This window comes from Gouania willdenowi, chromosome 12, assembly GCF_900634775.1.
Source record: "Gouania willdenowi chromosome 12, fGouWil2.1, whole genome shotgun sequence".
NCBI lineage: Eukaryota > Metazoa > Chordata > Actinopteri > Blenniiformes > Gobiesocidae > Gouania > Gouania willdenowi.
This window is the reverse complement of record NC_041055.1, coordinates 27,116,858-27,188,946: the sequence shown is the minus strand read 5'-3', so window position 1 is coordinate 27,188,946 and position 72,089 is coordinate 27,116,858. Positions and strand designations below refer to the sequence as shown.

The window sequence follows — 72,089 nt, the reverse complement described above, 5'->3', positions numbered from 1 at the left end:
ATCTGACCTAAAACTGTTTTTTTAAAGAAATGTTTATTGACCAAATGTCTGTTTTTATGACTGCGTTGTCTCTACTTGTGTATTAATATTTGTGATCACTCTTACTCAGTTACGGGTGGAAATGGTGTTGTCGGCATCAGAGGAGTCGGACAGAAGAACCGAGCAATGGGACAGAGAAACTCAGTATGATGGACACCAATGCCACACACACAGATTTAAAACTGGACCCGACGGAGCCAACGCACAGCAACCCAGTGTGAGGCAACGTGAGGCAACAGCTGTTGACTTTTGTCTCTCACTGAAGGAAGTGATTTGCTGCAAGTCCATCAATGCCTGACAGCTTCTAACTTACATTTCAGGATGTGTGACTCACAATTTTGACAAGATTCTGCCACTTGACACCTTTTAGTCATTCATTAAAAGAAGAATCCCTGGCGGATATACTGATATACAAGTGGCAGGAACTATTATCTACTTGTGTGTGGATGAGGATGCGTCCCTGTCCAATTACAATGAGTGTTTTCAGTCTGTTAATAGGATGGAACAAAGCTAATTGCTGCCACAGCAGAAGAAGGCTGATGGACAGTGAGAGCAGGAAACGTGAACATTGACTAATGACTGAGGATGACATGTTTGAAGAGCTATAACACTACATGCTTACTTATAGTATGAACGGACATGTTAATAAACAACTAAATATAGTGAAATGTCAATCAAACAAGCAGGAGAAGGGAACGTTAAAGCGCTGTGTTCTCACTCAGGAGGAAAACAGGATGAATCAGTGCTAAAAACTTGTTTTTTTATGTACATATTTGGAGTCGAGCAGAACAGCTGAGCCTGTGTGAAGTGAAAAGTCTCACTACAGTATAAGAGTCTGATTCCACATGGAAACACAGCCTCTCAGTGGAACTTCAGCAATGCTAAAGTGTGTTTTGGTTTAGAATCAAACAGGTCTGCCTTTGTTCTAACATCTGTAAGTAAAATGCACACCAGGGTTGAGGTCAATTATTCATGTTCAATTACAGCTAAATCCCGATTTTGGTGACCAGAATTTTTACCACTTACAGTTAAAATGACAGCTATTATTTTCCCCCCGAAAGTAAATTACAATTGCGTTCTCAATTACTAAAGTTCAATTACAAATAATCACTACTCCTGAGCCTTTAATAAATAACCACAAACAACTTCACCTTTCTCTTGTGTTAGCTTTCTGTTGGAACAGGTCAGTTTTGACCTATGAAATCAGCTGTAAAATACACTAAAATATTATCTATCATCTAATTTGTTTTTCATCTCTTGGTTTCCTTGTTAGGCTTCCTAATCAATAAAAATATATGTATTAATGATTTTGTTGTGGGCATCTGAGCCTTTTTTTTGTCAGTATACCCCTAGATTATTATTATTTATTTATTATTATTAATGATCCTCAAGAGAATTGACACGTAGGGGAAAAACACATTTTAATAATTGTTCGCGTGTGTGTATGTGTATGCCATAGAACTGTGACGTGGTTTTCCAGGTTAGCGTTTAATTTCATACAATATAAGTGCTAATTTCAATTACAAAGTCAATTATCTGAACTCAAATACAATTCAAATACAACTACAACATCAACAGATTTCTTAAAATTACAATTATGTCATAGCTGTAATTAATTGTTAACTATGGGATTACAATTATAATTGACCCCAACCCTGTTGCAAAAAATTGTACAATAATAAACGCTGAAGTTGAATTTGCCTCCATGACAAAAATGATCAAAAGTGTATTTTTTAAATGTTATTTATTCTTAACCACTGATAATAAATAAAGTGGTTAATGCTATTAGTTTGTCAACAACATGTTGCAGATTTTTGTTCATTTTGTCTCCTGACACGCATGTGTTTGTATTGTGTTAACAACTTACCTGAAAAACACAACAAACAGTGGTAGTAAACCTTTAGTTTGTGTTAATGTTATTTCATGCCTCATGTCTTGAATCAATGACTTACACGTTGACGTGTTTTCTTCATCGTTCATGTCATTTACTGTAATTCCTGAGTCAGACAGGCCTTCATAAACCGTAGTCAGACAATTACTCAGCAAATGTACTGCAGGGTTAGGTCCTGGTTATCTAATATTACAGGTACTTGCACTTTGTGTTTCGTGCTGCAATGCTACCAGTCAGTCACTGGTCTGAGCCAACACATACCAGAAATGTGAGACCAATAAACTCAAGCAGTTTTCTTTGATGAACTATTGCCTAATCTGGCTGTTTAGATGAGCAGTATCAGTCACACAGTGTTGGTAAACCGCTGTTACAGTCAGCTTATTAAATTCTAAAGGTATATTTGATTGCCCTGCAATGGACTGGTGCCCTGTCCAGGGTGTAACCCTGCCTATTGATCTATGAGAGCTAGAGATAGGCACCAGGAGACCCCCACGACCCTGAAAAAAGAATCAAGCGGGTCAGAAAATGGATGGATAGATGGATGGAATAGATGATGGATCAGAGCATGGTCACAGGAATTACCAGAATAGCACTGTTACTTTCCTGTTCTACATCATTAAAGAGCACATACAGTATGTTTCACCTAGTTACCAATAATAATTATTATGATTTAAAGTGTAACTAAACCCCAAAACCATTTTTTTGGGGTTTAGTGTTGATAATTGATTCCTTTCAACCCTTCACATTTTAGTCAAAAGTATTTCAATTTGGCGTATTTTGTTGTAAAAATGTCAGCGTTCCTGCCCTCTATGGGTTGAAATGTAGCTTTTACAATCAAATTTTGCTATTGGCTGAGAATGGAGGCCAGTGATGTTTTGGTGGCTTCATACATCACTGTTAGCCCCGCCCCTCCTATTAAAAACTAGCACCTGTTGACTCTGTAATCTGTGGCGAGTATAGGTTGGATTCAGGAAATTGTAAATAGAGAGCTATAGTGAGTATTGAGTAACATAGCATAGATTGTTCTTTAGAGGTTTTATAGTATAGAGTGGGCGTGTCTTAACTGCTCCAGGAGCCCCGCCCATAATCAAGGCACGTCAGCCAAAACCTCAGGGTTTAGCTCAGTGGTTCCCAACCTTTTTCGGATCGTGACCCCATTTTGATATCATAACTTTCGGGCAACCCCAAGGACCTTTTTCTTTTCTCTAATTCGTTTTTGATCATGTTTATTAACGTGTGTCACAAATACAGAGTAGCCATGATTAGTCCACAAAGTAACGAGATATTTTTGTTCCGTATTTTATTTGAACTAGATTTATATTTGAGAAAGTTTAAGTATAGAATACAGATGTAAGTGCAATGTGTTGATTTGAAAAATTGCAATCAGTAAATGTGTTTTTTTCTTGTTTTGTTTTGTTTTTACTAAATTCCTAGATATTTCAGGCGACCCCACATGGGGTCACGACCCCAAGGTTGAAAAACACGTGTAGTTACTCTTTAAGGATGGATGATTCCCTCCTTGTGTTGCAGTGATAGCAGTTTTGATTGTAATATAGATAAACACATAGTTTTACTCGTAGAATGTAATTCCTATTGGGTAACATCATTTTTTGTTACACTTCTGTATGAAATGTTTATGCTGCTGGCAGATACGGATGATTACAAATGCTGCTCAAAGGCACTGGGGGAGCCAAAATGTGATTAGTCAAAGCAACTGTTTCCCTTTAGTTTATTTCAGGCTTATGACTGCCATCAGTATCAGTTCCAAGAGGAAAAGCTATCCACAAAAAAACATGGGGGAAACAAATCAGTTCTTTCTGTTTACAATTCAAGTGAGAAGATTTTTGAGCTTTGAAATGATTGACATTCACGTGGCCTGCATGTCCAGCTGTCTCTGAGAGTGACAGCTGTGGTGGTATGGTGCAGTTTCTATATGAGGGGTGTGTCTGAAACACTTTGATAAGAAGGACAGATACCAGCCAAGCTGTGTTTTACATGCTTTGTTTGAAACCACCAATGCAGTAAAAAGTTCTTTCATGAACAAGTAAAGTCGATTGCAAAGAACCCTAAACGTGCACTTTGGATTTATGTTTCTTCTTCTTCTGCTGAATGAAAGCTGAACGTGTGATTGGGCGTTAGCCAAGTGTTAACTGCTCCATTTGTTCTCCTCTGGCCGTGTGTGTGTGTGTGTGTTGTCACCAACAGCTGTGCAGGAACCCATGGCACCACAGAGAATTTTATATGAACGAGATTTATATTGGAGAAAGTGAAAGTATACAGCTGTTTGAGATTGTGTGTCGTGTTTTAATTTGAAAAAGAATAACAAATATTTAAGCTCTTTGAGTTTTCTGCCTCTTCCTGCACTGTTTGTCTATTTCTGTGATATTCTGTATTGTTTTTTTTAATTGTGCTAAACAGATATATAAATAAATACAATTTAAAAAAAATAATTTATTCTGTAATTTATTTCATTTTGTTAATAATAGACATTTCAGATGACCCCATTTTATTTCCAGGCTACCCCACAGGGGGTCATGACCCCAGTGTTGAAAACCCCTGGGTTAAACTCAGTGTCATTAGGTTTTTAACCACACCACCTGTCAGGTTTTGTAGTTTGTGCGCGTGCCACTGGAGGTCAGCAGAGCTGAGCCACATTTTGGAGAATCTCCTCAGATATTTGACTATATTATAGATTTAATGCAGAACGTTAACATTTTTGCAACTAATATAGCATCTTCACTTGTCACTGGTCATTATGTTAAAAAACTAACCGTTATTTTAGGGTGACAATAAAGTTTATAGGCAACTTTGGGGTCAGGACCAACATTTAGGGTCGCGAGACACTGGGATATTTGTGGCCAGATGCCTTCAAGAAAATAAGAAAATTAACTGAACAATTTGAGCCCATTTTTGCTTATTTTTATCATTTTTCTGCAACTACACCAAATTTGCCATATTTTAATCAATTTTCATCACTTTTTCTGGTCATATTTTTGCTCCTTTTAATGAATTTTTGCTAAATGACTCCCATTTCTTCCACTTCTCCATCAAATTTCAATGCCTTTTTTGGCGCATTTTTTCAACTTTCAAGACATAAACCCTTTCCATCACTTTTCCCACTTAATGTCACACACGTTGACCCGTTATTGTGACTGTTCCTACTTTTTAAATGACATACCTCAATCCCCCCTCCCCACATTTATGCCACTTTTAAGCCAATAGAGCAGCTTTTTTACTACTTTTTGCAACGTTTAACCAATATCGGAGGTTTTAAAATCCCATTTCACCACCTTTCCCACCATTTTTGGTCACGTTTAACCCATTTTATTTCTCATTAAAACAAGGATTTACATCTTTAAGATGACTATATATTATGGTGCAAATAATAATAAACTTCCCGGATAACAGTGGATATTATTCAGGCAAATAAATACATGTGGTTATCACAGATTCATAGAACAATGGACCATCATTTTTGCTGACTTTATGGTTGGACCCCAAAAAGTTCTCCCCCTTATTCCCCCTTATAGATGACCATGTGTCCACATGACTGTTCTTCAATGTTCATGTCTGTCTACAGTGCATGAGAGAGAGAGAGAGAGAGAGAGAGAGAGAGAGAGAGAGAGAGAGAGAGAGAGAGAGAGAGAGAGAGAGAGAGAGAGATTTTAATGAAATATCAGCTTAGATGACTTGATAAACACGAACATAAAAACAATTCTGAACATGTAATAGATTTTTTTTTTTTTTCTTTCATTCTTATAGTTTCCAGATGTTTTCCCCTCCCGATCAGGACCATGGACAGCCCCAGATTGCGCCACCGCGCTGCGTCAGGACGCATGACGATTGTGCCAAAGCGCGCAGAGAGAAGAACCTCAGATGGACGCGTCAACCATTAGAATGTGGTGCGTGTTTTCACCGTAAAATGGATGGAGCTGATTTAAACAGAAAAAACAACCATTATTGATCCCTATTGATTAGAGGCAGCAGGTGCGTAAACGGGGGATCTGGATTATCATTCTGAAGCTGCTGGGCATGACTTTTGAAACACCAAAGTTAAAATGTCTGGAGAATTCACGGACACTAAGGACGGAGGATCAGTGGAGATATTTGGTTCTTCATATTTAAACTTGAGCTGCATCATTAACTCAACAAACCACTCTTGTTCTGGGGGGGACTCCATCTCACTGTCGGACTTCAAAAGAGCGGACTTCGTCGGCGATGGCGCGGCTGTGTTGAGGATTATCATCTCTGTTATCTACTCTCTGGTTTGTGCGCTGGGTCTCGTTGGAAACCTGTTGGTTCTGTACCTGATGAAGACCAAACAGGCATGGAGAAAATCATCCATCAACCTTTTTGTGACGAGTTTAGCCGTGACGGACTTCCAGTTCGTGCTGACTCTGCCATTCTGGGCGGTGGAGAACGCGCTGGACTTCACGTGGCCTTTCGGGAACGCCATGTGTAAAATCGTGTCCTATGTGACGGCCATGAACATGTACGCGAGCGTGTTTTTCCTCACGGCGATGAGCGTTGCGCGCTACTGGTCCCTGGCCTCTGCGCTGAAGGGCAGACGGAGGCGCGCGCGCTGCTGCTCCGCGCGCTTCATCACCGTCTTCATCTTCTTCTCAGCCGCGTGCGCAGCGATGCCACACGCCGTGTTCACCCACACCGTCACCGTGTCCAACGAGGACCTGTGCCTCGTCAAGTTCCCAGAAACCAACGGAAGCGCGCAGCTGTGGCTCGGGCTCTACCACTCCCAGAAGGTGCTGCTGGGCTTCGTTTTACCACTAGCTGTCATCTCAGTGTGTTATCTACTGCTTTTACGCTTCATCACCTCCAAAAACATCAACACGTCCAGCGCAAAGAGACGCGCAAAAGTCACCAAATCCGTCACCATCGTGGTGCTGTCCTTCTTCCTGTGCTGGCTGCCCAACCAGGCGCTCACAGCCTGGGGAATCCTCATCAAACTGAGCGCGGTGCACTTCACCTATGAGTACTACACGATGCAGGTGTACGTGTTCCCCGTGTCCGTGTGCCTGGCGCACTCCAACAGCTGCCTGAACCCCATCCTGTACTGTCTGATGAGGCGGGAGTTCAGAAAGGCGCTGAAAAAACTCTTCTGGAGGATGGCTTCACCCACACTGACCACACTGAGACCCGTCACTGGGTCCACCAAGCCAGAACTGGACCCCCACGAGCAGGTCCTGGTGCCTGTGAGCGCGCCCGCGGAGCCAGCAGTGGTTTTTTACCCTCCAGGGACTCCGATGTACAACGACCGGGGAGAGCTACCATATAACAGCACCTAACATCCTTCAGATTTTGATTTTTAAAACGAATTTCCTCTGTGGTAATTGTAAATAATTGCAATACATTCATAAAACTACTGTCAGAATGTATGGAAGACCAAAATTGCCAACAAAATAAAATAAAATAAAATAAATGAATAAAAGTGAAACAAACAAACAAACAAAATTAAATAAAAATATTTTTCATATGTATAAAATAAATGATTAAGTGAATAAAAGCTAAAAAAAAAAAAATTATATTTGTATTTAATTTTTAATTTTCCACTTTTATTTATCAATCAATATTATTTTTTTGGACAATATATTTTTAAGTGCTGTTACCACATAACTACTAACTGCAGATTTTATTTTTTTCATTATTTTTTTTTTCATTTGATTTTTGTAATTGATTTCCTCTGTGTTAATTGTAAATAATTGCAATACATTCATAAAACTACTGTCAGAATGTATGGACCTGCCAAAATGTCTACAAATAAAGGAATATAAATAAACAAAAATATAATTTTTTTTTCATATGTATAAAATCAATTATTAAATTAATAAGAGTAAAAATAAAAATAAATGATATTTGTATTTTAATTTTTATTTCCATTTTTATTCATCAATCTATGTTCAATTTTTGGACAATAATTTTTAAATATTTTTTTTTACTTGTATTTTGCATAATTTTTTTTTTTGTCATTTTCTTTTTTGTTATTTTTCCACTTTTATTTAGTTATTCAGTTAATTTTGGTAGGTTTGGTTTGGTCCTCCATAAGAATTAAATAACACTTTCAAAGTTATTCATATTAATGCAATTACTTCATGGTTTACTTTTAATGTAAATGATTCAACTTTACTAGTATATGATAAAAGTCATGTATTTTTAAACGTGCTTGTTTGTCAAAACACAGTAAATGTGATTGTAAAGTTTGAAAAGAATAAACGGGAAACACGTTTCAACAATCTGCAGGTGTAATGTTATGTTATAACGCACACACACACACACGCACACACACACACACACACAGCTTGCATATTTATTTCTTGCCTTTTAAATATTCATTGGATTTCTTGGATGTTATTAGACCTTTTGGAGCTTTGATATATTTCAGTTCACATCCTAGTGCTGAAACAGCCCTGTAATGTATAAAGGAAGTGTGTCATAATAACGTATGATTACATAAAATGCAAATGAGGAAAATAAAGGTTAAACACACAGCTCATCTGATCCCTCAAGTGCTACGTTCAGAGATCAAACAACTCCCACATCTTTTGTCAAAATAGCTCTTGGATATCAACGCATACACTCACTTGCAATCAACATACAGGTGTAAAGAGTACTTATATATCTTACTCAAGTAGAAATACTGTTACTTGACTGAAAAACTCAAGTACAAGCAAAAAGTAGCTCAATTATACAGTATTCAAAGTAAAAGTTACTAGTTATTTCCAACCACCATGTTTATTTTTTGGTAATAAATCTTGCCACTATTCCCTTACATACATAGTAAACATCTCATGCATAAACTTAGAAAGGAAGAGACCAAATCTTGCACAATTGGAACTTTTTTTATTTTCCACAAAGGCATCTGTATATAAATGAAAAGGTTTGTCAAATTTTTTTTTAAATAGAACACCACCAATTAATTGAATTCAAAATAAATAAATACTTCTCATGCTCCAAGTATAGCTAAATGTAACGTGACCATGAAACGTAAATGAAAAAAATAATCACAAAAATAATCATTTACTCAGTAACAGTTGGGTGTAGAAATGTATCAAATGACTTTACTTTGTTTAAAACAGACTTAAGTACAAGTAAAATCACTGATTTAGAAATGTACAAAAAAAAAAATTATCCATAAAAGCAACTCAATTACAGTAACGTGAGCACTTGTAATCCACTTCGTTCACTTCTGGCAATCAACAGGGAATATGAGCACTTTTGTGAAGTTACATTGTTCGATAAAAACTTCATTATTTTACAAAGAATAATTAATTGATCTCACATGAATTAAAACCACCAGAAATATGGAATTGATGATTATTTTTGTTCTCAGAAAATAAATGTTGAAGAATATTTGAGTTCCTTCATACGTTTTTTAATTGAGTTCTGTTAAAGAATGTTTAAAAAACAAAAACAAAAAAAAACAAATGGCAAATGTTCCTAAATGGCACTTTTTTGGTCCCTATAAAACTAGATTTCATTATCAAATTCATAGTTGAATTAAAGGAATAAAAGTAATGTTTGAGTCTGCTCATATAAAGTACGTTTACCAGACAAAGGCTCAACTCAGGCTCCATCATAATCACTTTACAGCAGCTTTCTCTCTGACTCTCTTAATTTAGGGAAATGATAAATATACAGCAGGAAAAATATGACTTCTAAATCTTTTAATTAAATCCTGATGCCATACCCGGCTAGCTCTCATACTTTTCATTTGAAAAAGCCAACTGGTTTGAGGACTATCATTTATCTCAATGCTTTATTATTATTCAGAAGTCATATCCATATTGCTAATAAAACTACTCAGGATGCAAACAACAGAAACTAAAGAGGTGCTTGAGTTTAAAGGGACTTCACCTCTGATACAATGCATTCATGCAATGGCAAATTAAAGTGAATTGATGTATTTAGGAGATGTGGTGTATATTATCTATTAATAATATGTAGCAAGCCAAAGCAGTGGAGCCTTTGGCAATGGTTCAGCTAATTAAATATTTATCACAAGAGGTTTAAGGTAACATTATATTCTAACATGTGTCAGATGATGTAAAAAAAACAACAAAAAAAAAGACATTAATTAGTATTCCCAATAGTACGACAAGAAAGTTCATGTTTTTCCTCATAAAAGCTTTAGAATTTAAAAACTTTGAGGGCCACATTATTAAAAACAGGGGAAGTACAAACATGTTTGTGTTAATGTGTGCTATATTGTATCCTTTGAATATTTTTCTCTAATTGTTTGTATTTTGGGTGTATTTTTGTATATCCTCTCAATTTGTGTATTTTGTATATTTTTCTCTCATTTTGTGTATTTTTGTTGTAATTTTGTATATTTTTATCTCATTTTGTGTATTTTTGTTGTAATTTTGTATATTTTTATCTCATTTTGTGTATTTTTGTTATAATTTTGTGTATTTTTATCTCATTTTGTGTATTTTTGGTGTACCTGTGGTGGGTGGGTTGCCGACAGCTGGCCTTAATGTTTCATATTGGACTTGTTTTTTATTTTGAAAGAAACTGTTCTATTGACAGGCATGCTGTGAAATGCATGTTGCACAGGGAAATATATACCGGTAGATTGAATTTTGGGTTCCTACAGCTTTAGTCAAATTAAATGTAACACTTTTTAAGACTTTTGTGTTTCCATTTTAATTTAAATTTAAGACCAACTTCACAGTAAATACTATTAGGGGTAAAAAAAAAAAAAAAGCCTCATCAATTCCATATGGGTTAGAGAAACTTCTTTCCAGTGTCTATGCAGACACTGGAATACACAAAATTACAGTAAAATACACACACAAAAAAAAAAAACACACTAAAAGAAAAGCCATTAAAAACAATCTTAATTAAAGAATATTTATCTTGAAATGAGAGACTAATTACAATCATATATTCTTACTTATGGGTTAAAATTCAAGACTTTTAAAACATTGATTTAAGACATTTTAATGACAATTAAGGCCTTATTTTTAGATTAATTAATTTAAGACTTTTTAAGGATCCACAGGAACACATATTTGTTTTTAACTACTATTTTTGAAAAACTAAATTAGGTTGGTTGAATTCTAAAAAAAAAAAAAGTAGGTCGTGATTTAATGACCGTGGCAATGTGTGGGTCCCAGGGTGAGACCAGTTGAGAACCCATGATTTAGAGGATTTTTTTTGTGAGAAATGGCAAGATTTGTTCAAAAATTGAGAGTTCTTTCCCTAATTTGCATTTAAAAATGACTGCAGATGTGATATAAGCCTGGGACAAACTGCGTGCCCCTGAAATTATTATGTAGTTTAATTGATTTTTGTAAATTTGAAATATCTACAACCAGAGGTGAACTGACCATTTGGCATACTGGGCATCGTCCCAGTGGGCTGTCGACCCAAAGTGGGCTGGTCTAGTCTGCAAATTTTTTTTTGACGTGTGAGTGGAGGCAGACATGGTAACAAGTGGCCAAAAATGATTCAAAAGTGGCAAAAACGTGGCAAGAAAAGAGTGAAAAGTGACTGAAATGGGACAAAAGCAGTCAAAAGTGGCCAAAATATGGGCAAATAAAGAGGAACCAGGTGGAATGTAATGACAAAGGGTAGCTTTAAAGGGTAAAATGTGGTAAAAATAGTGAAAAAAGGGCAAAAATGTGGAACAAAAAGAGACAAAATGTAGAGAAACATGGAAACGAGTGGTGTTATTGGGCAAAAGTTATCTTATTTGGATGAAAAGTGGCCAAAAAGTAGATTGTGAGAAGCTGCAAGATTTGTGGAGAAAATTGAGAGTTCTTTCAACAATTTGCAATTGAAAACAATTGCATTAATGTGATATAAACAAAGAACAATTGCAAATATTGTCGAGTTTCATTAAATTGGTGAGATTGCGATATCTACAACGGGAATATTTGGTAATTTACACAATAATTCATGTTTTCTCCATCATTTTTACTTTCTGAATTGGATGCTCTTGAGTTTGACACATGCAGTTTAAAGAGTATAATTCCCTAAGTTGCTGAAGTTGCGGTTGTTCAAAGAGAAAAATGTAAAGCAGAATCCTCCTGTCAAAGCTCTGCCCATCCTTTCTCCTCCTCCTGCACTGCAACACGAGGAAATGACAGAAACAGAAGCCAACATTCATATCTGACAGAGATAAGACTAACAGGGCTCTGGCAAACCCAAGCGGCATCCTGTGTGACACAAACATCATATGGATTTTTTAATCAGGGAACCTAATGAAGAAGGGCTATTTTTATGCATAGCAACAGGCCAATCCAATTAGAAATAAAAGGGCCAAATGAGCCAGGACCTACAGTAAATGGTTCTAACAGATGATGGGCACATTGCATGTAACGGCCACAGTGTCTACGCACATAATTAGAGTGTGTGAAACCTCCCTTTGAGGGAACAAAAAGACTGACATTGGAATAACCATTAGTTCAGTAATAAAAATGCATGAAACAGTGATAAAAAGAGGACCCTCTCATTTTTTCATTTGTGCATATATTACCTCTTCACTTTAGCAAAGAATACAGTATTTAAATGTGATTAATGATGACAAGTGTTGATGGCTGATTTTAGAGCAGCAAAAAAACAAAACAATGACCCAGTATTCACAATATAGTGAGTCAAATGTCATTGTTGCATTTTTAATGATTTATTAATGAAAATCAATTAGTGATGCATCAATTATGGAGTTAGGATGTCTCAATGTCATTCTGAGATGATCTTTGATCACTATTAAATATAAATATGGATTAAATGTGTTTCTTAATAGATTATAGATTTACTATTAAAGAAATTCTAACCTTAATTTGAAATATTCATTAAAGAATATATTTTCATACAGTAAATTAACTAATTATTGTGGTTTTTTTTAAAGTACTTTAGAGATAGATGACTGTTGGCCTGTAATAAAATTATGGAGCATGTACACAAAGAGTTCTTTAGTTTAGGAGAACATGCAAAGTCCTGCAGAAAAGGTGGAACTACCTTGAACTCACTATCCCAAAAAGTAACAAATTGCCCGTGTGCATCAATAGCTGGGTTTCCATTACAGATTTTTGCAAAAATGAAAGCAATATTTCTAAATGTTGACAAAGTACAACTGCACTTTGAACGTGTTTCCATTGAAGGTTGTTTTGGAGCCTCGTAACTGAGAAAGATGGATGCTCCAAACCTCCTTATAATACTCTACATTCCTTTGTTGTTTCACGTCTAATGTGGCAGCATTTTTTTAAAGCATAATGCTAAGAAATATAGTACCGCGAGAGAACCTGTCATGTGACAGTGTATTGACGTGTATTTGCTGAAAAAGTTTCCCATTGCGCTTATGCAACACATTTCAATATCGAAATGTCTGAAATTCCTCCTCATGAAAGCGTGAAAACCTTTTTAGCAATATTTGAGTGTTTTTTCAAAATTCAGTTTTTATTGCGCTGTTCAGATTTTGTGCATTTCCAAGGGTAACGGAAAGACAGCTAGTTACTCAGAGAAGAAAGCATGGAAACACTTTACTTCCAGTTTTATACATAAAAGCTGACATTACACTGTCATTATTATGACATGACACTCCACTCATCCCCTACAACTACATTTTCCAGCTTCATCCTCTGCTACGTCCAAGTCATTTCTGATCTTATCCTCAAATCTAAACCCTCAACCTGTTAGCTTGATCCTCTCTCTACAGTTCTTGTTATATCACCAATGTCATTCACTCATCTCCTATCTCTGGTACTGTCCCTCTCTCATTTAAAACTGCCATAGTCACACCCATCCTAACCTGGTTTTGATCCCACCAACTTCAACCACCTACATCCCATTCCAAACCTTCCCTTCATCTACCAAATAATCAAAAAATCTGTCGCCGCTCAACACCATAACCATCTCTTCACTAACAATATTTACGAGCAGTTTCAGTCTTTTTTTTGTCCCCTTCACAGCACTGAAACAGCACTTCTCAAAATCACTAGTGACCTCTTCATAGCTTCCGACTCTGGTTTACTTTCCATTTTTATTCTCCTCGACCTCACCGCAGCTTTTGACACCATCTCTCACTCCACTCTCCTTAACAGACTCTCTTCAATTGGCTTCACCGACACCCCCATTGCTTGGTTCACGTCCTATCGTTCTGGTCGCACACAATTCATTCAACTGAAAGTCCAACACTTTCCCTGTCCATGCTGGTGTGCCCCAGGGCTCTGTCCTGGGGCCCCTCCACTTAATCATCTTCATTCACTCGCTCACATCCTTCGTAAACAATGTCCATTTCCATTGCTACGTGGATGACACCCAGCTCTACCTCTCTACCAAACCATCTTCATCACTTCCTCCATCCTCCCTTACCCTCTGTCTACAAGAAACTCATTCTTGGTTCTCTTCCAACTTCCTCAAACTTAACAGCTCCAAAACAGAAGTCCTGCTTGTAGGCACCTCCTCCACTCTCTCCAGATCCAACAGTTTTCCTATTTCCATCAACAACTCATCTGTCCTTCCTTCCACTCAGGTTAAAAGTCTGGGTATCATCTTCAACAGTACACTCTCCTTCTAGTCTCACATCAATGGTATCTCCCGGTCTGCATATTTACATCTACATAACATATCTCGTCTCCACCCTGCACACCACCGCCATCCTTGTCCACAGGCTCGTCACCTCCCGGACTGATTACTGCAACTCACTTTTGTTCGGCCTCCCCAACAAATCCCTTCAGAAACTGCAGCTCCTCCAAAACTCTGCAGCACGGATCATCACACGGACCCCTACCCATTCACCATATCACCCCCGTCTTACAACAACTGCACTGGCTTCCCATAAAACAAAGAATCAACTTCAAAATACTCCTCATTACATTCAAAGCCCTTCATAACCTGGCCCCTCCATATACGTATCTGACCTCCTCCACATCGCCACACCTGCCCTCATGCTCCGCTCCTCCTCCACTCTCCAGCTCTCTGTCCCCCCGGCCAACTCATCATTATGGGGCACAGAGCATTCAGGCACTCTGCTGCCCAGCTCTGGAACTCTCTCCTCCCTGACCTCCGCACCATAGACTCCCTGCCACTCTCCAAATCCAAAATTAAAACTCACCTGTTCAGACACTCACCATCTCAATGCCGTACTCTGTTTTATTCTGTTGCTCCTGTTTTTATTGCTTTTATGACTCCATTGTACAGTGTCATTGGGTGTTTTGAAAGGCGCTTTTAAATAAAATGCATTACTATTATTATTACTGTCAGCCTTATGTATAAAACTTCAAGTTAAGTGTTACCGAAAGGATGTACAATGAAAATTGTTCTGCTAAATTGTCTTTTCCATGTGTCAAAGTCAAGCATTGGTGAATATTTATCATTCTCTCCTAGCTTCTCATCACACTCTCCCTCTGTTTCCCCTGATAAAAAAGCAGTCAACGGAGGGCACCCTCCAGTATAAATGCAGTCATTAGCACAGTGCATGGTTCCCAAACCCATTCCCCACTTTGGGAATCTTATAGGTATTAGCAGAAGCCCCACCATTTGATCTTAATGTAGTATTGACTTAACCAAATGTCTAGTAATCTGGATGTCATCAGAAACCACCAATATAAAGACAGAGTATTACAGATAAACCTTTATTAAAACAACTTCTTTAAAGCACATTTACAGGAACAGAATCATCTCACATTTCTGATAAAAAGGGCGATGAAGATGCAGCCGAACAGAGACACAGTGGAGGCCGAGAGGACCACCACCACCACGCTTCCCACAGCGTTGACTAAAGCTCCCAGACCTGCGCCCACCATAATCTGAGCCAGCTGGACCATGCAGGTGAGCGCCGCACAGTCCATTCCCGTGCCTCGAGGACTGTATTGGCTTCCTTTGGAGTTCAGTAGTTCCTGGAGGCACAGCAGTGAGTTAAAGCGTGTTTGTTCACACTGAGAGCGGAGGAGGAGGTGGAGAAGCGAAAAAATCTAACATTGACTTCTGCTGCCACATTCGAAAATGTTCCCTGTGAAAAGCGATCAATAATCCTGGCATACAATGCACTGCTCTGAAACTAAAGCTCATCTCCAAAGAATGTTCTCTGTTCGTGTTTGTTGGAGCAAACATTGTTGGATTCTGCAGAAGAAAAATTTACAGAGGAAGTTTTAAACAGACTAAAACTGGACAAATAACTTAGAATCAGAATTACACATTTTTAGCGGTCAGGTTTGCCGATAAAAATAACAAATGACTTATAAAAATCCAAGCTGCATCATGTCTGTATTGCTAATATAGACATGCGCAACTGGTGCCTGGGGCCATATGTGGCCTTGGCCTAATTATGTGTACTAACTAAATGAAGGAAAAAAACCCCACAAAACAGCAAAAATACAAAAATGACTCCAACAACACACCGATCGATAGAATAACACACAGAAGGACAACAAAATACATAAAATGAAAACAAAAGTGCACCAAAAATAATTGAAAAAGATCCAAAAAATGACATTTTATGTACTGTAGTTATCTCTCATTTTGTGTAATTTTGTTGTATATTTTTCTCCCATTTTGTTGCTGTTTTTTGTGTTTTTGTAGTCATATTGTGTATTTTTGTGGCTGTTGTTGTCGTTTGTTGCTTTTTACTGTATTCTTGTTTTCATTTGTTTATAGTTATTGTACTTTTGGGTATTTTTCTGTAATCTAATATATATTTTCACAATGTCCTTTTGTGTGATTTTGGAGTAATTTTGTATGTTTACTTTTGGGGCCGCACACAATTACTGGTCGTCCCGCGCGACCAGTTTCCCCATGTCTGTAGCCTCATCTCAAACAGCAGTTTTTCTAAGCAGGACAATGCAATTCAACATTGATACAAAATATGTTTACATATATGTTAACTGGCGGCCCGGGGGCCACATGTGGCCCAAAACAAATCACCAGAAATATTATTTCAAAGAAGTTGGAAGAAATATAAAGCCTGACATAATACACAAAATAGCTCCCAATCACACAAATCGCACAAAGTACAGTTACAGTATGAGAGGAATCAATATAGTGGATGTGAATTTGTTTTTACACATTATGACGTTTTGGTGATGTAGTTACTTGAAAGATAATCTGAAGTGTTTTATTTTGAAAAGTAACCCGATATTTTATTGCGTACGTGCTTAATTTCCTGTTTAGCTTCATTTGCTCTGTGCTGATTGATGCGTCGTGCTCCGGTGTCCGCCAGAAATAGAAGCGTATATCTGGCACAATGACACAACCAAAAGATACACGAATACACATAATGACTCCAAAAATAAACATACATTACAGAAAAATACACCAAACGGAAAAAAAAGAGTAAAAAAAAACCAACATATGTCATGAGCATGTCCCATTAAACCAGGGAAATTGCACACGCTATTTTACTTTGCACCCACAAATATACAGTACCTCTTTATAACACTACAGAGTACAGAGTTTACACCTCTTTGTACATCCAACCTTCAAATACATACTCATTTGGCTATAATTGACAACTTTTGATAAGTGCATTGAAATGACTTCGTTGTAATTAGCGCTATACAAATAAAGTTGAATTGCATTGAATTGAACTCCACTTAAGCTCCAACATGAATTCATACTTCCGACGGGCACTATACTAGTTTAATTAAATGTATGAAACCCTGTTCACTAATTCTTACCATTACCACTTCTCAATAAGTTCAGGGGGATTCAGGTAATTGCATTCTCCTTTAGAATGGCGGGACTTTCCCAAAGAATCAGACATACCTCTTCCTCTTGCTGATACTCTGCGATCAGGTTGAAGGGGATGGTGTAGAGCGTACTGGACATGACGCCAAACACACTGCACAGGATGAGCGTGGCAATAACGTTGGGGAATAGGCCAATCAGGCTGGTGCCCAAGCCAAACACAAAGTATCCCATAAAGTATAATCCCTTCAGGCCAATGTAGGGGAGGAGGAACCTCTGCACGTCTGGAAGCACACAGACATACACGTCATGGACGGCTACAATAACACAAGGATCAACAAAACCCGCCTGTCCATTCAAGGCTGATTAGGAATAATGTGATAAATGATTAGGGTTTTATGGTCTGCACAGCATGCATTAGATTAGATAGACAGGCTTGTGGTGTTTCTGAGCAACAATGAAACAAACCATGTGAAATGACCATTTACTGAAAGCCACAATAGGGCAGGAGGGAGGGAAACTATCCATGGGGTCACGATACAGCCCACACGCTTTTTATTCACAACGCTACAGTCAACACGGTCAGGCTTTCAAATTCATTTTGGATTTCTTGTCATGTCTGGCTGTCAGTTCCATAGCATTCCTAATAGACTGTCATACAATCATTGATGCACTTTGCACTTGAACAACAAAGCTTTTAGCTTGTCCACTGTTTATCTATCCTTTGATATATTACTTAACTATATTATTATTACTTTCACCAAAGGAGGTCCTATTTATTTATTTTTTACCAGCGTTTATTTGTCTGCAGGATTATGTCAAATGTACTTGATGGATTTTGACAAATTTGTAACCAAAGATAGACTTCAAGCTCATTTTAGTTCAGGGGCCAAATACGGACCAGTTGGAGCTTAAGTGGGCAACAGATTTTTTGTGCCTTGGTTTGCACTTCCATGTATAAATGTTATACTGTATAAAACATATGTAAATGATAAAGTACTGTATATCAGTCCTTGCAGGATCTTCACTAAAATGTCCCTGATTTACGGAATTAAAGGACATTTCATAGAATAATTTGAGGAAAATTTGCCAGATTTTGGAAACATTTTGAGTTTTTTCAACAGTTTGATACAAATAAAGAAATGACTGCCATTATGTGATATACAGTAAGAACTGGAAAATTAAGCTCTGCAAATATTGTGGAGTTTCATTGAGTTTTTGTATTTGGAGGGGCTGAGATACAGTATTTACACCTGAATTAGTTGGTCATTTACAAAATGTTTTCATGTTTTTTCCAATCATTTTCATCTTCTCGAGCAGGCCAAATGTGATGCTTTGAAGGGCCGGATTTGGCCACCGGGCCTAGAGTTTGACACACGTGCCCCGAGGGCATGGGTCTGCAACCTTTACTCTCAAAGGAGCCATTTTTCCTCATCTCACCTGGATTAAAGTCCTCCAGGAGCTGAAAAAAATACCTTCTCAATGAAGACACGGCAACTTAAAAACAGTTTAAAATAAAATAAATTGACATCAAATTATTACACACGTTATATACATTTTTTTTTATTTTAAATAATGTATTTGAAAGGCTACAAAAAGTAACTTGGATTTGATAACACATGATCATGTGGTCAACACATGCCAATTTCTTGCCACACATTAAGCATGCATATTTAACCTGCACATTGGTGGTTAAATAAATCTCTTCCCACACAATTAAAATCTCTATTTTCTTCCAGAATAGTGTTTTTGTTGGTTCAGTTCTCTTACCAGGAGTTTAAAACTTAAGGTTAGCCACAGGAAAGTTGATGGTCTGTAGATGTTGCAGGAGATGAAATAGGAAGGTGCTGAGTCTTTGGACAACGTGATTTATTTTTAGGTTAACAAATTGTTATATTTTGATTTTATTTGTCAGTAATCATCAATAGCCTCCGTTAAAAAATAACAATTACTTTCAACAGTTGTTTTTAAAGCCATAGGGAGCCATTGTAAAAAAGTCAAGGAGCCACATTAGGCTCCAGAGCCGCTGGTTGCAGACCTCGGCCCTAGGGGTACACGATCACACTACAGGGGGTACTTCAGAAGTAGAAAGTGGAAAATGAACAAATGAAAACATTAAAAATATGGGTTTTTATCATGAAAATGAACTAAAATACAAAGATCAGGTGGTGAAAAAAACTAGTAACTTTTACTTTGAGTACTATTTAATTGAGCTTCGTTTTACTTGTACTTGAGTATTTTATGTATGACTTACTTGTACTTTACAATCAAGTAACAGTACTTCTACTTGAGTAGGATATATCACTACTTTTCCGACCATAGCTCTATAACCCTGAGGGACATATCATATTTCACTGGTGAAGAGTCTGTGAATTAAAGGTTGCTATATCACATCTTATTGTAAATGTCACGAAGCTCGAATTGAGGTTAATTTTTTTCCCACCACAGTGAAGAATGTCTTAAAAAGAAGAGCTGATTATGTCAGCAGAGCACAAAATGTCAAGCAGGAAGACATCCAATAACTTTATTAAATAAAGCTGACATTATTAGACACACAAATGTGTAGCAGCGCCATTACTTACATGAAAAGAGAGCTGAGGAAACTGCGTTAATGCACAGTCCCCAGCATCCAACCTCCACGCCTCTCTCATAAGTGGCGTAGGATGTGGAGTTGTGCTCTGCATATGGATTCCCCTTATATACAATCTGCACCAAGACACACAGGTCATTAAAATATAAAAAAGACAATATACAACCAATAAATACATCAAACAACACCCACTTCATGGAAAACACGCTTTATTTACATTTTCTATGCATAAACGGCTAATTTTCCCTTTCTCTCAACAACATTCCTGACTCTCTCCATCAATGAAAAGCATCTGTAATTTTAGATAAAATGCGGAGAAAGCTGTTTATGAACCAAAGTGGTGTGACAGCGCTAAGAGCATCCTTTGATCAGTGGTTGCACTGCAAGACAGAAAGCGAACCTCCATGATTATTATTAACCATGTCAATAGAAGACATTGAGCCTCTAAAGGCTCGGCTTTCATTGGCACACTGAACATTGATTCATGCTGCACAAATACAAAGTGTACATGTTATTCACCACTATTTGAGTCCAACTTTGTGTCCATTTTTCTGCATCCTTATTTCTCAGCTTCCAATAGTTCAGAAATTACACCACAAAGGAAATTTGGTATAGTAATACAGCTCCACCTACGCTCTCAGAATATACAAAAACATCTGCTATATATCCTATCTGGTGGACATGACAGCACCTCCAAATTTAAAAAAAAGTTTCGGGCTGGAACATGTTTGGGCCTTCAGTAAACGACTTTACATATGACTCAGCTCCCTGTCATCGATCAGCTTTGTGCTATGTACATAGACTGTTCACATCAATAATGATTAGTCACTGATATGCATTGGTTCTTGGGTGACACGCTCTTGAAATCAGAAAAAATACATGTTTTTACTATTTTCATTGGCCCATAACTGCATAATTATTATTTTATAGTATAAAGGTTACTTTTTCTTGGGAAGTAAAACTATTTTTGTTAATTTAACTTCTTCATTTTTATTCTGGACCCCGACTTTGGGTTATTTCCCCACTTGTGAATATTAAAAATTCTTTATAAAGGTCATTGTGGCTTGCCTTTACAGGGAGCTGAGGCATATGCAAAGGTGTTTAATGAAGGCCCAAACATGTTCCAGCCCCAAAGAGAGTAGGTGGAACTGTATTAATGTACCACATTTCCGTTTCCTATGTGATGTAATTCCTGAGATATTGGAAGCTGAAAATGGATAAAAAATAAGGACAAGCGAAAAAATCGACACATACCCCCCTCCCTAAAGTGTTCATCCGATCAAACTAAAACTTTACAGAGTGCTTATTAAATAATCACGGAACAATTGTTTAAAATTTCAGAATTTTTTGAAAACAAAGAGAGTGGGTCTTTTGTGAAATGAAATGGAATGACCCATAATAGAACCCATAATGAAATCAGTGTCTTTAGGTTGTATTGCTTTAACTATGATGAGGCTGATTATAAAACGATGTTACCTGTCCCATGAAATCAGTGAAGAAGAGCATATTGCAGAGAAAAGCCGTCCATCCCAGCAGGTGACTGACACACAGGCAGCGGTAGTGACTCGGCATGTTGCCAATGGCTTTCATTAGAGATCGAAAAGTCATCCTCTTCTGAGCCTGCAAAAGCACACGGACATTACTGACAAGAGCGACCGCCGTGGCTGAAAAAGCTTTTTCCATGAAGCACTCGTCACTCTCCTGCACTTCAGCATCTGTATGACAGCAGTAAAAAAAAAGAAGTGTGAAAAAAAAAAAGAGTGTTGGGTCTTCAATGGAAGGACAAATCTAAATGGCATCCATCCATCCATCCATCCATCCATCCATCTTCAATTAGTCATGATTTGTTTTCGCATGTATTTTTCTGATTTTTAATGCATGTAAATTTTCTAATTGCAAATTCAAGGCCGCTAACTATCCTAATAAAACTTTACTGCATGTTGTGTCTCGACAACATGAGCGGAGCATTAAATCTTCCAACCCAGTTTCACACCAAAGCGTAGATCGACAATGTGTATAGACATTGAAGGTGTAACAATTCATTCATTAGATCGATTTCTATTACTATGATCCAACTACATCAATCTGTGCTCGGCAAATTGACCTTACGGATGACATTAATCGATCTAAAATTGTTTATAAAAGGTAATCAAGTTAGGTAAACCCTTTTGCAGGCCTATTTTTTCATTGAAAACGTATCGAGTATTGAAAATGAGATCTCCTGTTCATTTAAACTGAAGTGTTGGCTGGACTTTGTTCAAATAAAAAGTGAATACATATGCCATTAAATGTTTACTTGTTTGTTCATGTCCATACTTAATTTATATATGATTCCCTTACAAGAAACATCAGGAATCTTTGAAAGCTCACCTGCACTGTACAGTATTAAAGTATTTATTTCAGTCACGCATGCTTGAATTATTATTTTTGACTAAAAAGTTAGAATTGATTTCCAGTCACTGAATCATTTCAGATTGAATCGATCTAAATTAACCAATATCGTCCTTGAATCAACCCCGCAACAACGAATCGTGATTGTAATCACAAACACAAAAACACCTCTGAAAGCACAGAAAGACTATGCATCATCTGCTCAGTCTTTTCCATGAAGCATACATCAGATCACGTAACCAACTTGTCAACTTTGTTTGAGAAAGGGCAAAACAAGGTGGGCATTCAAATTTTCTCTGGAAATTGCTATATATTCAGAGAACATGTGGCTTTAGCTTTCAATTCACCATTTTCAAATGAGTTATTCTTGTCAACCAAAAGGTTCAAGACCTCACATTAAAGGAGCATAGGGCAGGATCTAGAAATCAGACTCCATAGTGACACCACGGTGGTTAGCGTAACTGCAGTCATCAGCGAACACAAGGGTCGCGAATCAACTGTTTATCACCGGAGCACAGCTGATAGGACTGTGACGAGAGGATGGATACCCCAACGAACCCTGACGGGAACCGACGGCACCGGACAGGTCGGGTTCGGACAAATATTTACAACTGGTGTTCGTGTTCGGTGACTCATAGTGTCTTTTGCATGTAGCTGTAGCCCTGAAGAATGCAGCTTCAACTGTAGCAGTGAACGCAAGATGGAGCGTTGGAAATGGGATGGAGCAGAGAATGACGATTAGAAAGGTAAACATTATCGAAACATTCCTTTTTCTGCACAATAACATGGATTATCCTTATCTTTGATACACGGATTATGTAAATAGATCCGATAGATCTCTTGTGTGCACTGCGCCCCCTGTTTGTGTTTTATTTTTGTTACCCGTACGCTGATCTGATGTTGACATTAACAGTTGTTTATTAACAAAATCGGTGCTTATCACTAAAACAAACGTAAATATGTCATTTCTTTGAGAAAAAAAATGAGGTTTTCACTGTTGGGTCGGACTCGGATGAGAAAATGCGGCCCGATCCGCCGCTCCAAGGCACCAAGAACGCGCACTAGCATCATTTGACGTCATCATCGGCGTCATTTGACTTCACGTCTGCAGAACTGTGTGGGAAATTTATACCCAGAACAGCAGTACAAAAATGTATCACACATTCTGTTTGAGGCAAGAGGGAGAAATGTGTGTGGGCTCTTTCTCTTTGATTTTGAGAGCTTCATCAATCATTAGCATTAAAAGACAAATCCTGCCCTATGCTCCTTTAACATAAAACCTCAAACTAATGTAGAATCCACTAACATCTTTATACTAGCCACAAGCTCTCTTAATATATAGAAGTTCCCATACATAGTCTTTCTATGCTTTTAGAGGCGTTTGCATAGGATGTCTATACAATGCGCAGTGGACAAGCGTCATTAGACGGTTTGGAGCAAGACAAGATTGGATCTTCCAACGAAGCATTGGAAGATCAAATCTTTACATCAAAATATCAACAGATGGAAGAGTTTTACAGAGAAAATCAGTACATAACATTTTAAAAGCCTGGATCATCAGAACTGGAGGCACAATCAGCCAGATCATGATGTTTTGCAAGTCACTAAAAGATCAATACGATTGAAGAAAAACTTTGTTACACAGAAAACTACCGTAGTCAGTACAAGTTATCACTGACATGAAAATGTTTTTCAAAGAAAACTATCTGCAAATTTTGTGAAATGACAGCCAGTTGGTCTCCACAGGAAGGACTATGAAATGTAATAAATTAAGGTTTGAACCAGTTGGTGGTCTTTTGTAGTCTTTTATCAAAGCTGATACAGCGGTTACAGTTCATGATCAGAGGCAAGAAGAATGGAAGACCACCCACTGAAGAGGACAGAAGCAGTAGTTTGTTTACACAGCACATACTGTACCTCCTTGTTTGGCTGTTTGGCGCTGGAGGTCACAGAGTTTGCCTCTCCTAAGGCTGAGAAAGACCGAGGTCTCAGATCTGTCATGGACGAGCAAAGCACAGGGGAGACATGTTCCTTAGCTAACGCCCCGTAGCCATTACTGTGGGATCCCAGTTGGCGGAGGGCACTAACAGATGAAGGCTCGGACAAGGTGGGGTCCTTGGCCAGCGGTGTTTCTGGAATACTGAAGAGGTGCACGGTGAGGAAGAAGCCCCAGGTCAGTGCTGAGAAGAAGTAGATGACCTGATACTCAGTGCCCAGCAGGCGACCCATTACTGAGTGGCCCCAGTCCATGGCCCCCACCAGGTACCCGCACGCACCGCCAAGCCCTGGCACACACAAAAACAGAGGAACTGCTAAAACCACAATCAACTCATTTTTCCTATTTCATTCTTTAACAATGAATACAAACAAAACCACCATACAATCACTAAGCACACCACAGAAAAGAGCCATTCTTATAGCACACAATGTAGGATATTATGAACACACCAATATACTGTTTTAAAAATCACACACCTTAAAGTTTGGGGATCTGGTACAATTTTAGACTGCCCAAATAAATATGTATAAAACTAAAAACATAAACTGCTTTAACTTTAGAGGGAAAACTTAAACTTGAAAAAACAGTATGCTCGGACTAATTCAAAAAGCATGTGTATTTTCATTTGTGAGGTGGTTTTGTGGAATGAACTTGATGAAACAATTGAATTAAGTACAAATATAACAGTAAAAAAAAAAAAAGAAGTACAAAACTTATCTTTGAAAAGTACAGAAATGCAGAAGGAGAATGTAATGCTGATGACGACGATGGTGGTTTCTTTTTCTTATTAACTCGATTGGAGTATTTATTTGTATTGACAATTTAGGTAATTTCATTGGATTTTTAAGCTAGGCTAGGCTAGGCTTCTTCCTATCCCTTGTCGAACAAATGAAATGTTATATATTGAAATTGACTTTTTTTAAATTTCATAGAGATTTCGGTTGACATTTGTTTTCATCTATTTTCTTATTCTTTTGTTGGAAATAAATAAATAAATAGCACACACACACACACACACACACACGCACACGCACACGCACACGCACACACACACAAAGGACACTTCGACTTGGACTCGAGTCAAAAATTTGATGACTTTAGACTTAACTTGACAAAATCACGAATTACTTGCAAACTCGACTTAGACTTGAAAACAAATGACTTGTCTTGACTTAACTCAGACTTGAGCTTGTTGAATCAGGAAGACTTGACTTCCTACCCTTCCATGACAAAATATTTTATAAAATGCATTTATAGTTATTAATGAGCAAATAAGTCTGATCAAACCCTTGCGGGACATCTCTGCCATGCAAAAGCAAACAGAACTTTGATTGACAGGTCCACCTTTAAACAATCTGACAGCCAATCAGGAAGCAGCTGAAAACATCAATCTAAGAAAATGATTCCAAGAGTGATAATGAATTTTGATTTGTTTATTTATTGAAGATGCAATGCGTATTAAAAACAAGAAAATGCTGAGAAAACATGTGTCTGTGAATATGCAGGACTGTTTGCTAATTTCCAACCTCAGTCCCCTGCTGGACCAAAAGCCAGGCACATTACCCACTCACTACATTTAAAACACATCATCAACACCCTCATATATTCATAAGCATAACATATGTATCTTCACCCATACTACGCAAACACTGCATATTCACACACAATATAATACACATCTAAATACCAATATAATTGCAGTTCCCCGCCACTTTGGATTTAAAGATTGTAATAATTGATTTGAAAAAGTTATACCTCGTTCTACTTCCCAGTATGATTATGGTTTGTTTGGTTAACAGAAATGCTGGATTGATTTGTTTATGAAAGCCTTATATCAAAATATATTGCAATTATTTGACAAATACTGTCTGTTCAAGTCATTCATTGTTTGTATATAATTTGAATAAACTTGCGCTGTAAAATGGCACTAGCCGTGGTAGATTACTCATGACTTGTTTGTAAATTAAAGTTGAGGACTTCTGGCTTGATTTGGACTTGAATGGCCAAGCTTGACACAAGACTTGACTAAATACTTTAGTGACATGACTTGACTTGTGACTTGTTCCAACCTTTGGTAGAAAGTTATAATATCTGCTAGGGATGTAACGATTCACTCAACTCTCGATACAATTCGATCAATTCTTGATTTATTTTAAAAAATACTGTACTATTTTCCTTTCAGTTATTCATTGTCAAATGAATCCCTTGACAAACTATTCAAAACAATGCAATTTAACTAAAAATAAATCTTGAATGAAAAAAATAAAAGAATAATACAAATGAAGAAGAAGCCTATTTATTTGAATTCTAGTTCTATAGTAAACAATGCAAAACTGCATAATAGTTCTTTTTCTTTTTAAAGTGCAACTGAAAATGTATTTTGTGCCATAACAATTGGACTTTTAAAAAAAAAACAAAAAAAAAAACAACAGTCTGCGCTGTATTTACGTCAGATATTTGTTTGGACCAGCAGAGGGCGCTGGTAACCCAGTGTTCGGTTGGGATGCAGGTATTCTGTGCAGTGAAGAAGAGATGCTATGCTAGCAGACAGAGCTAATCGAAAAACGTGACTTTTACAGATATTCACGTAATATTACAGATATTCTTTTGGTCCTAAAGGGTTAAGGAATCATTTATGAACATGTTTAAGAGTAGAAGGCGGCCAGAAAGAGAGTAGTAGCAGATTCCGCTTGTTTAAAAAAATTGATATGAACCGTGATAGCTATGAATCGATTATTAACTGCCTTACGATTAATCGTTACATCTCTAATATCTGCCTCTTACATAAACATATTTTTTTTAAATCCTGTGATAAATTTGAGATTACACAGTCAAACCCAAGTCGAATCTATTCATCAATAATATGAACAAAGAAGCGGTTTAGAAATCGCACTCCCTATTTTACTTTGCACCCACAAATAAACTGCTTTATAACACTACAGAGTACAGAGTGCACATCTCTTTGTACATCCAACCTTCAAACACGTCCCATAATTGCCAACTCTACTTAAGCTCCCACATGAATACATACTACCAAAGGACACTGTACTAGTCCTATATAAATGAGTGAAATAGCTACATTTATTCTTTTCCATACACATCTTCTGTTCCTTCACGATCCACCTATGGCTGGACTCCTCTCACATGAAATCCACAATGGATAAAAACAAGAAAGAATGCAGTTATTTCACTCCTTCGTTCACTATCATTCCGTTTTTGTTTTTTTTGCAAACAAATTACAACAAAGAGAACAGGGAAAACAGAAGATGGATAGAGAAAAAATAAATAAATGCACCAATTTCACCCTTCTTTCTTTTCTCTGTCCATCTACTGTTCCATCTTTAAGGGTCAGAATGTTCTGATGCCATCTGAGAGCGCGGTTGTTGCTCTCTTAAAGGGACATCAGTCAGTGGCAAAGTCAACACATAGAAAGAGAAATCCTCAGTCTCACTTCATTTATTAGAACATGTTGAAAACAACGAGTTATCGCCAATCAAGATGAGCTTTAGTTTCTAATGTTGCTCACTGTAATCTTTATTATCTCATATTTAATTCTGTAAGGTCCACCCAGATTTTGGAAAAAAGCCCATCAAAGACATTCCCAAATTGGAATGATAACTGTGTTTTAACCCTTTGGTGCACATGCATGGGGATAGTCTTTTGAAAGATAATATTCTGGAGTTTCACTAGGAGCATTTTGAACACTATAGATATCGGTACAACTGAGTTATTGTAGTATGAATATGAGAGTACAAATATTTCTGTCCTCGCCTGGCTTTTTTTTTTAATCACAAACAGTTAACATTGAGTTATGTGTATTGGCTTGAAAACAAGATGAGAGCAGAGTATAAGGCGTTACCTACACGCAAAAAAAAATGTTAAAAATATACATTTTTGAGGATTTTATCACTGTTTATAGCTGGCATAGTCCAGGATAAAGCATCTTTTCATCCTATTATACTTTAAAACTTTACCATTTTGTAATAGATTTGGGGGATGTAATAAATAATAGTGAGACTAAAACCATGATTTAAAAGAAGTAAATAATAAAATGACAGCAGAGTATGAACGCTAAACATCACGTATAGATTCATTTAATCTTTTAAACACTTAACATGTTCATCCATGCCAATTCAATTCCCTGTGAGCTTATTTATTAATTCAATTCTCCATCCACTAAACCTGGCCATATAAACCAGCACATCCTGATGACTCACTGAAGTATAAATAAAAAAAAAGGTACCCTTATTTAAAATGTTCATTAGCAGCAGGTGGAACAAACTGCCAGAGCTCAATAATATCTACGTGGATTACTGAAAAACAGGTCACAGCAGAGACGACGACGTGTTAACATCATTATCTTTATGGTCCCTTCATAATTAACTACACAAACAAATCATTAAATGCTTCATTCTATGTCACCTAATAGAATTAAAAACTATTTTAAAATGAAATTCAGACATTGAAATGTTATATCCACAAATTGGCGATGAAAACAAAACATTACTTTTAATATGTAGTGTTTTTTTTTTTGCTTTGTGTTTTATACTGCTACACACATTCTATCATCTTATCAAAACAAACAGAATTTATGAAGGAAGGTGAGACCATAAATGAAGTCTGTTTGCTGAGCAGGAAATAACAGCGAGACGTTTACTGTACACACACTTCACACACAATCACTTCACCCTCTCTCACTTTACTCTTTTTCTGCCTTTTCACCATGATTACAATTCACACCTAATATGTAACTTTGTATTCACATGTGTATGTATATAGTATGTATGTATCTGCATTTTAACTTTGTATTTCTTTTTGGATTTTCAATTCATTTATTTTTTTGTTCAATATTTCCATTGTCTTTCGAAGTTTAACGCACAACAAAAACTTCTCCATATAAATATTCAGAAATTGTTTATTGAAAAAGCTGAGACTCATAACTTAAGAGACACAATGAACTTTGGTTCACTACAAGCACGGACAAAAAAAAGTCAGTAAGCGCTACCAGTTTGTGTGTTGAAATAAAAAAAAGTCTGAATTTAAAGCAATTTAAACATAAATACATAAAGTTTATTTTCTCGAAGCACAAGTGTTAAATATATATATATATACAGTATATGTTAAATATATATAAATATGTCTTGTAACGGTTGTGCTGAGATTTATTGCCAAATTAAACGTATCGCAGTGTGACACAGAAAAATATAACAACATTCCTTTATGTTTTCACATAACTTAACACTCAGAGCTGTCACTCTCACAGGTATTTATAGTAGATTTTTAGGCCGTACACTAGTTATTTCAAATGACTACTCCTTCGTTAGTTCTCATTAGATCGGAATGCAGTTTGGTATGAATGCTGTATGAATGAATATGATGAGATGCTCGGAGCCCTTATTTTGAAATAGGGTGGGGGGCCTGGGGGCCCACCCCCTATTTCCACTAATTTACAAATTTTTGGGAACATAGTCATGCGATATATCATTTTAAAGATAATTCAATGTAGATTACAATTATTCCTCACACAATTCAATTAGGGGCCCACCCCCCCTTTTTTAGGCAATTGCCATTAAAGTCGTTTTCTCATTTATTTGTAAGTCAAATTTTGCAACAGTTAATAGTACCAAATCATTGACACATACCAATATATAAATGGGGCCCATTATCCCGTACGTGTTACAAGGGCGCCAGAGGGCCCCCGGGGGGGGGGGGCATTCTTCAAATGACTACTCCTCCGTTAATGCTCGTTGAATCGGGCTGTAATTTGACATAGACATTCTATGAGCGGATGTCAAGGGCCTCAGGGGCTCACCCCTTCATCCAGTCATTTCTAAATTTATCGGAACATAGTCGTGTGATATATTGTTTCAAAGGTAATTCAACATGGATTTTGATTTTACAATCGCACAATTTCATTTGTTTTACTCAGTGGAATCGAGTCATTTCACTGAATTCTTGGGAATGTGGTACGTGCTATTAAGTGCGGCGATGTTCTGTGTGCCCGGTCGTAGTTCATCAGAACTTGTTTTTTCTGCAATGGGTCGTGAATGAGGTGGTTGAGATACCTGTGTGTGATGTGAGCAGGTGAAACACTTGAGCAATCAACACTTGCCACATGGTTTTTAATCATCATGTCCAACAAAAGCTGGAGGTTTTCTAATGACTCTAAACCACAGCGTTAAACGGAGGTCCATGAATACTGGCCTGATGTGAGATATTACACCGTTAGCTCAATGATTGCAGAGCTGTTTCCTAATGCATTATATCCCTTCCCTTAACAATATCAGAAATACAGGTTTTTCATGCCAAATAAATGCCACCATGTTTTGAAGAGCATTACTAAAAGCTTTGGCTGCTGTGCTGACAGGATGTGAGCAGCAGGCTAACAGAGATGGGAGATAAATCAATAGCTAATGAGACCATGTGCTGAGCTAAAGCTGACATTAACAGTCAGTGGCATTACAATGAATAGTTTCCTTATAGATAGGCTCACTTCTAAACTTTAAACATCAGGACAGTGCTTTTTATAGTATACCACACTTTAATGTGCAACATTAATCATGATCAAAAACTGTCTTTGGGGTCGCCAGAAATTCTTGGGGTCACAATTCAAAAAAGGTTGGGAACCACTGCACTAAATAGTGTTTCTTTCCACTTATTTACAAAATGAGATTCTTTAAAATGTGTGTTGTCACGAGTTCATTATGATTAAATAGTTTTCTAAGCCAAACGTTGTAGTTGGACAAAGGGGGTACTTGGATTCAGAAATAAGAGAAAGTGGGTACTTGAACCACTGCTCTAAACCAAGGATGAGCAACTTTTATAGGAGCGAGGGCCACAAATGTAGGATTGAAAAACCAATCCGAGCAAAAACACAGGAGCATTAGATTTTTGTTTTGTTTTCCCATCATTTCAGTTAATTTTTGTTGTTTCAGGTAATCATTTTTAAGGTCGGTGTGTTTTTGGAGTCCTTCTGTGAGTTATTGTTGGTTTGGTGTCTTTTTGTTGCAGTTTTGTGTGTTTTTATGTCATCTTATGTGTTTTTATGAGCCATGTTGTGCATATTTTTTCTTCTGTCATTTTGAGTTATTGGAGCCACTTTATGCAGTTGCTTTAAGGGCCGCATGTGGCCCCCGGGCCGCCAGTTGCATATCGCTGCTCTAAACATTTATAATTGGTGACATTTCCAAAAGGAAGGTAGGTCCAGGTAACAAAATGACAAAACTTTCTCATATTTTCTAATTAATGAATTCACATGTGCATTTTTTCCACATAAATACAAATATTAAACTAACAGCTAAGGTATTAGCAACATAGAAGCACTGATCTGAAAGGGAAAAGTAGGTGGATTTTAAATCTCACACACCCAATGGCTGTGTAAAAGGTCAACAGATGACAACACAAGGTTAAACTAAACTATAAGCCCCAGGTTTTTAAATGCATGACTAACAACTCAGTGTAGTGGGCTGGTATGGACAAAGCATGCAGGGCTGTTTTTGGTCTCAGTCCACCCCTGGTTGCTGATAGCGGTAGTCAAAACCAAGCGGAGCCTCCTCAGAGAGAGACCTTGATGTGTGCTCATAAGCGGAGTTCGAGATTCTTGCCAGGGGTTGCAGCAAAAAAAAAAAAATATATATATATAGAAGGTCTCGGGTTTCGCTTTAATATGGGAGATACACTTTAACAGGGAGGGATAGACTTGCTGTCAGTTGTAAATCCTTAAGTTAAACAACAGGTAGGATAGAATAAAAAGATCCATATGGATTAAAAACATTTAAAAGTCCAACAACATAGATTATGGCATTAAAAGTCTTTAACCTTCGCTGATTGTCTATGTGCTCCCGTGGCCGGTAGATGGAGGAGGGCGAGTAGATAATCACAACACCAGGGTTTGCTCATTCTCTGTTCCAGCCACTTGTTTTCTCAGTGCATCACTACAAACAACAGACTTATGGGTCTACAGATTACCCTCGATGTCCGCCATGGTGTAAACACAAAGCTCTGAGCTGCTACGGGAAGCAGGAGGATCAAATGTCATCTGCTGCTGGTTCTTTCAAACTTGTTTTCTTGGTTTTATTTTGTAAACCTTTGAATTTTATATTTACATTTTTATCATTTCCTAGTCACTGTGTTTTTGGCACTTAACATGTGTATATTATGTACATTATATTAAGAATTTGAGTTTTTTGAATGAAATTGGGAAAATTTAAATGAAAACCTTTGATCACCAGGGGGGGGCAATGCCCCCCATGCCCCCCGTAAACTCTGGGTATGTGTGTGCTATCAGTGTATGATGGTACCTGATCTGCTTAGGGCATTCTGACCAGATGAGAGTTCTGTAGACAAACATCATATTTGCCGGTATTCAGTACTTCAACGTTGTATCGCCATGTTTAGATTTCATCCACCTGCCTCATTAATAACCTTTGTTCACGCACAAAATGGAGCCTGAAAGATCGCACCACACTTTCCACACAAAGTTTTCGATTCATAAAAAATAAACGTATCGTGAAAATGCTGTCACTGACTTGCTTTTCATTTACCACCAACGACAAGGTCATATTTTCTTTTGTTTGTTTGCTTGTTCGCAGGATTACGCCATAAGTACTACTGGAGGATTTTGTTCCATTTTGGAGGGATTCCTGTCAGGTTCTGTTTATTTAAGGTGGTGCAAAGGCCTTATTGTTTCTGTAAGGATTTTTCTTTTTTCCTTCTTCTTCTGACACTTTACTTGGATTTTTGAGTCTCTTCCCAGGGGTGCAATTTCATGAAATTTGGCAGGATGGCATAGTTTGGTGAAAAATTTAACGTGTAGGTGTTTTTATGCAATTTCGGGACTTGTTAGCACCACTTAGCGTTCGTAACTTTCCACTGGTTTGAACTAGCTGGATAGCATTCGGTAGATATGCAGCGTGACTAGCAAAAATGTAATTTGGACCTACAACCTAATTTTAACAAGTAGTCAGCAATTTTGAATTTAGCGGGCCAAATTTGGCACTTTTTCTCATTTTTTTTGTTGTGGTCCTTTTATTGTTTCTCTCAGTCTCTATTGTTGTGTTCCCAGGTCTTCCTGCTCGTGTCTCCTCCTCCCAGTGATGTCAGTGTGTTTGGGTTGTGAGTTATTAGCTGCCTCATGTTTTTACACCTAGGTGTGGCCCGTTCACATCAAGCCTCCATGACTATATAGCTGAGTGTTTGGACACAGAATGTTACCCTCCTCCTCCTCCAGGATGTTTTCTCCATTCCTCCTTGTGCCTTTTTTGGATTTGTTTGTTTTTTTCCTTTGTGTCAGAACAAAAATAGACTAGATCTGTGAATGTCGGGCCTGTCTGCTGCCTCAGTCTCTCTCTGTGCTTGTGTCCTCCACCTCCACCACATCTCTGTATCGTGACAGATCCGGATCAATATACTGATTCTGGATCAGTTTAAAAAATGGCAAAAAAAAAAATTCCTTTCTCTCATGAAAATTACTATCTTGCTTTGTAATAGACTAATCTTTGTTAAATTTTCACTCTGCTATGTCGGATTGGTTCATTGATTACCACACATTTTCATCCGGTTCAGATCCAGATTGCGCATGTTTCGAAAAAAAAATGGGGGTGCTCATACATTTGGACCTACTGTATCATTATTAACGGGGATAGAAATGTCTTCCAAGCCTTTAGAGCACGTGTCAAACTCTAGGCTCGGGGGCCAAATCCGGCCCTTCAGAGCATCCGATACGGCCCGCTGGAGAAAGTAAAAATGACAGAGAAAACAAGAATCATTGTGTAAATTACCAAATAATTCAGTTGTAAATTGTTGTTGAAAGAACTGATATTTCTCAAAATCTCTCCAAATTAAATAAAAATTGGTAAAAATAAGTAAATCAAAGGATATTTAAGTACAGTATGTGTCACTTATTGCTTAGATATTGTTGACGCCCTTCTATACTTAACTTATAACTGGAAGTGTAAAATAAGGCACAATAATGTTGAAATTACTTGTTTTACTGCATAAAATCTGTGGCCCACTTGTGATCGAACTGGTCCATATTTGGCTCTAGAACTAAAATGAGTTTGACACCCCTGCTTTAAAGTATGAATAATGATGATATCACTGATGCCAATATCTGGAAAAGTGGATATTTGGCACTTTGCAAGATTTGCTACTCTGCAAAGTGCTCTTTTCTTTTTAAATAATACGAAGAATAATGTCTTCATTGTTGTTAAAATAAGCTCTCAAAAATTTCCAGTAGCTGATGAAAAATACAATACAAAAATGTCACATTATATGTAACAAACTGTTGGTGAAAAACCTGCAGCTTTAACACAACAGCTCAAATGTCACTGAAATCCCAGAGAACAACTCATTTTACTTCATGTTGACGTCCACATACCAGCGATGGCAGAGGCGTCTCAGGAGTCATGTGCCTGGCCATGCTCTCTCTCAGCTCAGACCCATGACTGCAGCACATGACTAGCTCAGGGCTGGATTAGTGCACACTGCACAGGCACTTCACTCACACCCGCCGCTGCATGCTGACAGCGTGCAGTAAACCCTCGCACCAAAAACATCATCTTTGGTTTGATCGTGTGCATCCTGCACTTGGAGAGTCAAAAGAAACTTAACATTGCATTACACAAAGTATATCATGTGACTTTTGGCTACACCAATACAGAATGGAGTTATGTAGCAAGTTACCACACAAAACCGTGTTTTTATACTTCTGCCAGTAAGATATAAAAACTGTTTTTCAACAGGATTTTAGTTCACAAAATAACTGGCAACATGTTTAGCCACTTACTGTAACTCAACGCTAAATATGGTTAGACGAGAGCATCCAATTCGGTTCCCAGGAGACAGTAAAAATGACAGAAAAATCATGATTCAACATTGTGTAAATTACCAAAAAATTCAGTTGTACACAAAACGGACAAAAATTCAGCCTTGGCACTTTGTGTGCAGACCAGACACATTACCAGTGGACACCACGTAGAAGCTGTTATTAAGTCTGCTCAACATGTGTCTCTTTAAGTCTTAATTTTAATTATTTTTCCCCCAGAAAACATAAAAAGGGGGAAACTTTTTTAACCCCTTTTTACCTATTTCCTTTAGGCATTTTGCAACTTCCTTTGTCCTATTTTTGCTCCTTTTCAAAAAGTTCTGACACTTTTTTCAGACCTTAGCTACCTTTTGCCAATAAATAGCTTTTTTCCTATTTGTTGTACATTTTTATCAAATGTTTGTCCTTTACTTTTTGGCCACTTTTCATCCAAATAAGATAACTTTAGCCCAATAAATACCACTTGTTACCTTTTTCCCTACATTTTGCCTCTTTTTGTTCAACATTTTTGCCCTTCGTCACTATTGTTTGCCACATTTTGCCCATTTAAGCTACCTTTTGCCATCACATATCACCTCGTTCCTCTTTATTTGCCCATTTTTTGGCCACTCTTGACCGTTTTTGGCCCATTTTAGTGACTTTCCACTCTTTTCTTGCCACGTTTTTGTTCCCATTTGGATAATTTTTGGCCACTTGTAACCAAGTCTGCCTCCACTTGATCATAAATAAAAAAAATCACAACGGACCGAACTGGCCGACTTTGAGTCAATGACCCACAGGGACAATGCCCGGTATGCCAGATGGCCAGTCCACCCCTGGTTGTAAGTATCTGAAATTTCCAAAATTAATAAAACTTCACAATAAATTCAGGGGCACACAGTTTTTCCTATGCTTATATCACACAGTCATTTTTCCAACGCAAATTATGGAACTAACTCTTATTTCTTGCAAATTTTCCCAACAATTCAACAAAATTCCTTGAGTTTTCACAAAATATAGTCACAAAATCAAGAATTTTTGAAGATCTGATATAGAAAACAATGACGCAATGATGTTAAAATTGCTCTTTTTCTCCCACCTGTAATCTTCTCCTTAATTGGGATCAAATTTATTCGTATTTGGCCCCTGAATCCAATGAGTTCGTCACCCCTGCTTTAGCGAAAGGAAAAATAAAGATTTTCAATCTCGAAAACTTGAATAAGAAAACTTATTTATTAGCTTAATAGCACTGTGTAGGAGTATTAACTTTGAAAGTCATAAATTACAAGTTGTGCTGAAAGAACGGGACCTAAATGTCATTATTTTTTCTTTGTACTGTGAGAAATGAGGCCCTTTTTAAAACGAGGCTGTGAAACCTTTAATTACAGACGTGGAGAGAAGGCAGAGCCAAGTACGTGCCGACGACTCTAGATTCAGCCGGTTGATGAGAAGAGTCGTTGTGAAACACTGTCGGTGTCCACATTGTGTAAAATGCTAATCAACTGAAATGTTCCTCTATGTAAAAACCAATAGCCACTGCTGCATTTTCAGTAAAAAAAAAAAGTTACATATGAGCTGATGTAGGTTTAATTAGAACGTTATTCTTACTGATTTAACATAGAGTATGTGTGACAAATGGAGCGAAGAATTAATCTGATTTAGTTTTTGTCCATTTTCAAACCAAGACCCTCAACAAATGCCTTTATAGTGTTGCTTATAACTTTTAGGTGCTGGTATGACATTGACACAAAAAAGGCTTTTTTTCAGGCATGTGACGTTTAATACATTTTGCGGAATCACATGCATATCAAATATTCCTATACCTGCATACATCCAAAAATATATACAGAATTTGATGTTAACATTATTTATATCTTGTGAAAATATATAGTTATACAAAAAATATATATAAACTATGTTAAATTAGACCCACACATACATAGATATCTCATATCTGATTAGCATGCCTGAATCCAAGTGCCCCCATTGTCCCACTACAACATTTTGCTTAGAAAACTATTTGATCATAATGATGGAATGAACGAGTGATAATGACACATTTTAAAGAATCTCATTTTGTAAATAAGTGAAAAGAAACAGTATTCAGTGCAGTGGTTCACAACCTTTTTTGGATTGTGACCTCATTTGATATCAAGAATTTCTGGTGACCCCAAACACTTCCCCCCCCCCCCTAGAAGTCGTTTTTAATCATGTTTGAGCTCATATTATTTTTAAACTAGATTTATACGTATTTCACAAAGTGAAAGTATAGAATTACAGTTGTTTAAGATTGAGTGCTGTTTTATTTATTTATTTTAAAGAATAATAGTTGAAATTTCAGGCGACCCCACATGGTGTCCCAACCCCAAGGTTGAAAAACACAGATTTAATGGCTCCTGAATAGATTTGTTGCTCTAGTTTTTATTATTTCCAGTCATCTCACGCCTGGGGTGGGACCAAGACTGACACTTTATTTGTACATTTTCCACTCTCTCTCATGTACCCCATTAATGCCATCACATACCCCTAATTAAGAAGCATTGGTTAAAAGGTTTATTGAATATATAGTGCATTTATATGCACTAAAAAGCTGAAAAAGCGTATGGTTGCCTTAAAAGCAGGAAATGCTTCAGGGTGTGTATGAAGCAGGTGAAGTGGATGGTGAATTGGAGCAACGGGATGAGAACATCTTTCCTTTTGAAAGTGGCTGCTAATAGCTATGTTGAGTGTTTTTAGCATTAGTAACGGCTTTAATGGAGAGCCCTTCCTCTGTCAATGAAGTGGGTTACACACGCACACGCACAATTTTGAGAAAGATTCACAGGTTTCTTCAGTATGTGCTACTTCGCCTACACAGTCACACCAAGAAAGGATCCGCTATAGCCCTGAGAATCACAGCCAGGCATCTAATGACACTGGTGTGAAGAGGTGTAAAGACTACTGATATATCCTACTCAAGTAAAAGTACTGTTGTTTGATTGAAATTGCACTCAAGTACAAGTAAAACGTAGCTCAATTAAATAGTATTTAAAGTCAAAGTTACTAGTTTCTTTCACCATCTGATCCTTGTATTTTCAGTTCATTTTCATGATAAAAACCCATATTTTTCATTTTCCACTTTCTACTTCTGAAGTACCCCCTGTTGTGCGATCGTGTATCCCTAGGGGCACATGTGTCAAACTCAAGGCCCGGGGGCCAAATCTGGCCCTTCATGAGCGTCACCCCCCCATGTTTATTTTTGATAATAAATCTTGCCACGATTCCCTTGCATACAGTAAACATCTCATGTATAAAGTTAAAAAGGAAGAGACCAAAATTTTCACAACTGGAGTTCAATTTATTTTCCACAAAGGCATCTGTATAAATAAAAAGGTTTGTCAAAAACTACAATTCTTTGACAAAAATTAAAACAACACCAATTCATTCATTTCAAAAACGGAGAAAATAACCGTTATTCAATGCTGTTTTGGCGCGATGCATTACGTTTAATCTGATTGGTCGGATATGATGTGATGCATTTGATTGTTGTCTGGTTATTGTGTGTAGTTTGTGTGTCCGTTGATCATTTTCAAAAACAAAAAATTATAATTTACACAATCACGGTTGGGTGTAGAAATTTACTTACAAATTACTTTACTTCTCTTAAAGTGTACTTGTGTACAAATAAATTACTGATTTAAAAATATACTCAAAAAAGTACAAGTTGTCAGGTTCTGTTTAGCCTTTGTGGTTCTTTTAGTTATACTGAGTCTTAGTTTGTTCTGATTTTGGAGTATGATCTCCTGTGTTTACTCTTGTCTTTGTGTTTCCCGGTATTCCTGCTCGTGACTCCACCTCCCGGCGATGTCGGTGTGTTTGGGTTCTGACTCATTAGCTACCTCATGTTTTCCACCCAGGTGTGGCCCATTCCCAATCAAGCTTCCCTCACTATTTACTGTAGCTGAGTGCTTGGACACAGTGTGATTGCTGGATCGTTGTCGACCCTGCTGGTGTGCTGCTGCTGCGTTTCGTCTCCTGCTCCTTGTACCTTTTTGGATTTTTGGTTAGTTTTGGATTAAACATGGACTGGTTCCAAGAATGATACGCCTGCATTCTGCCTCCATCTCGCTCTGCTTTTGGGTCCACACCATCACCTAACCCTGACACAAGTAATTAACGTGAGTACTTGTAACCTGTTACTTTCACCTCTGCGTATGTGTGTGTATGTATATTTGTGTTCATTTTTTGAAAATCTTCCCAATAAGAACATTAAACCAGAATTATAAAGATACCCTCATTAAAAAAAAGCTATGAGAATCAAGCAAAGTGAAAACAATATTAGATTATGCTATATTTTATCCCTCAGTGGGGAAAAAAATCAAACATTACAGCAGCCAAAGACACAAAGGGAAAGCAAATAAGAAAGCTCAATACAAATACAGAAAGGAAAAAAAAAATTATAAAATTAATAATTAGTAGCTATTGGTCAAGGTAACAGCACCCCTAAATGTGGAGGTGTGTTTATGTTGTGTCACACACCTGTGAGAAGAGCATGGTAGTGCAGACCTCTCTCCTTGTCTTGATGTGAACACACATCGAACAAGTAGGCCTTAATGGGCCCATCGATGAAATCTGCAGCAAAGTCGAACAGCACCACTCCGAACATCACCACCCCAATGGCCCATTTGCTTTTTAAGGATTTGTCAGTGATCAGAGCTGTAAGACAGAGGAAAAGTGACTCAGAAAAAGAGTAATAATAGGCATTTTGGCTTTTAGTCCACACAAAAAAAGCAGGAAAATCTTGTTAATGCTAACCAACAGCTCAAAGGTCATCCATTACACCACCTGCTATTGTTTAGTGTCCCCGTCTGATTTCAAAAGCCTTGACCTTTCAGTGTTATTGACTCTACTGAAGACATGCTGGCAGCAGTCTGTCATTTCACTCCTTTAAATTGCAGTAGTGCTTTCGTGTAAAAGGAAAAAAAAAGGTTAATCGGTGTAGCCTTCGTTCTTTGGTTTTTCCGTTTTAAAACCACTAAATCAAAATGACAAATGAAAAGTTTGGTTATTTTGTTTTACTGACTCAAAACCAATACAGAAAATTTAAAAACAAGAAAAGCAGCGTTTTTCTGTATTTACGAGGAAACTAGGACGGGAGCTTCATGTTTTAAGCTCACCACACAGAGGGGACCCACAGACGGGGGCAGACTTTTACTCATGGACAAAAAAAAAAGAATCAATGTCTAAGTCACATGACTGATGAACTAGTGAAACCTTAATACATGAATAATTTTTTTTAAAAAAGAAAAAATGGATGTTGAAGCATGCACATGATGTATGTAATTAAATGAACCAGAGGTGGTGTAATGAATCTACTGGTGCTCCTCGTTTCTTGTGATCAACTATCATGTGTGTTGACGCCTGTCGTTAGTGGCTCACAGTATTACCAAAAAGCTGCAATAGTTTTTGCAAAAGTGTTAAATTGTAGAAGTTCTAACATCTATTGCTCCTCCCCCGTCTGTGTGGTGAAGCTCTTGTCTATAGTTATCCCGTAAATATCCAACTATCACACAAACAAACCAAGATTTTAATTTAAAACAGAAAAACACTGCTTGTCTGGTTTTGGATTTTTCTTTTTCAGTAAAACAAAATAACCACACAGTTTGTTAAAGTTAACACTTTTAGCATGTTTTTGCCATTCTTAATCCCAAACCATTTTCGTTTGTGGTACATCTCCATAAGGGAATACATGCCACTTAAACACGTGTGAACATGTACAACAGTTGTGCATAAATCTTAGTCTCTAAGCACTTTACATAATGTGTTAGTCGTTCACAGACTAATGTTTGTCATTCAAGGTGTTAATCCTCCGTTGGGAACATTGGAAGCAACCGTCAGATGTTTCTCTACATGCAGAAAGCTTTACTCAACCATGACCTTATCACCATTTGCTGCTTCTCCCTCCTTGGAAGAAAGACAGGGAATTCCCCCCCCCCACAACAGCTTCAGAGTCGGTGTGCTAGTCAGCAGGGAATCACAACTTGACCTTTTGTGAAACTCAATCTAGCCCACAAGTGTCAAACTCAATGTCCAGGGACCAAATCTGGCCTTTTAGAGCGTCAAATTCGGCCCGCTTGGGAATGAAAAAATTATAGAAAAAAACATGACATTTTGTAAGTTACTAACTATTTCAGCTATAGCTATTCAGCCCCTTCACATACAAAAATTCAATTAAAACCCACAATATTTGCAGAGCTCAGTTTTTATCACATAACAGCAGTGATTTTTAATCTCAAACTATTAATATAACTAAATCTTTCCAAAATTTGGCAAATTTCCTTCAAATTATTACACAAAATTTCCCCAAATCATGGAAATTTAAGTGAAGATCCTGCAGGGATTGATATACTATATCATTTATATGTGGAAATGGCAAACCAGCACGTTAATGTTGAATTTGCTCTTTTTCCCACCAAAAATTGTGGCCCACTTAAGGCTGGGAAACAAGGATTTTTTTTTTTTTTTTTTTTTTTTTTTTTCAATGGTTGTACTCAGCTCCAGCTCTAACTGCGACTCCATTGCAGAGACTGAATGTGCGCAGCTCACAATTCATGTTCTGACACTGTATGGACCGACACTGACACGATCGGACTACGTTTGTGGAAATGCAACGTACAAATTAAAACAACTCTGAAGTGTCGCCATTAAAACAGCAGAAGAACCCGGAGGTGGAGAGACACTCGCAAAAAGAGCTTGAAAAAAGAAAAGACAATGATACGATGGAACATCAACTGACTGGACAGACGTGGACAGTACAGTCCCTCAAATTTACAGCATTCCTATGGCGTTCGTGCATGCACAGTGTGAGCGTAATGAGAAGCGCCTGAGTTTGAAACATGTTTGATTTCCTTACGACCATACGATTGCTGATCGGGAGCTGGTCGTGAGGTGTTAATCGCTTCTCGTGACCCCATGTATCACATTTATTCCATGAACCATTAATTCCCTTTCTTCCAATATGTTTAAAACTTTATCGATGGTAAAACTTTATCTTTAGGTCACAGAGCACATGTTGTAAATTAATCAGTCCCGAGCCACTGGTGTGAAGAAAAAAAAAAAACACCTTGATCTCCCATAGACTGAAATATTGCATTAATCTACAGATATGGCCAGTGTTTAAATTGGCTCCTGCTGGTTGATGCTCCTCTGCACCATATGCTAAATCTGCTTTCCCACTGAAATGTGCATCAGTTTAATGAATGCATCATTATCAGTTCCAGGGATACAAACAGATGTCGGATTGCAACTAAACATGCTTAAAAGACAGACAGACAATTCTACATTTCTTTTTTATTTACACCATTTCCAGAAATGTTCTTCTGCAATTACCAACAGAATTATATAATAATGAAGAATGCAGTGAGCTAAGTAAGTGCATTTTTATTTATAAAACACTTTTCTCAGATTAAAATCGCAGTACTGTACAAAACAAAGGTGAATTTAAAACAAGAGCAACATCATAAAAAGGACAACAGAAGTTAAAAATCCATTAACCGAAAGCTTTTTTGAAAAGTGTAGTCTTTAAATGCTTTTTAAAAGTGTCCACACAGTCAAGCTCATGGAGGGACTGGGGCAAGTCATTCCAGAGTCTGGGGGCTACAGCCTAGAACGTCAGGTCTCCCCAGGTTTTAAAATGAGTTTTAGGGATCTTTAGGAGACCCTGGCCTGAAGAACCAAGGCTGCGCCCTGAAGTGTAGGGGCACAACAAATCAGCGATATAGTGAGGCTTGACCATGCAACGCATGGAAAGTAAAGACAAAAATTTTAAACTGTGTGAAATTTGACTGGAAGCCAATTAAGACTTGATAGAATGGGGGGTAATGTGGTAAGATAAGGTTTTAAATTGCAAATTTAAAAATATAAAAACTCTGCAAACCCAAAGGCAGCTGAAGAATAAACTTTAATGGTGACATAAACCTCAGTCCCTGAAAGTCACTTCTTTATGAATATGGAGTCTGATGGAGAACCAATGGGAGTTGACTATGATCAAAGCTAAATAGGAGCAGCTGCAGATAAAGATCCTGATCCAGAAGAACATCCAACTCCAGGAGCAAGCCCTGAAGATGCACAAGAACTAGGCCAGGAAAAGGGAGAGGATGAGGAGAATAGGTCAAAAAGACAAGGAGCAGCAAAGGTAGAAGATCATATCCAGTCAAATGTTTCTTTACATAAACAGACAAGACTCTCTTTTAAATGTTGGAGTGTAGAAAAATGTAGTGGTGGGACTTGATTTATTAAAAAAAAAAAAAGAATTTAATTATCTGGAGACTTTGGAATTAATTAATCCCAACAATATTTGACACGAGTAGTGATGTTCTTCAATTTCAATTGATTTTGATATGACTGTCAATGAAAAAACTATGAATGAGCTTAAACAACAAAATAGTGTATTTTCATCACTGAGAGCTAACATAATGTGCAATATGAATAAAGAATATTATGACTTCATTGTTCACAAAGCACAAACTTGAATTTAAGTAAGCTATATTCATGCTTTTTCAGATTTTTTTGATCTATTAAAATAAATAAAAGGCACTTTAAGGAACATAGCAAAACAGTAAATGTATTAAATAAAAAGAGCAACTGATGAAGCTGATTGATTTAGTTTGAAGTAGTCTTTCTACATAGCAGTTGATAAGTTAGGTCAGCTGACGCTATCTGTAGCACTGCTTCTAGCCCCGCCCACATCCTCTACCGCAGAGAGGGGTCGACCCGCCACTACAATCACTTATCCACCGACTTTGTTCATTTGTCAGTTATGGACTTATTCATTTTGGCTCTGAACCCTGCCATGTTGTTCATTGTGGATTGGAGACATTGCCTGCTCGGACTAGGACTGCTGTCAATGCTAGCTGCTACATGTTTAGCATTAACCCTAACCCTTTCTTGCATAATTTGCACACAACTGGGCTTTTGTTTTCCATCCAGTGTTTCATTTTTTTTTTTTTTTAACTAAAATTAAAGCCCACGAAGCACAGAAGCGTGTTCTCCTCGAGTTTTCCCATTTGCTGTGTTGAGCATTATTTTCCGTAATTAATTTATCGAAATGAATGTGATAAAGTTCCAGCAATAAAAATATACAGACAGGAAGATATCACCCTCACTTAACGAACAAAACACAGAACGGACAACCGATTAGCCCTGGGATTGAATGATATGCTATTACATCACTGCATCTGATCTAACAATTTTACGTTTTTAGTGATTAGCACTATTTGATGATTTATTGTTGAAAAAGGTGCAATATAGAGATATTGCATTGAAAATGTTGCATTTACCTAACATTAGTATTAGCTAGCAATAGCTTAGCATTAATATAAACTTAGCATTAACATTAGCTTAACATTAACCTAGCATTGGGCATTAGCATTAACCTACAATTAGCATTAATCTAACAAAAACATTTACAGTACCTAACATGAGCATTAACCTAATATTAGCTTTAGCCTAGCAATAGCATTAAGCAAACATTTGTATTAACCTAGCAATAACCTTAACGTAGCATGAACCTAGCAATAGCAATGATATTGCAGTTGAACAGGAAAAACCAGTACAACCAGTAAAACCAATTTAAATTTTCACCAGTTCTGAAGTGCATTTTGGTGAGACTTCATGCGTGTTCAGGGGGTAAAATAATAGTAAATAAAAGCAATTACAATAGGGTCCTTCTGGCTTTCGGACCCTAATAAAGATGATGAAAAAAGGCCTGCTCCATTAATTTGCCACAAACTTTACATATTTATGTGAAAGGACAAACTAGGGCACATTAATGCTGAATTTATGGATTTTCACTGCCTAAAATCTGTCCCATTTCAGATTAAACTGGTCAGTGTTTGGCCCCTGAACTAAAGAGTTTGTCCCCTCTGCTTTTAACCAAAAATTGTTGACTTTAACACTTAAAGTTAAAAAACGCATAATTTAAAATAATTTTTTTTTTTAATCAAAACAAAAGTTTAAAGCTACACATTCCGAATCTTTAGTAATGCAGTGTATTTAGATGTGTAATATGGCTAATCGAGGTTGGGGAGAGATTCTGGCTTTATTTCACAGAGGTATTTACTACAGCACAGAGGAACAGCAGAAAGATAATCAGCTTATGCAGCACACGTCAGAAGAAAGTCTTAAGAGGACAAAGCCTGGAGCCTTTTTCAAATTCATTCATTTTCACACAAGGCGAATCACATTCTACAATTCCCATTTGAAAACAACTTGTTCCCTCTGTGTGTAGGGACACGATTTTACAATAAAACGCATGCCTCCTAATGCATGTTACCGCCTCTGTTTTCATTCTTTAAGTAAAGATGATCATTTCTCTAATTTCAGATTATTTTAAGACCTTTTTGTGCCAGAAACCATTTGTCAAGACCACCTACTTTTTAATGAAAATTGTGAACAGATAACCACAAATAACATACACCAAGGCAGACATTTATGATGTCAGCTTGGTTGCAGAGGTGTAAAGATTACTGATATATCCTACTCAAGTACAAGTAAAACGTAGCTCAATTAAGTAGTACTCAAAGTGAAAGTTACTAGTTACAACATAATGGGAAGAAACCACAACCTGAACCTATGAAAGTGTCTGGGCGTTGATCAGAAATGTCACAACTAAGAACACATGGATTATGATTGATGTGCCGGAAATTAAAAAAGATATTCACAAAAAATAATAATTTACTCAGTAACGGTCGGGTGTAGCAATGTAACAAATTACTTTACTTATTTTAAAACATACTTAAGTTAAAGTAAAATGTACTCAAAAGTACAAGTAGCCATAAAAGCAACTAAATCACAGTACCGTGAGTACTTGTAATTAATTACTTTCACCTCTGGTTTGTTATCTTCATTAGCCGCGTGTCCTTTACAGTTTTTTGCTTTGAACATATTTCCATTGAAGGTTGTCTTTTTTTTTTTTTTTTAAGTACAACGCTAACAAATGTCCCGGTCTCATCTTCTGTCCACACGTACCACTCCAAGTTTTCTCGGAGAGGTGGTCATGTGACCATGTGCGTCATGTTCTGTGACCATGCACGCTTTGTGGAAAGTGTTTATATAGCGCTTTTGTGACATTTCAAAATTGAAACGTCTGAAATTCCTCCTTGTGAAGGTGTAAAAACTTGTGAAATTTTGAAATTCAGGCATTGCTATTACGCTATTTAGATTTTGCGCATTACCAAGGGTAATGGAAATGCCACTAGTGTATCACTCCCCCTCCACGACTCACCTGAGATAACAGCGTCTCCATTGAGGAACAAGGTGATTCCCACCAGCATGAGGACCCCCAGGCTCAGGATGTAGGGCCTCCGTCGGCCCCAAGCTGAGCGGCAGAAGTCGCTGGCTGAGCCGATGATGGGTTGGAGCATGAAGCCCAGGATGGGACTGATAAGCCACACCAGGCTGTAGAGGCTCCGAGGCAGGCCCACGCTCAGAAGAACTGGTGTGACGAAGGCTGCCTCCACGGCATAGCAGAACTCCCTTCCAAACATCACCAGGCCATGGAGGATCAGCCGGCTCCGTGATCGCCTGGGGGGCTCCACGGCTCCAAAAACGCCCGTCTCTGTGCTGTCCATGTAGTCTTCCCTTGAGACTGTGCAATCTGCCGAATGGGGAAACACAGAGGAACTGGAGTGTTTGACTGGCTCAGAGATCCGACATGGCTGGGGCTGTGCAGACTGGTCCTCTGTCAGGAGGGTCATAGGAAAAAGGGGAGCAAGAACCAACTGGAGGAATGAAGAGTAGGCAGCTTTACCAAGGAAAAGACAAAGAAAGTATGAAAGTAACTTCTTGCTTACTTGGCCAGGTGATGGAGAAATGGCCAAAAGCCAAATACTTGCAGTGGTCGCCGGCTCAAGCTAATCCTCTTCTCTATTGCATAGCTGTGCAATGAGCCTGAGATCCATAGAGCTTTGGATCACATGTGAAAGTCTGCCTACTGCTCCGTGCCCAGCAGAGAAAGACTCAGTGAAGAGGAGAGGAATTGGAGAGAAAGGCGGAAATGAGGAGTGTTGGAGAGGGGCTTTCATTCTAGAAACTAATAAAGGCCTGAGGGAGCTCATGTGAGCATGGCTGATTTCCACCAATGATTAAAAGTTAGTTTGTACTCAAGCATTGATTTAACAGACGTGCCTAAAAGACAAGTTGGATGAATCATGTCATTCGTCTAGATATTTCACCCAGGGGCTGTTTGGGAGCTCCTGTTGTCAAATAGGACATTAATGATAATCACTACTACAAAGGAATTAAAACCTGTCAATTACATAATAATGTATATGTTATACTTTATTTTGGGTTTGAAAAACAAAAATAAAACAATTTAATACATAATTTATCAGAAACCGAAAAAAAAAAAAAGCTGAAGCCCAGTGGCGTATTTTTGCCTCTCTGGTACGTCACAGGATTAATCAAGCAAATCAGAATACAACATTAGTACTAATTACATGATAGTGTAAAGTGGAACTTTAATGCACGTCTTCAGTTTATTCCATAACTGTATTTGTTCTCACTTTGCAGGTTTCCAGCTTTAGCAACCCCCTTAAATCATAATTCCCCTTAGTTTTTTTTCTCCATGTTTTAAAGTTTAAAGTTCAGATGGAGAAAAATTATCTTTAGACATAGACCAATTCATACTTTTTCCTCATTCATACAGCAACAATATGTATCCATACACACACCCAAACATACAAGAGGAGAGGTGCTCACTCTGTACATTGACATAATACCAGAGACAAAAAGCCCCCCATTTTTGTTGATTTTTTTTCTGGAAGAACAGAAATGTAAGACCATTTTTGTAGAAAAATTATTTTTACACTTATTGTATGCAGCTATGAACATATCAAAGTAAAATAATCTGGTACATTAACCATTTTGTGTTTTGGCTGCTCCAAATCACATTGTAAGTACCCGTAAACTGACCAACTTTGATATAATAATGCCTTTCATGTTTTTTAATAAAGTATTAGCAATTATTCCATAATATCCTTTTACACACACACACAAAGGATACAAAAGCATCCATTCATTTATCCATAATTTAAAGGTGACAGGAAATTACGCTGCAAATCACAAATTTCTTTTGAGGTCATTGCAAATTAAAGTTGTACTTTGAAAATTGACCCTTTTCATGTCATCATATACACTTGTGGTAACTTTCCTCAAAACACTTTTGTTTCCTTCACAACACGGAAAAAACACAACAAATTATTTTCTCCCTCTGAAGTATTTCAAAATAAAGAAACCGAAGCCGAAAACATCAAATTTTACCCTTAATCTCAGCTGATGACTGACAAGCTGCAATGCTTTGACCTTCAGTTATCATTTCATAGCAGTTTCTCTGTCTGTGGACTTCAATTACTATCTGCTTAATGTTTTGGTCAGTTTTCAGACTGAGTTTAAGACAGAAAAGGTCAGCCATCTTCTTCAGAAAGAACAAACCTGCTTTGTTTGTGTGTGTGTGTGTGTGTAGGAAGTAAAAGGAACACAAAAAATATACATTTCCTGGACCTCATCATTCTTCACTACTGATATGTATTTTTCCTCCACTCATTATTGTCGTCAAATGTTTCCTCGACTGAAAACTTCAGCCAAGAAAGAAACTAAAAGACAAAACCAGAGCTAAAAGTATAGCCTGTGGTTGTTTATCAGATGCAAACTATTAATCTTAAACCCAATGGTGGAGGTGAATTTTTTTCGACTACACACGACGAAAACGTTTGTTTGGATGTGAGGTTATTTGCATGTGAATCAGGCACACGCTGTTGGTGCCATTTGAGTTTTATTTCCAATTTTGTACAAAAGCGCTAAAGCAATTTACTGCACAGCTGTTCCATGCCAAATAACAGTGATAGATTCTAGGGAAAACTTGTTCAGCTGTCGGAAACAATCCAAATAGAGAACAAAAATGATGGCTGTAGCCAAACTATCCGTTTATAATAATCAGACTTTTGAGTAGCAGCACCAAATACCAGGGGTGACAAGTAATGAAGTACCAATATTTTGTTACTGTACTTAAAGGTGCAGTCTGCAACTCTTATAAAAGTGACTGTCATATTTGCTAAAGCTGTCACTATGTAAGGACAGCTTTACATCAAACTAGGAGTTTGTGAGAAAAAACAGGCTCATTGAGCCCCGCCCCCTGCTGCTCCTGCAGCCTATGGCTGATTGCCAGAATGCACAGCGACCGAGCAGAAAGAACCAATCAGAGTCAGGATTGTGTTTGGACTGTCTGACAGGTGTTGCTCACAGGCCCCGCCCACTGCTTGATTTACATTATGTTTGATTTGTAATTGTTACACTCTGTGGTGCATGTGTTTGTGTGTGTGCACAGCAGCCTCCGTGTGGGTGCTGTAAGTGACACTGTGTTGTTGCCGCTAGAACCTGGTGTGTGCACATAGAGAGAGAGAGAGAAGCGCTGCAGTATTATGCTTTTAACAGAGCATGTTATATTACTGTGATGTTGCTGTCAGTCTAATGTTAGCTTGTTAGCTCCTCTGAGGGAGGGACTTTGGCAGGGCAGGAGAGATCTGAGAGTTGCGGACTGCACCATTAAGTAGTTTTTCCTGGTACACTCAAAAAAACAACTCTTTGAATGAACATAAAAAAATCATGGAAAGTATTTCCACATAATTAAATGGCTTTCTTTCAGCATTAAGCAATTTTGTTAGTCCAACTTGATGCACTTGACTTGGTTCAACACTATATATTAGGGTTGATTTAACTTATTTTCTAGGTTTGGGACCTACTTAATTTAGATGTGTTGGATCAAATTAATTCATTAGGGTTGATTTAACTTGGTTCTTAGGGCTAGAACTGACTAAATATAATAGTATTAGATCCACTAATTTGACAGTAGTGAAATTACAAAACTATCTTAAGTTTATCCAACCCAAGTAAAATAAGTTAGCCCAACAGAAATGGTTAATGCTGAAAAAAAGCCATTAAATCACATGGAAATACTTTCCATGATTCAATTAAGGTAATTTAAAGAATGCAATTCAAGTGTAAACACTTAAAGGTTTGCAGTGAATAGTATCAACAAAGACTACAGACTGCTTGGTGTCATGGGTAGAAAGAAAAGACAAATAGTAGATATTGCCATAAAAATGTATTTTTTCAAAAGTGCAAAGTTTTACACCAACAGTTGCTTGCCACAGAACAAACATTTTTTTTAAGTGCCAAGAGAATGAATTATAGCACCTAGTGCTATGAAAGAAAAAAAGCATAACATGTAGATGCTGCCACAAAACTTTTTTCCTCCAAATAAACAATAATGCAACAGTTTTTGCACCTGTATGTGCTGTTGAACTTACTGAAACACACGTTAACAGAAGAACATGTTCATACCACATTTAGGGGATTTACAGAATAAAACCAGTTCAAATGTAACTAAGAAAAATAAAAGTACTTAACCCCCACCTGAACCAAGCACATTGTCTCCAGTTTGGCATTACCCAAATCTAAAAGCTCATAACAGCAACAAAATTGTGACACAAATATGAAAATGCAACAAAAAAGCAATGAAAAAGTGACAGAAATGTGTCAAAAACAGACCATTCCCATCACAAGTGATAGGAATGCAACAAAAAAAAAGGGTTAAAAATTTTTTAAAAAGTGACAGACACAGCAACAACGCAAGGAAAAAGATTTGTTTTGATACATTTTGTAGCTTTCAAATGAGGCCTAAAGTCAGTGAACTCATGTCGAGAAGGTTTTAGATTTGGGTAAAACTGAACTGGAGAAAATGCACTCGGTTAAGGCGGGGGTAAGAGGTTTTGACAATCTGTCAGGGACTCCTTCACATTTAACCGTCATCGGAGCGCCTTGACTAACGGCAAAGCAATGTTTTGAGAACTTGTATCTTCCTGGATAGTCTGTTTCCATCTAGTTCCATTATGATCTTCTGCAATGCTTCAAAGGTATATTTTAGCTCTGGAGGGTAGCTCAAGTTTAGAGCATACACAAGAGCAAGCAACATTGCCACAGCAAAAGGCACATTTACCAACCCATCGAGTACTTCCACCCCCTCCAGAATGATTCCAACATCATCGGGGTCATCACCAGGCTGTGCTCCTTCATGTCGCATGACAAAGATTCCAAAGACCATCTCTGCCATGGCCGTTCCAATGTTTCCGTCAGCCGTCTGACAAAAAACAAAACAAAAACATTAACAAAGCTCCTTCATTAGCCGTCCAGACATGGATCTCTTTAACTTCATGTCTCTGTGACATGAAGTTAAGTGATTGGAAGGAAGAGACAGAAGGAGTTAAAGAATAAAAAAAGCTTATTACTATGTATAAACTATGTAGCTTCTTTAAATTTTAACAAGCAGCTAACTCCCTCTGAGCTAAAGACATTTGAGACCTACACATCTTCTCACCTAAAAAAATTCACTGTTTCAGGTCGACGAATTTTTCGAGCAGGCACTTATGCAGTTGAATGGCAGATACAGGCGTGGTCAGACAGGACACTCTTGCGGTCAGAAGTTGCTGTAATAAATTGAGAGAACAATTAATAATTATATCAATTAATGCCCATGAAAAAAAGCATGTAATCACTGACAGACGTGGATCTACAGCTCACAGACAGACTAGGAATTGATCAATAAACAGACATAATGAGTTCAAAACATAACCTTTTAAAAATGATATTAGTGTTTTCATGTTAACAAGACAGAACAGTCTCATGTGTATCCGTATGCATTTCAAACGTAAATGAGCCATAAATAACATGATTATGATAAAAGTGCTCTCGTGACTGATATTTTTAGCACCGTTTCTGAATGTTTTGTATCATTGTAATATGAAATGGCTTTTCTTGTACTTTGAGTCATGTTATCAAATATTTTCAAATATGATATTCTGTTTCCAAGAAATTAAGAGGAAATTTACTCATTATTGCATCTCATTTTTTATAGACAGACTTTTACACAGCAGATTAATTAATAATTAAGTTTCTTTACTCGTTTACATTTCCTTGAGCAAAGTCGAATTCCCTTTAAAAGAAAAGTTATAGCTGACAGAATCTAACATATGAATTTTATTTTTTTATTTTTTTTTGCACTGTTCAGAGACAAAACAGTCCATGTCCACAATTTACTCATTGCCTGTGCTGTATTCATTTAATGAATAGTACTTATCACTAATTGGCCTCTTTTTGCTTTTGTACAACTGTGTGGATTTCCCTTTACGTGTGTTTTGTAGACTAGAGCAACTTAGCCATTTGCCTAGACCACAGCATTTCGATTATTTTTGCTCCATCTAAATTTCGTTCAATATGGACATGCTATATCTCTATCATTTGCATTTTCTGAGTACTTTTTAGTCGCTGAGTTAGTTTTGCAGATACATTAACCCTCTGGGGTCTAAGACGTTTTTGTTGTTTTTTCATTGTGTTTGATTTTACCTTTATATTTCATATAAGGAAATCCATAAACCTTGCATGTTTGGTATCATTTTTTTAAGGAGAACCTCCCAAATATGACTGTGAAGTATTTTCTTTAATACGGCATACTGTATTAACACAGTAGATCTAAAACCACTATGAAAACTAAAATTTGAGTGGGAAAAAGTAATTTTTTTTTAATATAAAAGTCACAAACATTTTTAACGAATCATTTTTATTGCTTGTTTAGCAAATCTAAACTATATATTTCAAAAACTTATATACAGATGAATCAAAAAACACAGTTATATATAGATATTTACAGTGAAATGGAAGCAATGTCTCAATTGATTTTGTACAACTATTTACAAAAAAGTATGAATCACAAATACAGGGAAATGCTAATTATTTGTGCCTCATTGTGTTGATATAAAACAATAAACAAATATATTTGACACTACACTACACTCTAATATCACTCACTACACACTAACTAAACAGTCAAATCACAGTAATAATCACTATTTTCTCAAATCTCTCAACTCACCCTCTTTCTCTGTCTCTGTTTACCTGACGCTTGAAAACAAAATTCCCGCTATATGTGGACATTATGATTGGACAATGGCCTTCTTGCTGCACAACACTTTCGCTTTCGTTTTAGCGCTCTGCAGCGGTCTTCCTGCACGGACAGCTCAAGAAAATGTCACAAAAAAACACACGCACATTTTCCCTCATAACTCCACTTCTATTTGGCCTATCAACATGATTTAAAAACTGGTTTGTAGTTTGACATCCGCACTTTCGAAACGGAGATCTAAGGACGCGTAAAGCGGCTTAACAATCGCCCAAGCCGCTAATGTTGCTAACTAGCCGGCTAGCGGCTAGTTAGCAACATTAGCGGCTTGTAAACACTGCAGACCCAGCACTGAGGCACAAAAAGACAACATTTAGCTCTGGTTAAATCTAGCACTGGTTCTGATTTAGGTAGAGATCTGTAAGTAAGACCTCTCTATGAGGAATATTGTATTTCCATGGAAGAATTCACCAGTGTGTTGCTCTTAGCTCTCACCTGAGAGGAGTGTCCCGTAGGTGCGCTGCGCCGCACACCAAGTGGTATCTGTTACTTTTATCGAGACCACATTTATGAGTACAAGCGTGTGGTACATCAAGAAACGCACGCATGAAGCACAAAGCAAACGTCAGCGGAGAATACAGAGGAAAACAATCGTCAGTGGACAAAACAGAGACAAAATAAAAGAAACAAAATTAAAAAAAAAAAAAAAACTGTCGCACATGCAACCACTTTAGCCTCAGTCTAGATCCTTGTCAGACGGTCGACTGTTAATATTTTTAAAAACAAACTATAATTTTGACTAAATATCGCTGAAAATGATGGACTACTACTATTTCTGCATAGTATTTCGTTTGCATTAAGATGGATGACAATAGATTTCTACTTACCAATTCCATGTGCACAGCAAAGGAGGTCGTCTTCCCATGTTTCCTTGTAAAGTATCGCGAGAGCAGGGTCTTCTCGTTCAATATGCGCTTTGCTTTTCCCGCCCACCATAAGGACGCAATTGCCTCACTTTATGCCAACATGAATGAATCTAATAAATTCAATTAGTTGTCAGATTTCATGCATTCATCATGATTTTATCATGTTCATCTTGGAAACATGAAATTATAGCTTTAATTATACATGTTACACTTTAGTAAATGTAACAGCCCACCAGTTTGCCTTTTTTGAGTGTATCTGTACTTTACTTGCGTATTTATTTTTTGGTGATTTTTTTACTTTTAAAACAAATATCTGTATCTTCTACTCCTCCTGACGTCCCAACGTAAAAAGACGCAAACCAACAACGCTTCTGCTGCTTGTGAAAGGTTTTTCAGCAGCAGAACTCATTTTCAGACAAAAAAAGGACAGTTTACCATTCCAGGAACACTGGACAACAATTCTCTTGAGGCTAAATGAAAAATGTGCGACTTATGGCTTTTTTGCCTACAAAGGACAGCATGTGTGAGTAAGTTCATCAGTTTGGCTTGTTTAGGGGAAGGTCTGGGTTCAGACGCACTCAGTTCTATCCAACTGTGCTTTTTATGCTGTTCTGAGAAGTAGCAAAAGCAGTGATGCCTTAAACAAGTGGTTTAAAACAAAAAAGATATCTATTGATAAGAGATATTGTCATTTTCTATATCGCCAAAATAGACAACTTGATATATCAATACATCGCCCCGCCCTAGTAACATATTTAATTTATTCCCAAGTACCAGTTTTCTACAGGTTCTTAAAAATGTGAAACTCAAAGCTGCTCTGCATGGGTTTTATTTTATTGATTTATTGACACAATTTATTGACAAATTTTATTTATTCTGAATGCTAAATTCTCCAGGTGTTCAGATTAAACTTATTTCCCTGTACCAGTATTCTACAAGTTCTTAAAAAAAAAAAAAAAAAAAGATATGAAATTTGCTGGTTTAAAAACAGTCTTATTATTAAAGGGACATTGGTATTCATTTTTACTCTACTTAAGTACATTTAGTAGTGGTGCAACTTCAATACTTTTACCAGAGTCATTTTTTATTCAGGAAGAAGAAAAAGAATCCTGTTTAACACGTCCAATCATTGAGTTAAACATAAGATTCTGCTTTTCATACTGCACCTATAGAAATGGGAGAAAATTGCTTCCATGAAACAACCATTAACTCATCCCATTAACATCAAACTCAACACAGAACCAGAGAAATCCCCTGGAGATTTGAATCCATATGTGAGGAAGCATTTGCTTCAGAAACCACAGAAATGAACAGCTCCCAGTGAGTATGTCAGGAACACTGCATGCTCGCAGAGCACAGGATTTCACCACTTTACATATTTTCCTGCTGGGGCGGCACAGCCTGGATCCGATCTGTCTTTTTATATTGAGATATTGATTTTACACATGGGGATTGAGTCAGACTACAGCTTATGAGCAACAGGCACAGAATAGAAAAGGATGCACACTAATGTATTTCTTTTTCCCCGTTTGTTCTTAAATGATATTAATAAAATAAACATTTAAAACTTCATATTTCCATACATTTCAGAGTTAGGGTCAATTAAAATTGTAATTGCGTAATTGATAATTACAATGATATAATTATAAGTGTGATTGGAATTGAAAAAAATGTTGCTATTGTATTTGATTACGGTAACTGACTTTGTAATTGGCATGGAAATTCTATAAAAACTGTAATTTACGATTTATGTAAACTAGGGTTGGAACTGAGTCATAATTATGAGATTAAAAATCAAAATTATGAGTTTGTAAAGTCAATTATGAGAAAGTTATAAATATGAGTTGGTCTTATAATTATGACTTTACATGCAAGCATTCCATGTTTGTGCGTAATTATGATTTTAAAAAGTCGTGATCATGAGATTAAGTCATAATTGTGAGTTATAAATTTCAAAAACAGAAATTGTATTTCATACAATTTTGTACCTGTAAAGAAGAAATTTGTCATTATTGGCATCGCAATGCATATCGTATAGTTTAGTCTCGGGATATATCGTATTGTGACATGCAAATTGTAGGCAGTAAACAGACATTAAAGTTGATTTACATTCCTGTAGTATTTCTAAAACCAGGTTCAAGCTTTGGATGAAGTCAAACCTTTGTGTTTTGAAAACTGGGAAAGTTTCTATTATAGTGCTACGCATGATTGCAACTGCACTGAAAATTGCTTGCACCTAATTCCCTGTGCTGAAGAATTCCAGTTATTCCCTATTCCACAGTTCCTGGTGAGGGGTTAATCCATTATGGTGCAAATTGAACTTTAAAATAACAATCATGGAGAAAGTTCCAAAGTGCAGGAATAGCTAAGAAGAATGAACATCTCTCTGCATCGCAAGGACAACTAAACTAGATGCTCTGCCAGCCTCAGGGAACATTCTAACAACCAAAGCTACGCTAATTGTCTTTGCGGGTTAATCTTCTGAGATTTTCTTCGAGGAATACAAAATGCACTGATGCAGAGAAGCACTCAGACATCCATGTTCTTCTGATAAAGCTGCAAAAAGTAATTATCATCAGTAGCAATAATAAGACACTTAAATGTTTATTAGCCGCGTGACTAATGGGTGTGTCAGGATAATCAGGTCTGCTGGAGGTAGTGAGCGAGGATGCTAATGACATCTCATTGTTTGAAGATTACCTGAAGATGATGAGATCGTATCAGAATGGCTAAACTTTAACAAACAATCCTTTAAAAACCAAAGAAAACAATTTATGAAGCATAGTTTATGCACCATGACCCGCAATTTGTTCTGCCTTAAATAGATTTCAACACTATTACAATTTACATTTTAAGGCATCATTAACTTCAATATTGTGAAAGGACATTAATTTGTCCCCATTCAATGTTAATCAAAAAAAAATGATACTTGTCTTTATTTTTTTGCTTCATATTTCACTACTTTTCGTAGGCATAAAATTACCATGATTCATTTTTTTTAACGCTGAACACATATTGCACACATTGGTGTTTTATTCCTCTGGGGTCAATTTGACCCCAAGCTGTTTTAGCTGTGTAAAACTGTGTGTGTGTCCCACATGATTGACTACATTCCCACTACTGAAGTTGATACTTTGAGGTCAGAGGAATGAGGTTTGAGGAGGTTTTGGAACAGCTCTTTCACAGTAAGTGATGTAGATCCAAATGTGTCTGAGGCAGAGGATTGAGTGGAGGAGGACCCTGATTTTGTGGCTCTCATCTGATGACAGTGTTGACCCTCCAGCAGAAATTAAAAATGAGAAAAGATTTGGATGAAAGATCATCAAGATACACTAACCCTAAATCTGAAAGTTTGACCTGATGGTGGCGCTGCAGTAAAACGCATCACCACAACTAATATGGTTCCTAACCTTGTGGTCATTAATGTCAGTAAATTTGTGAAGATTTGGATGAAAACTATTCAAGATAAACTACTTCTAATTTAAAAGTTTGGCCTGATGATGAGCTAGAGAACACGGTCCAGGTTTCATTATTGAGGGGTTATTTATGTTTTTAACAAAAAAAACATGGTCAACAATTTTCTGAAAATCATCTTCTAGAGGCAAATATCCCTGGGGTTGGGATGGACGGGCGACCCCACGCACGCCGGGTTGCACGTCCCCTCCAACGCCCTGCAAAGGGGGCAAAAAACGGTGGGCCGGCTTCTCCGGCTGCGGGGAGAAGAGTGCGGCAGTGGCTGCTGCGGCTTAAGCCCGTAGACTAGCTGCGACGCGAGCCCAGCCCCACTTTGTACCCCAGCCCTGAGAGCAAATCCTTATCCCGTAGTTACGGATCTGACTTGCTGACTTCCCTTACCAAAAAAAAAAAAAAAAAAAAATCCATGTTTAACTGAACTATCGCGGCAACTAGTGCATCATTAGCCCAACACAAAACTACCATATTGTGCTCTTTTGGCTGTAAACAGAGGCTAACTTGTTTCAGCTGCCCACAGCAATGGTGCTGGGTCAGGAAGTGTCCTTATGTTGTGATGTCACGGGGGAACTATGTTCACCTGCCTACAGGATGCCACAGTCTGCCAAGCATCACAGCATTCTTTCATTACTAAACCATTATTAAAGTCACATTCCCAATAGAAAACATGACTTTCTAAGCCTAAATGGCAGCATCTGTTATGCTGTTAAAGGTTATCGTCACTCCTGAAAAAAAATCAAAGCCAGCAATGCATCATGACATTCTTATTGTTGAATAAAGAAGTCGTTCAGTCTGTTGGGTTATCCTTCAGAAGAAATTTTCCACCTGAATGAGCGAATCACACCAGGCCATATCAGAGTTAGATTAGCTGAAACTGGGACTATTTCTGAACTTTAAAGCACTAAACGGAGGGTTTGAATAAACTGCAAGCGTTCGATATCTTTCATTAAAGTTAATGTGGAATTAATGAAGCCCTGACCATTTGGATTTTTCAAACCCAAGAGGCTATCTTGGATAAAGTGTTTTTTAAATGAACTGAATGATGAAAAGTTAAAAAAAACAATTAAATACCATTCTATCAATTTTCTTGAAGATGAGAAGTGAAAGATTTTTTTTTAGGGGGATGGTGCAGATATAATTTCAATTCATCATGTGGTGCTGTAAAAAGTTCATGTTTATAATTGAGGGATTTTTTAAAAGAATCTTTCTTGCATGTAAATGTGGCCAGTGGGCATTAGCTGGAAAGTGTAGTTAAAGTGATTATGGGTTAATGCAAAGAACCCTAATGAGCCTAAAAGGTGGACATGGTCAAAGTCTCATTTTTGAATATTGAGTTTTTTTCTGAACTGAGGCAGTGTGGCGTTCAGGCGGCCTGAGGCCATTTGTGATTTGGCACATGGTGAAAGAAAGATAAAATCGGTATCCCCTGAGTCCTGAATGTGTCCCTCATTATATTTTAGGTTTTCTCAACATTCCAACAGCGCACGCTACCAAGGTGTATGGAAATATCCTGATTTGGCTGCCATACACAGAGTTTGCTGAGTTTTCATTACAGTTTTCCCAAATTAATTTGAAAAAATACAATTCTCAATATGATGATGTACAAAATACATGAAATCATTTGTTGTAGATTGTGTATGTATTTGTTCTAGTATAAGTTTTCAGTGAAATGGTCCCACACTTTTGTGAGTTTAGGTTGGTTTTTCTTCTGTTCTGATGCTAACAGTAAGCTAACACAAAAAGTTACATTTCATGGGGTTAGTTATTTTAAGCTTTGTAATTGCAATTAATTGAATTTGATCTTTTCGTAATTGAAAACATAATTGTAAATTACTTTTAGGGGAAAAATAATAATCGTATTTGGAAAAAATGTTGGTAACTGTAATCATAATTGAGTTGTTATTGAACATGGATAATTGAAGATGTAATTGTAATTGAAAAATGTAATTAACCCCAACCCTGAATCCCAGTGTTGGAAAAACCACTGGAAACATCTCCAAAACCAGGGCTTCCTTCCAACATCATACACTGAATATCACGAGGGCTACGTTTGCTATCGGTGACGATCAAGTGAGGTTTCACATGATCTGTGTAGGAGGCAAATGGATGATATAGATAGGAGGGCAAGAGTTTAAAATGGCAATTCCTGGTTACAAACACCAACTGTAAAATGTCTATCCAAAGAAAGCAGGAGACGTCTCAGTGTTTTTCACAGCCACTCACAAGCATCTGCACAGTGTCAGACAGATGGCACAGCCACTAGTCACCATAGCTCTGTAATCCTCCTCCTGCTTCCTGTTCCAAGCACAGCTGAGGAACAACCATGATGTTTGAATTGTAATTTTCCTCATAAGGTTTGTTTATTAATCAAATCTGACTGTTTTAAAAAGAATGGCTGTACTTTTGTGCAAGTGCAAAACCATGAATAAGAGGAAGAATGAAATATCAAAACATCTTCTGCCAGACATGGTTGATAACAGATTTCACAGCAAATGGAGATTAGTCCATTTAGTGGTTGAAAAACAGCAAATCTAAAAGCTGTGGTTCTAATCTAAAGCCACAAAGATTAAAATCCTAGGGGAAAGAGAGGGAAATGGTAGAGAAGAGAAAAAGACTCAATTTTAGCATTCACTAATGGTACCAATGCTGATCTAACAATGTTTCCTGGTAGAGAATACTAATGTCCAGTGTTTGGAATAACGGCGTTTGTTTTTCAGTAACGGGGTAATCTAACTAATTACTTTTTATGCCGTTATCGTTACTGAACGTTAAATGCGGTGCGTTACATGCATTGATTAAATAAACAGCAATCCGAAAGCATCCCTGGCTTCTTACTCAATGTAGTGAGAAGGTGGGTTAAAAATAAGGTGAGCGATTATGATTGGCTTAGGTGACGTCATGTTTCATGGTAGCCAATCAGAGCCAGTATTTTTACACATGTGCCAGCAAGAGGAGGCGAGTTAAAAACAAGGTGAGCCATTATGATTGGCTAAGGCGACGTGCCAGCACACGCGACACACACAGACACACACAGCAGATTGGATGAAGCAGCAGAGATGGCGAGCGTGGAGCAGTCTGATGAAAAGTTGGCATTTTTAATGTGACGATACAAACACTACTTTAAATTAATTGTGGTCAAAGGTAAGAACGTGCATGTGAAGTGTTCATTATATCCAGGAGAGAAGACTTTGTCGACATCCGTTGTAAGCAACTCAAAATTAATGAAGCACCTCACAACACGCATCTAAAAAATCTGAATTCTTTGACATATAGCAACTTTTTTTTTTTTTAACAGTAACGCAAATAGTTACTTTCCTTGGTAATGAGTTACTTTTATTATAGAGTAATTCAGTTACTAACTTACTTTTTGGAACAAGTAGTGAGTAACTATAACTAATTACTTTTTTAAAGTAACGTTCGCAACACTGCTAATGTCCCTATTGTCAAAGGAAGAAGTAGGAGTTCCCGCATAAAAAGTATATAAACATTTTATGCTATAGGCCAGAGGTCTCAAACTACTTTTAGTTCAGGGACCAAATACAGAGCAGTTTGATCTCAAAAGGGCCACAGATTTAATGAGGAATTTTAACATTGTGCCCTAGTTTGCACTTGTACGCATATATAAAACGTGTAAGAAACCAACAATATCAGTACCAAGAGGGTCTTCACTTTAAATTTTCTATACTTGTGATCAATTTATATTTAATTAAGGAAAATGCTATGCAGTAATTTGAGGAAAATTAAAAGATTTAAGAATTTTGAATTTAAGATTTAAAAATGAGCCATCATGTGATATAAGCACTGGGAAAACGGTCAGCCCCTACAATTATTAAGATTCATTTACAAAATGATACAATGGTTCATGTTTTCTTTTTCTCCTGCGGGCCAAAGTGGATGCTCCAAAGGGCCGAATTTGGCTCCCGAGCCTCGATTTTGACACGTGTGCAGATATAGGCGGACTTTATGCATAAGCATATGGCTCGACCCTAAAGTTGAGTCCTCATCCTCATATGTGGAGAAAACGTACCTTTCTTATCCCTGATGTGCTTAGAATAAATGTGGGATATAGGAATAAAATAAAGCGTTTGAGGCATAATGAACTCAAAATTGTTGAATTCTTAAGTTGCGCAGTTGGCTGACCCAATATGATTGATAGGTACCATTATTGAACCTTTTCATGAATTAGGAATCTCTGTGTAGTTATGCAAACTGGATGAATTAGATTATAACAGAACCCATCTTTTCATACTTTCAGCTGTAGAGAGAAGTTTAATTTTGTGTGAGAAAATTAAAATGCACCAACGGCACAAAAAAAAAAAAAAAAAATAAAAAAAAAAAAATCACAGCAAGTGGGTGACAAATCACTTTAGAGTTCTCCAGAACAAAGGCTATACCCGCAGTGTGGAAATACCATGTGGAGAAAGAAATTACACAAACAAGCTTTAAAAAAAAGAAAGGAAGCGTATATGTTCCAGCACAGGACCTGATAATGGATTTTAATGTGCAGAAGAAACAGTCGAGAATGTCAGAAACCAATAAAAAAAGATAAAAGCTAAAAAACCTTTACCTCAAAAATGTTGAATTTGTTTCTAATTGGCTCACTGGGCTCTGCTATAGACTTTAGTTGGGAGTATAGTCTACTTTCTGCAGTTTTTTGGTTTTTTTTTTAAAGGATTTGCGAAATGAAGAAGCCATTAGTGGATGGCTGATGGATGGACTTGGACAAAAACATTATGCCCTGTGGTGTTGAAATTATTTTTGATTTATGTTGAAAACCCCAAGTGCATCAAGGAAATAACCACAGACTGTTACAACATCAGCCGCCGCCTTCTTTGGTCATTTAATTATTCAACTGAACAAAAATAAATGGACTTTACAGAGAGTATCTATTAAACCCCAATGTGGGAACTGATTTCTGGGGACTCATTGCTGCTGTGAAATGAAAAAAAAAAAAAACACTTAGCCAACACATTATCTCAGGCTGAGACCTCAGTGACGAGATGAAAAAGCCTCTCACTCGGACCTCGTGGGTCTTTACGATACCCAGAACACTGTGCATTCTCCTACGTAAAAACCCTGTTCGAAGCTAATCTTGGCTCCCTGCTGACTGTCAGTAGCCTATAGAGGACACATTGTGAGTCAGATGTTTGGAGTCACACCAGACGTTCCTCACATACTTGCACGGCCTTAAGGTATGATACTGAGAATGTAAAGTGGCCTCAGAGAACAAGGCTCCATGGTAACTGATGCATTGCAGATCAGGATGCTGTTGGAGGCAATAAAGAAAAACCAACTCGACACCTCTGGTCCGTCTCATCCTTCTCAGCCTCCACAATCTAAATGTTAAATTGGTCGCCAAGCGTACAGTAAATCTAAATGAAAAAATCTAAATGTTAAATCTACATTTAAAATCTGTTGCCAAGCGTAAAGCTGAATGTTTAGAAATTACACAAAGTGGGCAGGCCAGTACCTGTCAATCAATAGATTTAGATCTAACATTTACATTTGGATTTATTTTTTATGTGTACACATTTTTAAACAATATAGAACATGCTGTTCTACAAGAGTCTCGGTCTCAAATGAAAGATCAAAATGTTCAAAATGTCAGTTATGAAATAGTGAGTTTTTACATTGGGCACCCCATAACCCACTGTCTGTAGTGTTTACTGTCCTAAGGATGCAGCAAGAGGATGTTTTGCATGTTCCACAGTAAAACTATTTGAATGTTGGTTTTCTAAGAATTGTGAATGTGTCGTTGCTGATACAAAAGCTAAAGTCACATGAGCTGGTGTGCCATCATGCATGCAGCAACATCTCACAGAGCGTCAGTGCCTCACAAGGCAGTGATGCTCATCCTGCCGCTCACATGTGATTGTAATACCGCCACTTCTATTTTAATCGCTGATGTAATCCAGAACACACAGTGAGGATGATATGTGGAGGAAGATATAAACGGTGTTTTGACATTTCCAAAACTAAGATTTTAGGAGAGGAACGTCCACATCAAAGCCTTCACCTCCTGCATTGACTAAAAATGTCAAATTCTGGTAATGCTTATACTCAATTCCAGTGTTTCTCAGATGGGGGTACGCGATGGCACTACAGGGGCTCATACGGATCACCATTACCACGGGCCCCTGCAGGGCCAATATTGTAAAATAATGATTTTTGTGCACGCTTATACAATCTGTACCTTGAGCCGTGTGCTTCAATCCGTGTGTGTAGAATTGCAATGTGTAAAACTATTTGTGTGTGCGCCTACACAAAGAACGCTTCCCATCACGTTGACGTCTGTGTTTCCTGATTCAGAAGCATCAAACCCAAAGGAAATATTCACACACGTGATTTGAATGTGACGTCACAAAAGATATTCACAGTAGACTTGCATTTTTTTTTTTTTTATTACTCGTGCCTATTCTCATTTACAACCACAACTATGTTGTCACAATTTTTCGAATCTGCTGCTCCAGCTGCACAAACGATTTTGTATAAACGTTCATTTTTATGAGACAAATCATATACGTGTTCACGGTTTTATTGCTTCGTCACATTTTACAGATTGTAGATTTTGTAAAAATATATTAACGCTTGGCCACTGCATCGGCTGTCAGCTCACCATCCATACTCTCCACATGGCGTTTACCATTTCTTCAGGTAGGTCATTGTGTAATCACACATTAATCTAAAATTATGAGTTATTTAACATTCATATGATTGTTATTATACTGCGTTTTCAAAACCACAAAAATTATAATACAAATATTTCTTTTTTTTCCATAGTTTTGAACAATAACGCATACAAAACATGAGAGCAGGGAGTGACCAAATAATAATAATAATAAGTTTCTTATTTAAAGATAAAATAATAGAAAAAATAAATAAAAACTAGAATTTACATTTCGATTATGTAATTGGATCTCTTTGCATTGGTGTATATCAACCGTTTATCCCAATAGGAATCAAACCAATCGTGAAACAAAACTGATCGTCAAGGTTCCCCATTGGCTCTCGGGCCCTGAGCATGTGCCCATTTTGCCCATGTGCTAATCTGTCTACAGGGGGTACTTGAGAAAAAGAATGGAAAATTAACAGTGTCAGTCTTGGTCCCTCCCCAGGCGTGAGATGACCAGAAATGATACAAGCTATAAAAATAAATCGAGGTCAGGATCCACTACATCACGGGGTTTTTCAACCTTGGGGTCTGGACCCCATGTGGGGTCGCCTGAAATTTCTGAAAAATTTAAATAGTTAGATTTTTTTTGTTTTAAAAAACAAGACACATTCTAAACTTCTGTGTTTCTATACTTTCATTTTGTGAAATAAAAATCAAGTTCAACTAAAATAGATACCAGAGCTCAAACAAGATGAAAAAAAATTCAGGGGTTACCAGAAATTCTTGATGGGGGTCACGATCAGAAAAAAAAAAAAAAAATGGTGTCCCACTGCACAAAATATTTCTTTCCACTTCTTTACAAAATGATTCAAAAAGTGCTTCATCACTCATTCCTTCATCATGATGCTCTATAGTTGTTTTTAAATAGTTTTCTAAGCAAAATGATAAAGGTAGACAAAGGGGCTACTTGGATTCAGAAATAAGAGACAGGGGGTACATGAGAAAAGTTTGAGAACCACTGATCTATTCCAAGGGTGTCAAACTGGTTACGTTTCACTCCCTCAGAGCAACAAAAACCAATCAAAAGGATCAGTCATGGGTGAAGCTAACAGAACTGTACACTCACACAAAATGGCCTCTGCTCTCTAAAAGGTGACGGGGGGATTGTTCTCCTCTATTACCCACTGAATCTATCAAAATGATACATAAAATGTAATGGCAGCCACATAATAGAAAGAAAGTGTTCACCACAAACAATCAAAGTACTTGGATCAACCATTCACAGTCAAAATCAATACCTAAAGAAGGCCAGCATATGGTGCAGAACCTTCTGAGTCCCATTCCCCACAGCAACTGAACAGAGCGTGAAAACCCTCTTTATATAAACTCCAGTCTCGGTAATTGCTAAGCACTCACAGCCGTACACGTCTCTGCGGGTACAGCAGATCTCCCTGATTGGCATGATGAGCTGGACCTGGCTGTGCACTTTGTGCCAATCTCTAACTACTCCCCTCTAAAAGACAACAAATCTAACAGATTTGTAGACATTACTCAAAACAAACTTCCACATCTTAGTAATGAACAAATGTGCTTAAAGCCACCATGTGGCTCCCAATGGTTGAACAGGCCTTAAAACCATAAATTGCATAATCCAATTGAAAATAGCCATAACAAATCCCCCCTTTTTCTTTTAGACCTAAAGCAATCTCCACAAGAAAGGAGTCTTCGTTGTATCTCAGTAATCCGAGACTATGCTTAATAAACAGGCAGCCACTACATTAGCTGGGTATCAATTACAGATTTTTGCAAAATAAAAGTGATATTTCTAATGTCGACAAAGCATATTTGCACTTTGAATGTGTTTCCATCGAAGGTTGTTTTGGGCAGGAGCCTCGTAACGCCTTATAACATTCCTTTGTTGTTTCACGTCTATGTTGGCAGTTATGATTTTTACGTCTAATGCTAAGAAATGTTCCGGTCTCCTCTTCTGTTTACACATACCGCGCCATGTTTTCTCAGAGAGAAGTGGTCACGTGACCATGTAAGTCATGTTCTGTTATGTTTATTTGTGCATGAATTATTATTATTTTTTTTCTAAATTCATGTGTTTCCATTACCAGTTTTTATTGCACTATTTAGATTTTGCACATTTCCAAGGGTAATGGAAACACAGCTTCCGAGACTGTACTTAATAAACAGTCAGCCACTCCATTGTCCTTCCCTTTGACAGGCTTCATTTCTTGTAGCAGTTCTTGCCAGGGCTAAACTCCATCGGAATAACCTCCAGTTATTGAATGCCCAACGCTGCAAAAACAGCAAAGGGTTGTGGTCAGTGTAAACCACCAGTGGATCAGAGTTCTATACGTAGATTTCAATGTTCTTGAGGAATAAAATCAGAGCTAGAGTCTTCTTCTCGATAGTAGAGTAGCACATCTGGCTAGGACTTCATTTCTTTTTTAGTAGAAGGCAGTGGCTATCCATACGGTGGCCGTATCAATATACCGACGTTCTACCCATATGCACGTGATAGGTCAGTCATTGGTCAGATTAGGTCACATGACTAAGACTAAACCTTACCCTAAACCTAACCCTAAAAATTGTTGCAATATTGGTTTATAATCTAACCGTAACCTTACGTGTACTTTGGTAACCGTACCAATAGCACCGGGGGTTGTCCGTACGGCAACCGTACAAATAAACACTTTCTGAGAAGAATGCTACTGGGTGTTCAACACCATCAGTATTTTAGTGCCACTTTAGATCAGGGGCCAAATACGGACCAGTTTGTGGGCCACAGATTTTAGGTGGGAAAAAGAGAAAATTCAACATCAATTTGCCCTGGTTTGCACTTCCACGTATAAATGATACAGTATGTGAGTATATCAGTCTCTGCAGAATCTTCACTCAAATTTCCCAGATTTGGGGAATTTGGAGACATTTTTTGAAAAAATGAGTAAAATATGCCAGATGATGAACACCACCGTACACCCACTGTGAGCTCCGGATATCCACCAGCAGAGTCTTGTCACCCCAAATGTAGAAATGGATATACTGTAGATTAGGGGTGCCCAATCCTGGTCCTCAAGGGCCCCTATCCAGCATGTTTTAAATGTTTCCCTCTTCCAACACAGCTGATTCAAATGATGAACTCATCATCAAGCTCTGCAGAAGCCTGATAACGATCCTGGTCATTTCAATCAGGTGTGTTGGAAGAGGGAAACATCTAAAACATGCTGGATAGAGGCCTTTGAGGACCAGGGTTGGGCACCCCTGCTGTAGATAATGTATGAACAAATGGACTTTGAAGGCTCAAAAATGTTTAAACATTTATAGAAGGAACTCATTGGCCAAACTTTCTTCAGCGCTCAATCGATGTGTACAGTTTTCTCAAAACACTTGATTTAAAAATAGAGGACTACTTTGACATAGATAAGAAATTTAAAAAAAAATATACCAGAAGTGACAGTCTTGGGTTTTGATATAAAGTCAAAACAACAACAAAAAAAAAAGCTTTACACCCCTGAATACTCAAACCATTTGTTTTAACAAACCCACTCTAACTGCAGCAGGAATTGAACTGCCAGACTTTGAAGTGTTTTTAGAAGCAAACACGAAAAGCCATTTGGGGCAATATCTACAATATTTTGGAGTTGCAAAGCCAAACGTCAAAGCTTTGCTCTTGGAACAAAACAAGAAAAAAACTTTTGCTTGACATTTTTCATGATCCTTGATCCTTCCGTCTCTGTACCTGGAACATTTTAGCATCATAGAAAAAAATCACAAACTCAAAAATCATAAAACACTTGTATAGCATTTCATTAAAAATATTTATTAAGAACATTTGATGATGTTGATGATGTCATTAATACAACAACGATGGCTTTGAATGCAATTTTTAACTTCCTTTTCCCAGTTTCAAACAGTAGACAACCTTTCCTGTTAATAATATAAATGTTTTTGTGTTGACTCACTGTAAACCACTGACCAGTGACACTTTGTTTTTTCTTTACTTTTACTACTTATTGTTTTAACCCTCAGAGAATTGACATTTTGGGTGTTTTTATTTCTTTGCCTTTCAATATTCCGGTCATTTTTAAGGCTAGTAATTGTATGAAATTTGGCCACTATTTTTTTTTTACTTCGACATGCTCAGAGCAGTAGAAGGAGAACCTACCACAGGTGCTCATGGCTCGTGCAAGTCAGATACCAGTTACCCTAAAAGTTTGGCTGGGGGAGTCGTGTTCTTTTTGTTCCCGAAGCCAAAAACACAACTGGAGCAATGTCTAAAAACGTCTCAGGGATGTGTGTGTAGTATGGGAGATGTGTATGTTTTTATTGGTTATCTCATCTAGTCCGCACTAATGTGTATGTTCAGCAAAATGACAATAAATCTTGATTTGATTTGAATTAAATAAGGCGTTTAAAGATATTACAGTGCCTTGACATAACTATACATTAACGCACCTAGTGAAAAGATTGGGCCGCGACGATGACTGCAACGACTGAGGTTGACAGTTATTAGCAACTATCATATTACCATATTACTATCAATATTTCTTTGTTGTATTGTAAATTGTATTTTTTTTCTTTAAAACTGCCCTTGTGCCAAAAATAATAATGCATTAAATTAAATTCTGCTATGACACGATCAAGGCTGTAATATTTTCATCAAAAATATTTCACCTTGGCCCTAATATTTGGAAATACTGCAAATGTAGTGTTTTTCCTGCTGAGGTTGTCATGATAAAAAAAAAAAAAGTCGATACAAACATAAAAATGATTTAAAATTATAATACATTTTATATCTATGGATAGTTCTGATGTAGTTGAAAATATCTAATGTGGTGGGAGTAAAGAAATAATTAATGGAGTACATTTTTATTGCACTTTTAAGAGACAGACCGTCATGTAAATTTAAATTTAAAAAGATTTCTTTTTTAGTGGTGTTAAATATAAACATTCTGTATGTGCTCTTAGCTCATTTGAATTCTTCACTGTTTGAATCTCTGATTGATAATTATCTGCTGTGCTTCTGATTCTTCATTCTGAAAATGAAAGAGATCATTTGATCTCTAAAAAAGAGGCCAACTTCAAACCAGGCTTTACGCTGGCACTCTTTCACAACTTAGCCTTGATTGCGTGACTCTCTACGACCCCCGCTGTTAACATCTGATCTATTTCTGCTGATGTGAAGCCATACTCCTCCAGGACCTCGACTGTGTGTTCACCTATCTCAGGATTAGCGAGGAGGCAAGGCTCCGCCGGGGTCCGGGACAGAACCGGGGCTGGGCGGGGGCTTTCTTTACCACTCGAGTCCTTCACAAATGAGCCTCTCTCCTTATTGTGGGGGTGTGAGCTGACCTCTTCAAAAGATAAAACGGGCGTGACGCAGGCGTCGGTGCAATCAAAAATCTTTGACCATTCTGCCTGGGTTTTTGATGCAAAACGTTGGGTGAAGATAAGTCTGAGCTCCGGCCAATCAGTGAAGCTCATCTGTGGAGGCAGCTGTGAAGAATCTAACTCCAATCCTAGAGAGAAAAGAAGAAGCATCTTATATAAAGATATATAAAGACCAACAGTCCTGCATCCATCATCAATATAATGCACAACAGTGGAATTCAACGTTTTTTGATGGATGGAAAGTTATTTATTTATTTATTCAGTTTATTTCCGACATGGTTACATTCACTTTTTTTTTTTATAAACAAACTAGAGCGTTTATATCGTCAGGGGTGAGTCAGGCGCAGGGTTGGGGTCAATTATGTAAGTTTTAATTGCATAATTGGTAATTAATTACAATTGTGATGTAATTAGATATGTAATCTAAATTGAAAAAATATGTTGTTGTAATCACAATTGATTGTAATTGTGATTGTCATGGAAATTCTATAAAAACTGTAATTTACAATGTAATTAAACACAGAACAGGAGCAGCGTGTTACAGTGCTATGTCTTACACGTATGCAGTTAACAAATATTAAAATATGTTTCACATTAACTTTACCTGTCAGTTCTTTTGAGGATCATTTTACCATTTCAAAAAAAAATAAAATCCAGGGGTATACTGACACAAAAAAGGCTCAGACGCCCACACTAAAAATATCAATATCAATATTTTTCATTGATTAGGAAGCATAACAAGGAAACCAAGAGATGAGAAACAAATTAGATGATATATGATGTTTTTAGTGTATTTTACAGCTGATTTAAGACACGGGTAAAAACTGACCCAGAGATGCATAACAGAAAGCTAACGCAAGAGGAAGGTTAGATTTTTGGGTTATTTATTAAATGCTCAGTAATTGTTTGTTTGTTTTTTAATTTCCCTTTCTTTTTTCTCAATAATTGTGATTAATTGCAATTGAAGTTTAGCAATAAAAAAACAATTGTAATTTATTTCATTTTTTACTTTGTCTGCACATGAAAACGAAGGTCAACACTGCATGAAGTGCAATCTTCTTACGACAGTAATGCATGTTTAGTTATTGAAATTAAATAAATGAATTTATTTTATTGCATAATTGTGACCATCACCAGTCCTTCCTAAAGAAGGACAAGAAACACTTTATTAAGGGGAGGATATAAAAAGAGAGGGCAGTGTTACACCTAGGTGAGGGGAAGGGAACAGGGAAGAGGGAGTTAGGGTAGGACAATGGAAGGGGTGGGGAAGAGTCGACTGTTTTAAGGTGCGAGTGAAATGTGATGTTATAGTTGTGCATATTGTGTTGTGTACTCAGTTCAGCCAGTAACAATTGAAATTTGAATTGTAATTAGGAAAAATGCCAGTCACCATAATCGTAATTGAGTTGTAATTGAACATGGATAATTGAAGAAGTAATTGTAACTTTAAAATGTAATTGACCCCAACCCTGGTCAGTCTTTTTCCCTTTCAAAAAAAGAAGGAAAAAAGAAACATGTCTGTTTATAGATGTGGGACACGTACAGTATCAGTATGTATGTATGCTGGGGTGAATATATTGTTATTGATGTTCTGCAGTGTTCTTTAACAAACCGTGAAGCAGCTGTGAGTAGAACTGTGGCTCGATGGCTCCCACAGCCACGTATTTTCCATCCGATGTCTGGTACGTGTCATAGAAAGGGGCCCCGCTGTCCAGCATGTTCTGTCCTCTAGGACGGTCCCACAAACCGATGCTTTGGGATTTCCACACAAATGAGCCAGTGTAAGCTGCTCCTTCCACCTGAGTAAAAACAAGACAGGAAGATCCACGTAGGACATCGTTTCAGAGAAAGACTCTTACATGTGCTTCTGTGCTTTCATGCAGAATTAGCGCAGTCTTATAAATCATAACTGACAGAATAAAGTAAACGGACGCTTTAATGTGTGTTTGTTCATGTATTTATTCATGAGTGATGTACGTGTGTTGCACAGGTTGCCGTGCAGCATACACCTGACTGCTTAGCAAAACAGGCTGAATTGAACAGATGTAAAAGTATAATTAAAGTTGAAATATATATTGAAAAACTACCAGCGGCTGATGTACAAACACTTGTAAATCCTTGTTTATGCTGAAGCCGTCACAGCCTGTGGAGCTATGAAAGAAAAACACAAAACCTTTAACAAAACCATGAAGGAAAAAGTCAAGATTTACTTGAGGTTTATCCCTAAATAAAGATTGCAGCAGGGGGGAATGTATTCAATCAGAATATGTATTTCATATGTTCATATTAAATTGCTTATTGCCGATCAAGGGGGTAAAATCATTTAAGGGT

General features: G+C 37.3%; 4 protein-coding genes and 1 long non-coding RNA gene across 6 annotated transcripts in view; 2 read left to right on the top strand and 3 right to left on the bottom strand.

The window, feature by feature from the left end:
- btc (betacellulin, epidermal growth factor family member) overlaps positions 1-1,186 on the top strand; it is a 6,632-nt gene extending 5,446 nt beyond the window's left edge. For both annotated transcript variants that reach the window (XM_028462526.1, XM_028462525.1), the window contains one exon: positions 110-1,186. In XM_028462526.1, the coding sequence (XP_028318327.1) occupies positions 110-260 (151 nt within the window). In that variant the 3' untranslated portion in view covers positions 261-1,186. The remainder of the gene's footprint in view (positions 1-109) is intronic.
- A 4,638-nt stretch (positions 1,187-5,824) lies between these two features.
- On the top strand, positions 5,825-7,330 carry rxfp3 (relaxin family peptide receptor 3). Its single transcript, XM_028463084.1, has one exon. The coding sequence runs from the start codon at positions 5,989-5,991 to the stop codon at positions 7,231-7,233; it is 1,245 nt and encodes a 414-aa protein (XP_028318885.1). The 5' UTR covers positions 5,825-5,988; the 3' UTR covers positions 7,234-7,330.
- A 7,262-nt stretch (positions 7,331-14,592) lies between these two features.
- slc45a2 (solute carrier family 45 member 2) lies at positions 14,593-47,094 on the bottom strand. Its single transcript, XM_028462262.1, has 9 exons — positions 46,623-47,094; positions 39,878-40,054; positions 24,474-24,841; positions 21,642-21,785; positions 20,158-20,281; positions 17,654-17,859; positions 15,577-15,789; positions 14,812-15,005; positions 14,593-14,650 (listed from the first exon to the last, which is right to left on the bottom strand). The coding sequence occupies exons 1-9, from the start codon at positions 47,092-47,094 to the stop codon at positions 14,593-14,595; spliced, it is 1,956 nt and encodes a 651-aa protein (XP_028318063.1).
- A 3,209-nt stretch (positions 47,095-50,303) lies between these two features.
- On the bottom strand, positions 50,304-54,510 carry LOC114473476 (uncharacterized). Its single transcript, XR_003675252.1, has 3 exons — positions 54,236-54,510; positions 51,771-51,879; positions 50,304-51,533 (listed from the first exon to the last, which is right to left on the bottom strand). It is a non-coding gene; the product is annotated as an uncharacterized LOC114473476 (long non-coding RNA).
- Positions 54,511-68,166: 13,656 nt separating this feature from the next.
- amacr (alpha-methylacyl-CoA racemase) overlaps positions 68,167-72,089 on the bottom strand; it is a 17,022-nt gene continuing 13,099 nt past the window's right edge. The window contains exons 5-6 of the mRNA XM_028462844.1: positions 71,371-71,557; positions 68,167-69,886 (exon numbers count right to left, since the gene is read on the bottom strand). Of these exons, the coding sequence (XP_028318645.1) occupies positions 69,477-69,886; positions 71,371-71,557 (597 nt within the window). The 3' untranslated portion in view covers positions 68,167-69,476. The remainder of the gene's footprint in view (positions 69,887-71,370; positions 71,558-72,089) is intronic.

Excerpts from the sequence above, each read along its gene's own strand:
- rxfp3 (XM_028463084.1), top strand. The coding sequence starts at position 5,989 with ATGTCTGGAGAATTCACGGACACTAAGGACGGAGGATCAGTGGAGATA.
- slc45a2 (XM_028462262.1), bottom strand. The coding sequence starts at position 47,094 with ATGACCCTCCTGACAGAGGACCAGTCTGCACAGCCCCAGCCATGTCGG. Across the intron at positions 15,790-17,653 it reads AGTATCAGCAAGAGGAAGAG|GAACTACTGAACTCCAAAGG; the intron begins GTATGTCTGATT and ends CTGTGCCTCCAG. Across the intron at positions 14,651-14,811 it reads GGTGTGGCGATGTGGAGGAG|AGTTTTGGAGGAGCTGCAGT; the intron begins GTCAGATACGTA and ends TCCGTGCTGCAG.